General features: G+C 29.9%; 1 long non-coding RNA gene and 1 pseudogene across 2 annotated transcripts; one reads left to right on the forward strand and one right to left on the reverse strand.

Moving 5' to 3' along the window:
* The first annotated feature begins 23,724 nt into the window (after positions 1–23,724).
* Positions 23,725–27,865, forward strand: LOC111613758 (annotated as a pseudogene).
* Positions 27,866–29,781: 1,916 nt separating this feature from the next.
* Positions 29,782–58,658, reverse strand: LOC111613757. 2 transcript variants are annotated; one of them, XR_002754821.1, is made up of 6 exons: positions 58,634–58,658; positions 51,475–51,543; positions 41,125–41,193; positions 32,083–32,302; positions 31,969–32,013; positions 29,782–29,828 (listed from the first exon to the last, which is right to left on the reverse strand). It is a non-coding gene; the product is annotated as an uncharacterized LOC111613757 (long non-coding RNA). The 2 variants fall into 2 exon arrangements; XR_002754820.1 differs by lacking the exon at positions 29,782–29,828 and having other exon boundaries at positions 31,446–32,013.
* Between the last annotated feature and the right edge of the window lie 12,407 nt (positions 58,659–71,065).

A 71,065-nucleotide genomic window follows, 5' to 3' on the forward strand; every position in this document is an offset into this window, starting at 1 on the left:
AAATAAATAATAATAATTTAGAGATGGCAATTGCAAATATAAGAGTATTTTAAAGCATTTGTGATCAAACAAAAAGGCCTTTTATAAATCATGGCAACGCAATATGAAGCAGGGTATTCTAAATTAGCCCCATAGAAGCACAATGCGTATTAAATATTCTTTGACCTACCATTGTATCAGTGTTCACTACTGGTATAATGGTAGATCACAATAAGTAACAGCTGGAAATAGTGAATTGTCAAATATTTTTGACAATTCACTATTTTCAGTTGTTGTGTGGAGGAAGTCCAAGCTACTGGAATAACGTTTACACTTAATGTTTGAATTTTAAAAATAACTTTCCACGTTAGACATTGATTATTTTTCTGTCAGAATGCTGAGTAGATCCTATCGTGTGCGTAAAGTATGACTTGAAAAATATAATTAACTGATACAAAAGATATATTCAAAAAACCAAAGTGTCGACTTTTGCCTATTTGACGTTTAATAACAAAAAAGACTTTTGACATTTTTGGGTGATGTTTTTTGCGATATGAAACCACAAAGTTGCTTGATATTTTTTCGGAGTTTGGTGAATTTCGGTTGATTCGGAAAAGTTATCCGTGTTTAAAAAAAAGAAACGAGATTTACGTCCCTCATCCTCACTAGATAGCACTACGTTACCTAGCTCTTGAATTGCCTTGCTCTAACAATGGGAAGCTTCTGGAACAACGCGGACTCATTTTTATCAACGTGTAAAATTTTTAATTTCATTTCTGTACAAAAAAACAGTCGATTCCGTTTAATTAGGCCACCGATTAATTGGGGCAGCCACATTTTTGGGCCAAATCTCAAAGAACGGAAACAAAACTATTAAACTAGTACATAATTTAAACACGTAATTGGGACAGTATCAAAAAAAGGAATTTAACAATTTTTGATATATTTTAGGGATATTCCGAAAATATGTCAACTCTACGTACACTGATGTCGCGTAGCCTAACAATTGACAGAGACAAAGCAATTTTGTCTATCGATCGGGCGATTCGGTTTTTCCGGCGGGGTCAGCTTAGCGGGACCTATCACTCTTTAAGCACAATTAACGAAAATAGATTTTAAGCTCTTAATTTCTTAAGGAGACAAAAATATTTGGTGTTTACTGTTTTATAATTATTTTCTTAAAAATAAATATTAAAGTTATAAAAAAATAAACTTATACAGTATTAGTCTGAGGCGAACCCGAATGCCAGCTACTGACCTTGCTCCCGATTGGACCGGCTCAACTCTTTTCTCTCATCCCATCCAAAATTTTCCGTGTTTTATGTAATTATTTCGAATATATATTTCTTAGTCGTGTCAAGCAACTCCCCGGACGTTATGTTTCAAACTCAGATCCCTCAGTTCTCAAGCATATTACATCGATAAACATAATCTCGAGTTTTTAATGTAACATATCTAGTTACTTATACAGTAACAAAGACCATAAGAACATGTGATATACTTTGTACGAACTATTAGTTTTACGTATTGTTTTTATTTTGAAATAACAATCTAAATATATAACTACTGCTTGGTGAAAATTTTCCCTGATTATTTACTAGAATGTGCACCAGTATTTACTTTCTATTTTGACTCGCGTATAATCACGTGACTTTGCAACATTTCAATATTGGAAAAAAATAAATTTATACTTTTTTATTATTTAATATATTTTTCTATAGATACAAAAAGGCTACATAATAGAATGTGGCAATGTTAACTCAATAACGCAGTTTGTAACAGTTGAATAAACTCCTCTCAACAATAATAATGACGTGAATTGTAAGAGACGAACACATCGAGTGAATAGAAGTTTATGAATTTATTTTTACAATATGTTGTTGGAAAATGGTGTCAATGATCTTTTATATCCATATGTTTTACGATTGATGATAATACATTTTCATATAACACATACAATTGTAAGAATCTACAACAAAATTTAATACTTAAAATTTATGCAAAAAACACATTATAAAAAGAATTTCCAGGAAGAGATCCTCCGTGGCAACGTAGTAAAGCAATATATTAAATTTTAGCTAAAGAAACTTAAAGTTTTAATTGAACTATAACTTAAAACAAGGATGCCAACACGCATTGTTACTGTATATGAGCAAATTCTATATAAAGTACTATTGCAAACGGCCTTATAAACATTCATATTCAAGAGGCCGTTAATACATAGACGTAAGCACCCACAACTTCTAATTTATTGATCAATTACGATCTGCAATCTACTAGGATCGAGCTTGACTAACGGGCTGACCGCGTGGAGATTTTTGGGTTTTCTTCACGTATCTAATACCTAAATAGGAGCCAATAAAAAGTCCTCCGGGAAAACATAAATTCTTGGCAGATGACCTAAAGGTTTCTTTACTTTATCTCGTCAAAAACTATGTTTGTTTTATATAATTGAATATCTTGAACATTCCATTCCAAAAAACGAAAAAAAATTGAGGAATTTTTCTGTACGTCTGAAGATTAGTGTGTGTGTGGGAACGATTTTGTTCACTCTCTTATAAGCTCATTATTGCATAATAGTTTCCATCAGCTTAAGCAGGAAAGTAAAATTTTACTTTTAAAAGTATTTTCACCTATAAATGCTAGTTATACTGTAAATTCCAATCCTTTATAAAATATTGATTATTATAAGTACTGAATTAAATATATATATATAATACTGTAATTACAAGCACTGTACAGTAAAACATGCTAATGTGACCAGTGAGGGGGCCAACTCTAAGTGGTCTTTTTACACAGGTGGTCGCATCAGCAGATGTCACTGTATGTGTCAAATAAACTGCTGTTCGTTTGGAAAAAAATATGAAATGTATTTTAATACAAGAATCTAACTGCGTATAAAATTAAACAAGGCCTTATTTGTTTTGCAAATTTTAGAAATAATACATGTTATAATACCGTGTTTCCCCGAAAATAAGACAGTGTCTTATATTAATTTTTGCTCTAAAAAATGCACTAGGTCTTATTTTCAGGGGATGTCTTATATTTCCATGAAGACGAATTCACATTTATTGTTGAACAATACGCTAAACAGGTTCGAGAGAACACCTTGCGACACATTCAACTTAACCTTTTTATAGTGTCCACATCGAGCTCGATGACCAATTAGTGCTTACTGAACCGTAGCACTATGCAAATGTGATGTGGCGTGATTCCCAGCCGACCAATTAGCGATCACCAGCGATAACATTATGCAAATCTGTGATTCCCAAGCCATAGTCTTATGCAAATCATGCCGTGTGGCGTAATTGTCTGCTGACCAATCAGTGGCTGTACTTTCAACCATCTGTCGATGACCGTTACGACTAAAAAAAAACTTCGCTAGGTCTTACTTTCAGGGGGAGGTCTTATATTTCGCAATTCAGCAAAATCTGTGCTAGGTCTTATTTTCTGCGGATGTCTTATTTTCGGGGAAACACGGTATGTATTATTTCTACAGAAGTTTCTGCTTATAATTTTTTCTGTCCTTGTGAATTATATTAGTAAACCTTAAAAAATAACATTAAACACGGGTAAATCAACACAGCTTCCCTATCGTCGCGACGATAAGGAAGCTGTGTTGATTTACCCGTTACAATGGTTACTGGTTACAATGGCGTGCTGTAACCCGTTACTGGTTACAATGGCTAAATTCTTTCGCTGGTTACAATGTCTAAATTCTTTCGTTACTGGTTACAATGGCTAAATGGGAAAACCCGTTACTGGTTACAATGACGTGCTGTGACATACGACGCGTCGTATGTCACAGCACGCCATTGTAACCAGTGGGTAGTTTTCCGGGTATTCTTCGCTTCTATCACACCTAACTAGACGAAATTTTCTGTCGAAGGTTCCTTCGTATAGGCAACCTCATTGCACATCGTCCACTAAATTTTTTTTTTAAACTGTTCTAAACAATTTTGCAGAGGCTTATACTCTAATAAATGGTCTTCTAGGCGAAGAAAAATGGTTTTATTCCTGGTAATTGGGCATGATAGGAATAAAGAGATAATAAAACTAGGAATAAAGAGACCTACATAGCATTCACAAGTATATATCAAGACTACACAAAAAGTGTCTTATAGTATTAAATAGATTTATGTTGTTTAAAACTTAATAAAAGATTTGTTTCATTCCTGTTAAACCTGTAATAAAAACTGAAACGTGAAAAATTCTTCAATAGTCATGCACATAATGGCGGAAATCTAAATCTATTTATATATGAGACCGTAGATATTAGTTATTTACGAAGACTGATAATTGACATCTTAAAACATCAATTAACACTCTTATTCCAGCATACGGCGTCAAGTAAATTTTATAATAGAACTCGTAAATATAGACAATACCGCTAATATATCATTTGAAACAAACACATAAATAACACAAGTAATACCTTTAAATTCTGCTCCAGTTTTAAGTTGCATAAAAAAAATTGACGAATGTCTTGAAAGGCGTTCTGCATCTGATAAATAAAAAATATATTTATAACACAAACGAAAGAATTGTGACTGATTCAGTTAGAAGATTGTAACACGAATAACATTTACCGTGAAAGCAATACAGCACGATAAACATACCATATATATACAGATAAACGTAAAGACGATGGGCATTATAAAAAATACGTTACATTTACGTACGGTTCAAAAAATACGCTAATTCGTTCATTTCTATAAATAAATTTCTATAGAACAAGAAACTCGTCATCCAGATGACACCAAATAAATAAAGCATAATACGGACTTGTACTTTTTGTTTAACTGATTCATCAATATCCGCAACTCTTCTTGATGATTCATAAATTTATTCAAATTATTTGACAGAAATGTACTTTGCTTATTGCGAAAAGTTTATTTAGTAAGTGTTAGAATTCCTTGTGAACAACGAACGGTACAACGCATACTGTCAACAATCCACAAGCAATTTCTCCTATGCAAAATGTTTCAGCTAATGCAATTTGAATACTATACAGAATTGCTTTTTCATCAAAATATTCTCTTCTTTGCATAGCGGGATAAGAAAGAAATTGACTAATCATCTGAACATGAGCAAAATTCAGCATTGCAAAGGTAGCCACGAATAAGGACATTTTTCTCATTGCAGTATTGTGTTCGTTTATCATTTTTGTCTAAAATATTCGTTTTGCAATCCGGATTGAAATACTTTTAATTTGTTGTTTTGGACAAAAGTAAAACACATTCAACAAAGTACCATTCTAAGTCCAAAAACAGCATGCAATACAGTAATATCTCGACTTACGCTACCCCGACTTACGCGAAGCTGGAGTTACGCGATTTTCAAATCTCGTCGATTCGTCTTTTGTTTGAGCGGCATACAACTCTTGATTACTCACTCCCCCCACACTGTTGTTATGCTCACATTTCGGACGTGAAGCGTGGAATCGACACATAGCTATAATTTATTTTGTGTTATTTATTTCTGTGTTTGTTATATCTACGACATCTATATGTCATAGAGACTTGAGAGACTCTATGTGGTGATTTCTTGTAACTGTAAACGAATCAAAAGACAAGATGAGATTAACGTGAACATTTATTAGCTTACATACACCCGACTTGGATTTTACACAAATTGCGAAATTATACCTCGACTTACGCGAATTCGACTTACGCGGTTATCGCGTAAGTTCGGGGTATTACTGCGCTGTAGTTTTAGAATTGATATAATCAGACCATCCTTTGCAAAGTGTGTAATTAGTAAAAACCAATGTCGCATGTAAGAAGAACAAAAATGTATGTACCCATAGAATGATACTTATAAATTTAATATAGGTATTTTTTAATTGTGTGTTTTTCAAAATGGTAATATCTGCCTCACAGTTACATGAGTAGAATATCTCTACACCGAAGAAGAGAGACATCATCCGTCAAAGTCTGAGGAAAAAGCTCATACAAATATCATCTTGTAAATTCCAATTCATGTTTGCAAACGCGTAGCACAGTTAATGGAAAAATATATTTTTTTTTCTGTAAATATAATTTATGGTTAATATCGTTTTTCCTTTGAGAAATACCTTATCAGGTATATCATGGATTTTAAACCTTTGATGTTGCTTGAACAAATTGCATAAGCACCAAAGAATGACTTGTTTCGTGCCATTCATATGTTTACAAATACAGTAAAACCTGTCTATGGAGACCACCCACGGTTCCTTCAAAAAGTGGTCTTTTAGACAGGTGGTCGTCCAATACAGGTGGTGCTTTAATACCGTATTTCCGTACGTATTTTGCGCACTTTTTAGCCATTTCTACTAAGTAAAACTCGAGGCGAGCAAAAATAAGCGAATTTTTTCAACGATAGGGCTATATTGGTATTGTATTTTATTCTTATCGGATAACCCGATTTATAGGAGTATTCATGATATTATAAGACAGATTTAACACCAATACTTTAGAGATTAATACAATAGTCGCATTTTCTCGATTATAATGCACACTTTCTTTTTTTCGACTTAATTAATTCGACTCGGTTATTTTCGTTCGCTCCTCAGTTACGTGTATTACGTCATCAATATACAAGCGCGTCCTATCTCTCCATCACTTTGCTTTTGGTTTTCGTTAGTTTAATCTTATTTTAACTTTAAAAATACTGTATTTTTTAATATTTAATATTTTCTTAATTAATTAAGTACAATAAGAAAATTTATTAATTAATAATAAAACGATTTTATTATTTTTTCTCATTATACGATTTCATTACAATCGCGGAATCGAAAAAGGAAGTAAAACTGATTTTTGCATTAATGCGTTTATTGTTTTTTGAATATTTTGCCTGCGAAAATTACTTGGATATTATTTTTCTAAAAATATCGTGGAAATAAGGTAGGTTGATACAGAAACTATTTATCGCACGTGTACTGTATATGAGCTTCAAAATAAATAAATAAAAATAGATTTTATCAAACGATGAGATCAGCCGATTAATTGTATCGTGTACAATATTTTACACCCCCAAGGAAAATACTGTAGGTCTAGGGTAAAATAAATTTTGTTTTCCCACAGTTAAACTTCGCCGCTAATTGCTGTTGTGATAACTTTAATACGATCTTCTAACGACAGCACTTTGCATTTCGGACATTTTCCAACAAACTGAAATGAATTTCCTTTGTTGCTAGACTAATTTATTAACACCTGCACCTAATTTCAAGGGTGGGAGAAGTGCCCGGGATGGGTTCGAACGAGAGTTTAGACTAATTCATTATATTAGGAGGTGGAAACGTTGTTGAGATGGGTTCTTACAATAGTTTAGACCAGATACATTCGCGAAAGTGGTCGCTTATTACAGGTGTTGTATGTTGTTTCGGACCAAAAATGGATGCCCGCGGTCGCGTTACACGGGTGGTCGTTTAATACAGGTAACTTATACGAAGACTCTATGGATAAACTATTCCGTGCCAAAAATTTTTGCCCGTTTTGACAGGTGCCCGTCGAATGCAGGTGGTCGTCTAAGCAGTTTTCACTGTATACGACTGCAATATCAACTGCAATGTCACGAGTGTAATAAAAAAGAACGAGACGAAAAATAGTGAATAGAGAGGTTGCGGCCGACGTATATGTGTACGTCGGACGCGTAAACGTGTATGTCGGACGTTCAGCGCCGCTTTCCTATAAGTCTAAAAGTTTGATTATGGTGTTTGGATAGTCAGTGGAATCATGCTCGACGTCCCAAACACCATTGCCAAACTTCTAGGCCTTTAGGAAAACTTCCGACATACACGTTTTCGCGTCCGACGTACACGTATTCGTCGGCCGCAACCTCTCTAATAACTCTCGTGAATAAACTTGACAAGTATAGGTTAATTATTTTACTGCTTAAATATGCAAAACATATGATTTTATGCAATTATATAAGACGTAAGAAAAGTATCGCTATTATGCACATTTACAATTTTAATTAACTTCTGCCAGTAATTGTAAAAAGTGAACATGTTTTAACATAAATTTTGCATAATATCAATGCATTTATATATTCATTCATAAATATTTATTAGTAGTTATTATCTTGTTCATAAAAAGTAAATGTTTGAATATTTTACTTTCAAAAATACGTCCATTAATGTAGTTTGTAATGCCACTTCTTTATAAAATATTGATGATTATAACCACTTAATAGACATTATGCAATATAATACGTGCTACAGGAGTAATAATTAAAAAATAAATCGATAATCTACCTAAACATGTCAGAGAATATTTGCTTGAACGCCAGTATCTAAATGCGTCAAAAATTAAACGAGTTTCGTTCCATTAGTTCTACAATGAGTACAGATAATGCGGATTAAGGTATGACAATATTTCTAGTTTCATTTTACGTCCTTGAGAATTATTTATTTAAAAATTATTCAAAGATAAAACAAGACTCAAACATTTTTGTATTACCTTAATTTTAAATAATAAAAATAAATAACTGAGTTAAAGTAATTCTGGGCTAATATATAAAATATTAATAGATTACGCCCATTAAAAATATGTACTAATGGAGTTACGTTGATAAATCCATTATCAACGTAAACATCTAATAAATGCGATTTTGATGTAAAATGTAATTATTTCCTGAGAATACATAAAGAGAACACTAGTGATGTAAGAAGATACACGTGCATAAATAAGAAACTAACATACAGTAAAAGAATTTATTTCATGATTAACTGTGCCACAAAGTTGCAGACATGAATTCGAATTTCCAAAATACAATTTGCATGAGCTGTTTTATAGCACCTTGCTGCATGATATCTCTCGTTTTCGGGGTAAAGCCGTTCTACTTATGTGACGGTAAAATGGACATTACCATTTTACAAAAACCTCAACTGAAAAATACTTATACTAAATGTATAAGAATTATTTTGTGGGTACATTCTTGTTTGCTCTTGTTGCATGCTACACCGATTGTCAGTAATTATGTAATTTGTAAAGGATGGTTTGATGACCTTAGTACTAAAGATTCGACATTGAATGCTGTTTTTGGACTTATATTTTTAGCTTATTCAATGTGTCTTAGTTTTTTCCGAAACAACAAATTGAAAGTAATACAAACTGGATTAAAAAACGAATATTTTCGACAGAAAATGATAAACGAAAATAATTCCACAATGAGAAAACTCTCTCTATTTGTTACTCTCCTTGCAGTGGTAATTGTTGTTGGCTTCCAACTGCCTACTGTATTTCTCCTTTACCCGTCTATGGAAAGAAGACAATATTTTGAGGGCGAAGCACTTTAGTGTACTATTCATATCGATTTACTTGTAATATTGTCGATAGGAGGAATTGCATGTTTATTGTTGTTATCAGCGATTATATTTTTCGTTGCTCACAAGGAATTCGAACATCTGCTGAATGAACTCTTTCTAATAAAAAAAAGCTAACAAATTCGTTGATAGGAAATTGAAGGAATTTATGTGGCATCACGAAGAATTATGGACATATGTCAACCAGTTTAACACAAACTTCAATTCTGTGCTCTGCTTTAATTATTTCGGTGTCATCTGGTTCACAAGTTTCTGGTTTTACGGATATTTATTCATAAAAATGCATGAATTAGCGCAGTTCTTATTTTTAGGAATGTCCATCATCTTTACATTAACCTGTATATATTTTGGCAGTTTATTGTGCTGTTTTGCATTCACGGTAAATCTTTATTCGTGTTTTACCCATTCAATTTTTACTCTTTAGTTTAGATTATTTAGATTATAAATACTATTTTCGTCTTTTATATTACTATATATTAATAAGATAATTTTAAGTATTAATTTTGGTTTTTTTTCGTTGTTTTAGATGCAGAATGCATTTCAAGATATCTCTCAATTTGCTGTATGCGAATTAAAACTGGAACAGAAGCTAAAGGTATTATTTGTATTATTTTTAGTTTATGTAAAATGAATAAATGCCAGAGATATTTAACGACTTTATATTATATTAGTAATATTTTCGAAATTTATAATGATAAATTTTGTTGTGTTTCCTTTGAACTTATATAGATTATTGATGTTCTATAACTTTTGCTGAATAGACAAGTCTTAATAGCGTCGTTCAATGGCATTTGTGAACATAGTCTTACTTTATGTTTTTATTTATAGAACTGAATCAACTCTTATTTGTTATTAAATATTACCTTACATTTAGTCTCAATGTTTTTACTTTTGTTTGCGTATATTTTCCACAGATTCTTGATTTCATGAAAAGATTCGGGAAGGTTTCATTGTGTATTACGATGGGTGGATTTTTAGTTGTCGATAAGAAAATCCCTTTTAAGGTTACTATTTTCGTGTTCTTGTAGATAATTCTCAAATGTTACTAATTTTAATGACGCATGATTTCAGTGATAATTACAAAAATTTGTGTTTTTCAGATGGCAAAAACGTTGCAATCTGTTTTTTCGGGACTTTTAAAATTAAGAAACGTATCGAATGCGAAGATACACTGCGACAGCAATTTCACTATTAATTATACATCTTATAATTGAAAATGTAGAATTTCAAATGTACGAAATAATTATAAACGGAAAGTTTTAGTGTCTTATAATCAATGTGAAAAGAGTAATTTTAACTCAATCGATATTGCATTAAAGTAATTTTCTGTAATTTTATAGAGAAGCTTACAGTAAAGTTCATACATTAAATGATAGTGTTAGCATATATTCTGATACATTAAATATAATATGCACGTGTAGAATACTTAGAATTGATAAGCATTGTTTATATTATTGCTTTTGTACAAAACGTATTTATAAAATTCGTGTATTTCTGTTAAAACATGTTCTATAAATACAAATACCTGTTTATATTGTAGATATGTAAATATGTGAAATCTTATACGATCGTCTCTCACGTAATTTGTAAATTTATTATTGACTAAATTTTTAAACAAATTATAATTGATGAAATTTATTTTTTTCTAATCCGTTGATTTGTTCTTGTCTTACAATTAATGTTTATATAGTTAATATAAAAACTTTTTAGTCAGTTAATTACTATATATTGTATTATTTGATTTTTTTGGCAACTTGTATTAATACACAAATATTTGTAATATGAATTAAATAATTATATGTAAATAATTTTTCTTCTGCACGTTTTTTCATGTGCGAAAAATAATATGACCGATATTATAAAAATATCTAGCCTACTTCCATTTTTTCCTTTACATAAAAGCATATACGCTTCGACATACTACACTCGGACTAAACTAAAATAGAATTGATTATTCGCGAGTTAAAACGCGATCGTTCGAATATTTCTAACTGATGTCAGGACACTGACTTTACAGGCAGAGATCTTACTGTTATCTTAGTTTTCTCATGTTTAATATTATCCATTTTAAACCCGTGAGTTGTTATCGCCAGCGATCTCACGCATACATACATGTGACCGCAGGGTCGGCACCTCTTTGGCGGCCTCTCATGATGACACCACTGTGTCATGTAACAGACACAGAAAAAATTTATTGGCCGTTAATTTTGGTTACGCTAACGGTCGCGTTTGTGGACTTTTAGTTCCGGAATGGAGGCGTGAAGAGAGAATCAGAGCTATTACACTCTACATAATCTATACATAACACCCGTTTATTGTTCTCTTTAAGCTATATACAATCGATTCAGTTCACATATCTACTTTCTTCCCGATTACTCGTATTCATGAGAGAGAGCTCACATGTATTTCGCGCGAGGATAAATACCTTGCTTTAAGTTGTCGAATAGTCGTTAGTCTTCGAGTCTCTTTATGGCAGCAAGTTCTTTCAAACGTTGATAGTTGGTTCGATATGGCGCAAAGTTCTTTCGAACGGCGGCGATTAGAATAGTAGCGGCTAATCCGTGTACGTAATCCACAGTTCACACCAAACTCCGGAGACTGACTCTTACGCATCGACCCCTACCTTTTATAAAGGAGATATCGTTGGGTTTTTTCCACTGCCTTATTTGGACTGTTTTTTCACCACTGACCAATAGAGGTTTTCTTTTGTCTTTTCGTAGATTCCGGGTGACGCATTCGATGTATCATTCTCAACACGGAATTAAGTTCGTGGGAAAAAAGTTTATTGTTTTTTTTAAATGTTGAGTTGTTTATTTCTCTAAACTGTTCCTCTTACGAGAAAAAAAATTTAACAATTTATTCCAATAAATTCGACTCTCATATACATACACACACTCTCATAGCGTAAAAATAATATGCAGGCAATAGGAAACTCCAGTTTTACAATGTGAGGTTTTTTAAACCTGTAAAAAATGAAAGATTTTTTAATAGTCATGCATATAATGGCGGAAATCTAAATATGTACTATATCTAAATATGAGACCGTAAATACTAGTTATTTACAAAAACTGATAACAGCCATTTTAAAACATCAATTAACAATCTGATTCCAGTATACGGCGTCACGTGCATTGTTTTACAAGATATCGTGAATATAGACAATACCTCTAACACAGTGTTTTTCAACCTTCTTGAATACGCGACCCCTTTACAAGTTAAAAAATTCTGGCGACCCCCCTAGGGCCATATTAAAACTATATCAGTGATTTTAAAAACTATGTATTTAATTTTCTTTCTGTTGAGACAAATTATTGTTGATTAAAATGANAAACACATAAATAACACAAGTAATACCTTTAGCTTTTGCTCCAGTTTTAAGTTGCATAAAGAAAATTGACAAATGTCTTTGAAATTTGTTCTGCATCTAATAAATAAAAAATATATTTATAGCCTAAACCAGTGTTTCTCAACCTCTAACGAATCGCCGCTCCCTTCAACGTAGTATCGCCCCCTCAATAAAACCGTTACGTATTATCGCCCTCTTCACTTCAAAATTCCGATGCCGCGGGCCAAGGCTAACGCCAAATTCGTACTGCATTGAATAGACTAGTGACTAGTATAATGTTATTCGTTTCATTATTGTACGATATAACAAATAAAATGTCCAATTATTCTTAATATAATGTTTTACTATATCGCCCAGAAAATTATTTTTCGCCCCCCAAAATATAAATTGTTACTAATCGCCCCCTCAACATAAAAAAACGCCCACATGGGGGCGATATCGCTCCCATTAAGAAACAGTGGCCTAAACGAAAGTAAAACGAATTATGACCGATTCACTTAGAAGATTGTAACACGAATAACATTTACCGTGAAAGCAATACAGCACAATAAACATCCTATATATATATATATATATATATACTGTACAGATAAACGTAAAGACAATGGGCAATATAAAATATATATTTTGCGCTAATTCGTTCATTTCTATAAATAAATATCCATAGAACCTGAAACTCGTCATCCAGATGACACCAAAATAAATAAAGCAGAATACGGACTTGCACTTTCTGTTTAACTGATTGATCAATATCCGCAACTCTTCTTAATGATTCGTAAATTTATTCAAATTATTTGACAAAAACGTATTTTTCTTTATTTCGAAAAGTTCATTTAGTAAGTGTTCAAATTCCTTGTGAACAACGAACAGTACAACGCATACTGTCAACAATCCACAAGCAATTCCTCCTATGCAAAATGTTTCGGCTAATGCAATTTGAATACTACACAAAATTGCTTTTCCATCAAAATATTCTTTTCTTTCATAGCGGGATAAAAAAGAAATAGATTAATCACCTGAACATTAGCAAAACTCAGCATTGCAAAGGTAGCCACGAATAAGGACATTTTTCTCTTTGAAGTATTGTGTTCGTTTCTTATTTTTTGTCTGAAATATTTGTTTTGCAATCCAGATTCAAATACTCTTAATTTGTTTTGTGTTAAGGTTACTCGTTACCAGGTACTGGTCCAATATATATAATAGACTAACAAAAACCTTTAAGTGACCAGTAAAATATTTAATTGAGAAAAGAACAAACGTTTCCGACCGTATTTTTCGGCCTTCTTCTGGTTAAAAGTTCCAAGATTCGAAAAGCCGTTGTGCTTAAAGATTTTAAAATTTTGAAACGTTTTCGAACATATCCAACTTTGAGTATAAAATACATTATGCGCATGCGTATCAAGCATTGCATATAGAAAAATATATTTAAAAAAATATTAATTTACACCAACATTTTAAATAGAGTTGCGAGAGATCTTCCCCTTTATAAACAAAGTTTCAAGCTGTAGAAATATTAATCACATTCTTATAGTTGATGCAGTTATTGCGTAATCCCGCTTTATATATTTTCAGAGTTTCTAGCGTTCGTATGTGTTTCCTTGTGTTTGATAGTTTAATGATTTGCGCGTTATGCAAGTCTGCACTTATTAAACTATCACAGGTGTGTTCGGCCCCGTCCCTCACCACCCGGCAGCCCTATTGTGGTCCTGGCCGAACCCATAATGGGCTTGCAAAAAGAGGCCTTCTTAGTGCCACAGGGCAGAAAAAGTTATTCGGGAGGTTTCTGCGGACACGACGCATCCAAGCGGATTAAAAAATAACCAACTGGAGGCGCGCTATTCAAAAAGTTCGGTAAGTTTTTGAACAACCCATGTATAAACCTATTACTTTTTTATGTCTTATTTTACCTCAATTAAAATAACCTTTACTTCATACTTGTATTTTAGACGACAAAACGTTTAACGAATAAACATTGACGGCCAAATTGGCGAGTAGGTAAGCTGCCACATTATGACATCTGGAGATCCAGGAACCAATTTGGCCGATTCGAAAACCTTCAGGATTGTTTTGGGTTTTGTCCACACAGCGTGTCGATACAGTCCATCATAAACCGGCCACACCATAATGGGACTGTAGTAACCCATTAAAAACTTGCTTATAAGGTTCTTTTAGTGTGCAGAGAATATAAACTATAAAAGAAGATCAAGAAATTGCATCAAATTTGCATGCCTAAGTTCTTGGGATTTGCCCGTCAGCACATCTCGCATTCTCAATATACTTATGTGTTCGCACCTTTCGTGTATGTTTTGTTATAAATATAAATAGTTAAGTGAACTTTATTAGTATGACTGTGTAACAGTGTTCTATATTTTACGTCATATATATCTTTTTTATTAATATGAAAAGCACTCATTTTGTAGGATTGTGTGCTCTTTTTGCCTGTTGTTTTTAATTTTTACATTACGAGAATGTGGATATGTTTTTTTTATATGAAAGACTATTTCTCTTCCTCTACATAATCTTTCTCTGATTCGATGTGTTTTCCTATAATTTTCACTTTTTTACTTTCTACTTCTTTCTGTTATTCGTTCACTTTTACTTATGAAAAATCAACTGAAGCATGTGAGAACCAAGTGTAACAATAGAAGTTTCAATACAGTCGATCCCCCTATAACACGTTCCGTTCTTTATGAATCAATTTTGTACGAGTCCTTGCCAATCACAGCCCAACACGTGTGAAGTTTACGGACTATGGCTGTTTGAAAGGTGTTCTTCCATAAAATTAATCTATTCTAGACTAATTCGACTCAACATTTCCAAAATATGTATAATTTTTTTGGGAATAATCCGTATAATCTATGCTATAAACAAAAAATTGTAGGATTACTTACCGAGTGTGCACCGTTCGACGTCGCCATTGCTCAAGCTTGTTTTCTTCGCGGAGCAGCGCACCAAACGGCGGGCGATTTCTGATAAGTTATTTTTCTGCGAAAACTTCGTTGAACTTTGGAGACATCATTAATATAAATAATTTTTATGGCCGTTGAATAAGAAATGTTTCTTTCACAAGAAATGTATAAAATTACAGTACTGTATTAGACTTACGGTACCTAATTTACATACTGTACAGACGATAGTAAACTCAACTTACTCGCCTAAACTCTCCGTAGCGTGGCGCTGGACGGCGGAAAGTATATATATAATTATAATAAAGTTACAATAAATTAAGTTAATATATAATTATATATACAGTACCTAATTTATATATAATTTATATATAATACTGTACAGACGATAGTAATTTCAATTTACCCGCCTAAATACTCCGTAGCGTGGCGCTAGACGGCGGAAAGTAGTTCGGCTGCCCGATGACGTTTTATCGAATTATAGGAGTTTTTTACCAGGTTTGTACGGATACAGTCGAAATTTTTTCGCCGTCTTATAGGAATCGTAATTATAGGAATCGTAATTATAGGAATTCGTGTTATAGGGGTCTACTGTAATTCATTTCTTTTATAAACTTATCGTTTTGTATGAAATTTTCATCTGTTACATTTTTTTAGCGCTTAAATTTATTATAAGCATTTTATTACTGTTAGTACACTTATACTGTATAATTTCTACTAAACTTTTAAGATAATGTCACAAAATTGACTTATAAAACCGTTTCGTGATAAAAACACGAAATATGAATATGTTAATGTTGTTAAAATGGTAATATGCTTCCATTTTAAATCATTACCAATTATAATAGGTCATTTGGATGAGAACGGATATTTATCTTTAAAACTAAATGCATAACATTGATTATTCCATAAATTTATTAAAGTTTTTCATAATTAATATTGTAAACTGAGAACATGATGCTTACAAAATCCTAATTTTATGTATCCTTTCTCTACCTCTAATGGTGTAATATAATAGCATTTGCAGTAATACATGTAAACAGTAAGGTCTTGTATAAATCGTGTCAGGAACGTTTGCATGTTGGCAAACAGTATAGACATAAAACACTGGTACAGAAAAATATAAATGCTACCATTATGTTATATATAAGGCTTTAAAATGTATTAAAATATCTGATAATATCAATTTAAGAAATGCATAAACATACCGAAACCGTGGTTATAAAAACAAATTTTATTTATAAAACTGATTTAACTGGTGTTTTCTTATCACGCCAAACAACGTAATAATGAGCAAAATAATAGTTTTTTCAGACATACAGATTCTAATAAACAATATAATCTGCTAAATCATAATCTCTTACTCTTTGTGTTAGTTGATGAACGACATACAGATCAGACATCTACCAGACACTACTGTATTATTTTTGACCGATTACATGTTAGACTCATTATTCAAACTTTTAAAATTTAATATCAAGGAAAAATATTAAGGAAACATTTGATTTTTTCAATTACTTTTAGAGCAAATGCCCGTTAAATTAACAGCACACATAGCAAGCTTGGCTTTCACTTATTACATTATGTGGCGCAACACTGTAGTTTATACAGTAATTACACGTGTTCACCGTCTAACCCTTATTTACTCTATGGAGCTGCTCATAAATGACATCCACTCTAGAAGAGAGCGAGGGAGTTGCTATGAATCGGACGAAATCGCCCAAGAAAAGATAGGATTGAGCTTCGATGAACATCCATTAAATTTTATACAGTTTATGCATTTTATTATATTTATTTCAAAATTACTTTTATGTTTCATTTCTACTTGTGGTATCTATTACTCATGCAGTAATAGAGGATTTTAAAGGGATTGAGTTTTGTTGGAAGTCCGAAAAAGGGAGAGTGTTAGGAAAGTTGAATAAACCGATACAAGATGGGCAGGGTGAGTAAAAGTTTCAAGGAAAGTGCAGACGTAATTTGAACTACTTTTAAATACTCTTTGTATTTTAGAAAAGTCAAGTACGTTAATTCGCATGATTAAATTATACTTTATTATATATCTTACAAATTATTTCTGTATTTAAATAGCCTCTTTGAAATCATATTGCAAATTGTTTTTGTTCTGTTGTAACATTTATTATTTAGCATCAAAATTACAAGAAACAAATAAACAGTGTAACATCAAATACACTACAACAATTAAAATAAGTGCATGTGAACAGAATAATTAATTATATTATTAATATTTTATATCAGTACGGCCTGACACCCAACAAGGTATGAAAATTAACAATTATATATCACTGTAGAACTAAAACAAAAGAAACGTTGTGCTAGGTTTATACATAATAGCATACAAAGACTACAATATCGTTGATTTTAAAAATTATACTTTAGTTTTACGTGTAGTTTCAGCAGTTTATCAGTAGTTATAGAAAATGGAAATAAATACTTACAACACAATAATGTAATGTCTTCTGCTTAAAAAGAACTTTGTCTTGGTTGTTTTCGAACTCTTATAATAGATGTTTCACGAAGCACTTGTTACTAACATAGATTTTATTATTCTTTCGCTTAAAATATGTGATGTATTAGATTTTCAGTTCTGCAGCTGTTCAAACTATCGTCGCCAATTTGAGATGATTTCAAACAAAGGAAAGAATAGACGTGTAATCTATCAACACCATTGTTATTTACCGTTCTTTTTCTTTGTGATAAAGCAACCTTGAAAAGTGACTGCAGTAAATCATTTTACTTTGATATTCGATGACTAAAGATGAAAATATGAGAAACAGTTTCTTTCAGAACTTATGTATTAGTCGAGCAAACATAACTAGGATACTCGAAACCAGAAATTCTGATTGAAACTGTCAAATCCCTTTGTTAATTCTCATATGTAAATAGACAACTTCTTTTGTCAACTCAGTCAACAAGAGTTTTTATGGGATCAAATTTAGAGCGGGTTCATTGTGGCATTTATTAATTTAAAGGCTCGTATGTGCCCTTATTTAATAAAAAAAAAAGTGTTAAACATATAAATGTCAGTACTATCAATTACCAGGATCAATCCATTACATTAATTTATAGTAATGAGTAAATTACATTAATTTATAGTAAAGAGTAATATAGTAATGTATAGTAATTTAAATATCTTTTGTTTCTTCTTCAATGATGATATTTCAAACAGGACATGTTCATTTTCTTTATACGCGATCAACAACAATAACGCTACTACTAATAAAGCAAATCTAAATCCTCCTAATGGAGGTATCTGACCTAGAGCATATATAATAGAGCATAACAATGGTTCACCTTCAAATGTTTTTTTCCTTTGAACTCCGGAATAATAATAATATACATTCATATACTGAAAAGAAATAACAAACATCATTGTAAGGAAAGATGTAAACAGAGCAATATTTCTAATTAAAACGTTATTTTCTTTTATCAACTTTTGTTTGAAATACTCAAACAACTTCTAAATTGATTTTGTTGTCATTTTTCGTGAGAGTAGTTAAGCAGATTCAATATGTTAAATGTATTATTGCACGAACCATAATAAATTGTGTGGGTTTGTTACTTACATTATAAAACATCCCTTTACAAATTGCATATTTATTCAATCCCTGTATCATCTGCCAGAATAACAATAAAGTCCATTGCCATATAGCATATTTTATGAATCTGATATAATTATTTTTTAATTTAATCATTTTTAGCGTAAACACTTCTTTTCTGCAGCTACATAAGTTAAAAATATTGAAGCCAAAGATAATTGCCATCATTATGCAAGGTTCTAAGAAACAAGTCAAACAATTTTTTTCTTCTAAATTAGAATACATATTTTCTGTTGTTTGTTACAAATTATTAGAAAAAAAATTAAATGTAATCGTTATTAATTTATAAAATAATTCACCTGTGAGTGTCTGTAAGTGATAATTCCAACAATTACAGTTACGTTGATATCTGTAGTAGCTTAAGGTTTGAAATAGTGGTTATCTTCTTTGATTTCAGAATGTTGTGAATTTCAGTGATCTTTTATTCTGATTTACATATTTATAATATTGATTTAATAGCGAATAACATGTAGACTATACTAGACTTTTAAAAGAATTGATTTTGCTAATATGCATTAATAAAGTAAACATTTTAGAGAATCAATTATTGATTATTGATCGCAGTAATAAAATAAACATCTTTAATAGGACGAAATATTACTTCAAGTATTAAACGTTTAAATAGCGATAATTTACCTTGAATTCTACAATCAGGTACATTGAATTGATTACTAAATCAATTTTATGTATATGGCTTTTAAAATAAAAGCCATAAACTGTACTAAATATTAACATGCATGATATTCGTTCCTGAACGAATGTAATTATAATTGCATATTTTTAAGTTCTTCAAATCATGAGAAAAATATATCACTGTTCCAATGAACAGATTCTATATTTTAAGATAATTATTTTATTAATGAATATTAAAACTTAATGCTTTTATGTTCCCAATATATTGTGATAATCTGAAGGTATTCTTAAATGGATTTATATAATTTTTACCTCAAACAACTTAAATAAATAATTTAATTTAACTACAATTAAAAAGGGAGATTTTATAAAATTTAGAATAAAGTTAATATAACCAAAAAAGGTTATAAAAACTTTAACATCTTGAAAAACTGCTCTATTACGCTACATTTTATAAGAACCGATGATGTTTTGCTTCCTTCCTCCACCCTTATATCTTATAATTTTGCACACCACCTGTGCAAATGACACAACCTTTCTAGTAATTATCGTTGTGAAATAATCTGGAATAAAAAGGGGCAAGATAGCTAGAGTCGGGGCAGTCGATCCCAGCAAGATCTGCCATAGAGAGTGCTACTCCTCAAACGGCTGAACCTGTCCTTCCGACTCGCCTTCCCAGGAAGAGAATCAACAAGATAAAAGCTTTCAACATGAGCAACGAAGTAAAAGTTTGTTGTAAACTCTCTCTCTCGGTTTAGCTTAATAGCAAGTAGAAATAGGGATAACCCATACCTCTTCCCTGGGTATTTATTATATTGTTACTCCTTTGCATCTCTTTTGTATTATTGTTAGTAATGATTAAATTGTTTAGTTTATATTATACTACTTTCGTAGTTGAGTATTTATTCCGTATGCACAACCCACACAGAATCTTACCACTCGGGTTCTGGAAAAAATTAAGCCATCCAGTGACAAGGTGAGCAGGTCTAACAGATCTGACGATTAGAGGGCCTGGACCCTCGTCCGTATTCTCACAATATTATAAAAATTCAAAGAACAACAAGTATAAAACATTTGGAGGTTTTAATAGAATAAAAATTTCTTCAAAAATCTATTGGTAAAACACTTCTAATCGATTCCCCATAAAAGTATTTTGAACGCACAATTATCACAATTTTAATAATTCTTTTTATCACAATAAAGGATATTAAGTTTCTCGTGATGTAAAAAGTGTAAAGTGTATTATAACTTCTGTAATATTTTTACATACAAATATATAGAATATTTCATAACTCTTTGATATGTGTATTGTATTTCGCATATTCGTAGTGCCCACAGAAGATATAATGTTGTGTACGTAATTAGTCTAATACATTGTATGTTAATTAGTTTTGTGTTATTGTTTGTAGTTGTTTTGTTTATTATTTATTGGTGAGTGTTATTATTTTTCAAACATGTATTCTCTAATAAGGACTCTTATAAGACTTTGTATATACAGTCTCAAAAAAGTTCGATTTACAGCGAGATAGATTGAGATCAAAACAATGACTTCAACTATATAATTTATTTCAATTACTGTATTGTAGAAAGTAAACTATGGCCAATTCAGTCTAGAAAATTTTTCGCACTCTCTTTTGGCAAATGATATTGACGTAGAAGTCATAATCATCCAATCTTTACAAGGAATATGTTTTTGAAGAAATAATCCACGGACTTCTTCATTTCATGTGACCTTTTCATGTGGAGTCAGTCCTGACGAGGCACTAAACTGGTGCCGACCCTCTGGTCACATGACCTTTAAATTGTAGATATTTTAAATTTTCTAACATCTCGGTTTCGTTTCATCAAATATCTCGATTTTCTCTGAAATACGTTGTTTTGAGCAAACATCAAACACAGAGTTTATTGTGTCCTTGCAAATTTCATATGATCAGAATTATTAGTGTGATAATCCAGAGGTACTCTTACAAAGAGTTACATAAATTTTTACTTTAAACAAACTTAAATAAATAAATTACTTTAATTTCACCAAAAAATGCTTAAAAAGGATAAAAATTTAGAATAAAGTTAATATAACCAAAAAAGGTTATAAAACTTTAACACCCTGCAAAACTGCTATATTACTCAGCAGTTTAGCAAAAAAGGAAAATGTTTTGCTTCCTTCCTCCACTCCTCGTATCTGAGAATTTTGCACACCATCTGGTCAAGTGACACATCATTTCTGATAAGCATGATGGTGCGGAATATTGAGATAAAAAGGCCGAAATAGATACACTCAGGGCATTTCTCCAGGATCTGGCCATACAGTTCGTCGGAATGCCATAGTGAACATGCCATAGGGAGGCAGTTCTTTCCAAGAATATTGCCAAAGTGAGTGCTCCTCCTCCAACAACTGAACCTGTCCTTCTGACTCGTCTTCCCAGGAAGAGAATCAACGAGATACAAGGTTTCAACATGAACAACGAGGTAAAAGTTTATTGTAAACTCTCTCTCTCGGGTTAGCTTAAAATAACATAGAGATAGGAATTATCCATACATAGGTATGCCCCATATTGTTATTACAATTGCAATAAAATTGCAAATTACATATTGCAATTTTACCTATCGAAAATATTATTGCCCCGGAATTAAATTATTCTGAATTAATAACAACATTCGCAAGCGCAAAAGTGAAGAAGGTGTCAGTGTAGACTTTTTATTTTATTTTATTTTTCTTAATTTGTTTGAATTTTAAATTAATTTACGATGTAAATTTGTCTTTTGCGTGATGTGAACGTTGTCTGTGCCATAACAGTTTAAATACGTATTGTTACGAATATTGCCTTGTGAAAGAAATATTGTTTTTTTTTTCACTGTTATTGTTCCTCGTTTATACTAGTTCTATACTATAGATTTTACACAAGAGTGAGCTGGGTTGTGAGAATATAAAACATGATCCTGAAATGTGTGCTATTTCTCCATAACCTAAAATCAAGAGATTCCTACGAAGGAGGAGAGGGGGAAAAACGTTAACAACTTGCGATATGTCTGAATTAACAAGGGTCAAGTTAACTCTTTATTTACCGTCGTTATCGTTTATCATCCATAATATTAATACTAATAATGTGTTTATTATTATTATAAAATCCATACTAATAATATTATTATACTAATCTTGCGGAGTGCTGAGTTATTAGTAATGTAAAAAATGTACGTTATTAGTTTAGTCTCTACAGGAAAGCGCCACAATAAGATCTCGCACTATCTGAAAACCTGGCTAGAGCCGCCATTGCAGTGACCCCCAATTTTCGCCTATAGTTCTTTTCGCTCCCATAGAGTTACGTATTGCTCAGAGGGGATCGGTAGCGTCAATTTTGGGAACTACTCAATTGTAGGAATATTATAAAAAATAAACAAATAAATGCTGTCTTAAGTTAAAATATATTTATATAACTCAGACTCTTATGAGACTTTGTACATATAATCTCAAAAAAGTTCGAGTTATAGCGAGTTAGATTGAGATCAAAACAATGATTTCAACTATATAATTTAGTGCAATTACTGTATTGTGGAAAAAAAACTAAGACCAATTCGGTCTAGTAAAATTTGCTCACTCCCTTTTGGCAAATGATATTAACATAGAAATATAATCATCCAATCTTCTAAAGTAATTTGTTCTTGAAAAAATAATTTACGGTCTTCTTCATTTTATGTGACCTTTTCATCTGGTATCAGTCACGACGAGGCACTAAACAGGTGCAGACCTTCTGGTCACACGACGTTTAAATTGTAGATATTTTAAATTCTCTAACATTTCGGTTTCGTCCTCATCAAATATCACTATTTTCTTCGAAATACGTTGTTTTGCGCGAACATTAAACAGAGTTTATTGTAGAATTTCGCGGATGAATATTTAGTTTAATCACAAAATACACAGTCTGTCCAAANAAAAAAAAAATGTCTGAAGTTTATAAAAATAAGAAGAACTTACAAAGGCATTGTTTTGTACCTGGTTGCAAAACTGGAAATAATGTAAAGGAGAAACGTACATTATTTTCGGCTCCAAAAGACGAAGAGCTTCGAAAAAAATGGAGTAAGTTAATTCCTCGCGGTGACAAAATTTTTGATGAATATTGTTGTGTTTGCGAGCTTCATTTTGATGAGCAGTTTATTGAACGAAAGTTTAAACATATAATTAATGGTAAAGAAGTTACAATTCCTAGAGATCGTCCTAAACTTGTGTCAGATGCTATTCCAACTATCTTTCCAAATTTGCCAAAATATTTATCCTACGTACCAAAAAAACGACCACCTCCAAAAGAACGTAACATTAAACCAACAAAAAAACGTAAAGTAAGTCATGAAGAGTCTATCAGATCAGTAGATGATGTTGAGTCTCACATAGTAGAAAAGCCATTCTTTGAACACTTTCATGAAGTGAATTTACCATCTGTGTATTGGTCTAAAGTATTGTTTCAAAATTCTCCTAAGATTGTTATTTTTGCAACTTGGAATTTAAAAACTGAAAACGATATTTTAACTTCAAAGTTTGGATGTATGGACTTAAAAGCTTGCTTGATGGATCCAGGTAAATTTGTCATTGTCAAAGAAGATGCTGAGGGTTTAATTTCTTGTACTGTAATTGTTGGAAGCACTATTTTAAAACATTATGATGTTTTAGAATCAATTACTACTTTAGAGAACATATTACAGGAAACAGATAAAATGTATGAATGTCAGGGAATAGGCCAAATAACTGAATTTAATGGACTGGTAGATATGGTTCCAAAAAACATTTTGACTAAAAATTCTTTCATTTATTGTAACATTTTTAGGAGTCAAAAATGTTCAGGTGTTGCAAATCAATCCTTAAAAAAGTGTTTATCATGTAAATATGTAAGAAAAACTCTACTGGATAAAATATCAAAAACCAAGAAGAAAAAAAACAAATCAGTCAAATCAACAGAAAATAAATTCAAAGCCTCTACAAGAAGAATAAAAATTTTAATGAAAAAAAACCAAAATTTGAATGAAGAAATTAAAGAACAAAATAAACAAATATCATCATTTACTTGTTCACTTAGCAGTAAGCTTGAATATCTACCTTTAAAACAACAGTTAGCTATTAAGGAATGTCTGAGGTCTTCTGAACGAAAAAGTACTAAAGGAATGATGTATGATGAACAGTGGCTGCTAGAATGCATCATTATGAGAATGAAGAGTCCACGTTTATATGAACACATGCGCATAAATAAAATACTAGTTTTACCAAGCAAAACTTGTATAAAAAAATATTTAAAAACTTTTAAGGCTGGTTTTGGATTTAATGAAAAAGTATTTTTTGCTCTTAAAGAAAAAGCACAATATTTAAATTCTTATAGTAAACATGGTAATCTCCTATTTGATGAGATAAAATTATCTGAAGGTTTACAAATTAAACAAAATGGCTATATTCAGGGATTTGTTAATTGTGGATCTTTTACAACAAAAGAAATGAAAGAACAGATGTGTGATCATGGTCTTGTACTATTATTTCAGCCTTTTGTAGGAGATTGGGTTCAAATTGTAGGAGTATTTGGAACACGTAAAAATGTTAAAGGAAATATATTAGCAAAACTTTTAATAGAAGCTATTATTCAAATAGAAAAAGCAGGTTTATATGTTGATTCTGTNAATGAAGAAATTAAAGAACAAAATAAACAAATATCATCATTTACTTGTTCACTTAGCAGTAAGCTTGAATATCTACCTTTAAAACAACAGTTAGCTATTAAGGAATATCTGAGGTCTTCTGAACGAAAAAGTACTAAAGGAATGATGTATGATGAACAGTGGCTGCTAGAATGCATCATTATGAGAATGAAGAGTCCACGTTTATACAAACACATGCGCATAAATAAAATACTAGTTTTACCAAGCAAAACTTGTATTAAAAAATATTTAAAAACTTTTAAGGCTGGTTTTGGATTTAATGAAAAAGTATTTTTTGCTCTTAAAGAAAAAGCTCAATATTTAAATTCTTATAGTAAACATGGTAATCTCCTATTTGATGAGATCAAATTATCTGAAGGCTTACAAATTAAACAAAATGGCTATATTCAGCGATTTGTTAATTGTGGATCTTTTACAACAAAAGAAATGAAAGAACAGATGTGTGATCATGGTCTTGTACTATTATTTCAGCCTTTTGTAGGAGATTGGTTCAAATTGTAGGAGTATTTGGAACACGTAAAAATGTTAAAGGAAATATATTAGCAAAACTTTTAATAGAAGCTATTATTCAAATAGAAATAGCAGGTTTATATGTTGATTTTGTTACAGGAGATGGAGCAACTTGGAATAGATCTATGTGAAAAGAATTTGGTATTGGTGTTAATAATAATGTGATACAATACAGAGTAATTCACCCCTATGATGAATTCAGATTTTGCATTTTATTTCAGATTTTCCTCGTCTTATAAAATGCTTAAGAAACTGTTTTCTTAAAATTAGCATATTCAATACTCCAGATGGTAAAATTAATTTAGACTTTCTTAAAATGGCTTGGAAAGAAGATCAGAAGACTGTATCATTAAGAGCCATGCCAAAAATATTTAAAGTTCATTTCTTTCCTGATAATTTTGAAAAGATGCGTGTAAGTTATGCCTTTCAGTTATTTAACACTGAAATATTAAAAAGTCTCTCTCTGTACAAAGATACCCTTGCACAATATGGTGATTCACAACCAACAGTTAACTTTATTGCACGCATTGGAAAATTAATTAGAATAATGACATCACGTGCATATAAAGATGCATTATATAATAATTCAAAAGAAGTTGAATTTTTGAAAGATTTTTTGGATTTTCTTAAAAAATGGGAAGCTCTTTGTGAACTGAAAGGTTTTGGATGTATCAGCAAAAGTACATCAGATGGATTAAAAATCACAGTGAAAATTACTTTGTCTATTTTAGAATATCTATCAAGAGAATTAGGATATAAATATTTGATGACAGCAAGATTAAGTCAATATAAGTTGGAAAATCTCTTTAGTATCATTAGACAATCCAAGGGTTGTAATGACCATCCTAATCTTGATGAATTTTTAACTACTGTATTGTGGAATGTTTAAGTTTTTACAATTTAGCTAAAACACCAAGAAATGGCAATACTTTTCCCAATATTATTAGCTCTTTAATATGTCCAAAACAGCAATTTATGAAGAATGATCAGTCCAGATTTTTTAGAATTGATAATTTTCTTGAAAGCGGAAAATTATTAAAGACTAATGAATATTTAAAATGTGAGAAACTAGAACATTCAGATATTATTCATCAACACAGTAATTTGCAATTAATTTATTATATTTCTGGATATGTGGTAAAAAAGTTTTTACCAAAAACATCCTGCACTGATTGTAAAAAGTGTCTTGATGCAAAATCTATTAATGCAACTGATATACATCCAGAATGTGCAGAATTTACAGAGCTTACTCCAAAATTAGCAAGATGGTCTTTATTACTTGACGAATTTGACTATGAAGTTGTCCATAGAAAAGGCAGCCAGATGAAGCATGTGGATGCACTAAGCCGCAATGCAGTTTTACTAATTACGCGTTCTTCCGACGAAATAACAACAAGAATTGTTTCTGCACAGGATACAGATGAGGATATAAAAGCTCTTAAGGATTCAGTGGGAAAGAGAGAGACAAATGATTATGTACTGAAAAATAACGTTTTATATAAATATGAAAACGGACTAGACCTGTACGTTGTACCCAAATCGATGCAAGATAGAAACAAGATTCGAGAAGATGCCAAACAAAACATCTTGAAACTACAGGAGGAAAATCGTAAATCCTACAATAAGAAAAGAAAACCAGCTCCCAAATATCAGGTCAACAACCTTGTTGCCATTCAGAGAACCCAGTATGGGACAGGACTCAAACTAAAACCTAAGATTTTCGGACCTTACAAGGTTACCTCGACGATGCCTAGGGACAGATATGCGGTTGAAAAAATTGGTCATCATGAAGGGCCCAATGTGACTGTTACTGCAGCTGACCACATGAAGTCATGGCCCATTGATCTTGACTGACATAAAGAACTTTTCCGGTTGAAGAAGGCGCGAAAAAGACGAAAGACGAAAAGGAAGTCTTCATTTGTTTTTTACAATAGTCACAATATTTTTATGTAATTTGCATTATTTAAAACGTTCCTGTTATCCAAATCTTTCTTATCGCAATTAAAGTTTTTTAAGAGGCAAAGAAAAGTCTCACATATATATAGAGGGGAGACCGGGGCAACTTCGGCATGCGGGGCAAGTTTGTCAAGCGCTTTTTTTAAACACAAATTAAAAGGAGACTTTGGTTATAGGTTAGGCAGTTGAGTTTTATTGGTGGCTTGTTGAGTGTAGCGTTTTTATTGTTCTCCAACAAGCGTAGTTGAATTAATAAGCAAATTTTCATTTTCGTTCAATTCCATATAATATTTTGCTTCCATTTATATAGAATTAGCATGTTTTGTTATAATTCCATGATAACGAAAGTTACTTTTCCTGTTAGAAGTATAAAACTTTAACTTATTCACGTGGCCAGATCATGGCTTGGTACCCTGTTCTCAGAGTTGTACTTAATGTTTCGAAATCATGACTAGTGGGGCAAGATCGGCAACATAAAGAGAATCGGTTTTAGAAAATGCGGATTCGAAGTAAACTAAAAGAAAGAGGCAGAAAAGTCCTATAGAATCAGAAAATGACGGTAAAAATACTTATTGTATATATTGCAATGAAAAATATGGCATTATTCAAGAGGTTATGCTGTAAATTTAAACTCTGGGCTCATATGGACTGTACGGATGTAGAAAATGAGTATGTTCAATTTATTTGTGATACGTATAGAGAATAAGAGAATAAACAATATGCTTTTATATTGCTTTTACATTGGTTTAGGATGTTTCATTTATTATCTGTTTGATTTTTTTTTGTAACTAATTTGTGTTTGCATTTTTATTTATTTATATATGTCTTTGAACTTGCATTTCGTTGTAATAATATTAAATGGGTGTTGGATTTGTATTTCTTTGTTTTAATAGAGAATTCCAACTTATACATTGTTAATAACATAATTTTATATACGTGCCTNTAAGTATATATATAGATGAACACCTAATGATAAAGTAGTAATAATGTAAACTTTAATAATTTTCTACAAAAGATAAAAAAATCTATGAAATTAAGCAGAACAAAAACAGATTATGTGACTCTGAATGGTAGAGAGGAGTGCAATACTGAAATCCAAAATGTGACACTTTCTGTGGTTTCAAGTTTTACGTATCTAGAGGCCTAAGTTCAAATAGAGGAAGGTTTGAACTCATAAGTGCAACATAGAATTCAATGTGGATGGCTAAACTAAAGGAAGTTGAACAATGTGTTATGTGACAAAAATGTTAGCAGCAAACTGAAAGATAAATTTTAAGCAGGAAGATGCAAGAATGCAGGTTAAAGTGGTTTGGCCACATAGAGCAAACTCATGAACATATGAACATTATGTTGGAAATAAGGTCAAAAAGCTCATGGTAAAAAAAAAAGAAGACCAATCCTGCATTGAAAAAATAAGGTGGAGAAAGACTTTAATCAAAGGGAACTTAAGAGAGAAGATGCCCTCAATAAAAAGAAATGGAGAAACATATTAGAGAAGGAAACACCAACCCCATATAATCAGAAAAAGACAAAGATACAAAAAAATAAATAAATAAATAAAATATTTTAATAAAAATACTTAATGTTTTCATGTAGTGATTTATGTCAGAGTTCAATATTCATAATTATATTCACAGTTCTGTACTTTGAATTTTTACTTATATGTAAATTGTACCATTTTACTGATATCCATTATAGGATTAAAAATAATGCATGGAATAGATACTCTAATAGACATGAACAATTATTTCCAATAAATTCTCATTATGAATTATTTAAACTTTTATTATTATAATATAAATATATATAAATACCTATGGCTGTTTTCCATTCACATTTCTATTTTTTAATGTTATGTAAACAATTACTGAAATGCATTTTACCTGAAATAAAAAACTGATTTAAAATTTTATATAAATTATAACATCTAAATATATATAATACTTCTCTTGTTAACATTACATTCAACAAACATAGCTGATAAATAATAAAAACATAACCAAAATCTGCTTAGCTGAAACACAAACTATAAAATGATTCCAGCACATATTTATTACAAATATTTTTGATCATATTTAACAATCATTCTAAAGTAGAAATTAATTAAAAAATAAAAATACATTTTAAAAGTAAGCAAACCAAATAATCATTAAATTTAGAATATAAAAGAGAACATTAAAACAGTAAAACTAATTGTATTCCCTTATTCAAGTTCAGAAATAAATGAATGCTTTTTTCTGCATTCATCTTAATGTAATTATCAGAAAATTTCAAATTATCCGACATGATTGCATTAAAACAATTCCAGTTTTTTTCTTTTTCTTTTATTTCATATGTTGTATCCTGTATCCTATATGTCAGTAAGTTTTTATTTTAGTTTTCTTACATTTATAATAATGATAATAAGTATGATAATAAAATAATAATATTTGTTTACTTTTCTTGTAATTATTACATCTGTTTAAAACATCCTTTGAAACATTTATATAAAAAACCTTACTAGGTAACTTTACGAATCATTATTAGTGTTGTAACGAATAGTATATTCGGCCTCAAACCAAATACCGAATATTCGGCCAGGAGCGTGGCCGAATAGCCGAATATTCGGCTTGATTAACGCATATATGAAAATTGGCGCGCAAACCACATTATGGCAAAAATCCTGCTCTTTATTGGCCCGCTGTGACTACGCTTCGCCAATCGCGTTAATTCTTGACAGTTGTAGTGGACAGACAAAAGTGTCATGGAAGTATGTGATAAGTGATGATATCAAATGTGGATAATAATGGAGTGACCTACACGTGTAAATAATGGAAAAAAAACAGAAAAGGACCGCAAAGTGAAAATATGAAAATAAATATAAAATTCAGTTGATAACATAATTGAACAAGTCGAGGCAGCTTACTGGCGAGAAATTCGCGGTTGTCAATGCCAAACAGTTGTTGTCATAGACTTCGGAAAGCTAAATGCTTGTAATGAAAGTCACTTAGCGTGCACGGGCGAAAGCCTGCGGCCGTTCAGTCTACCAAGCTGTATCGAATCTGTGAAATCATAACTATGACTTATACCTACGTCCTTTCTGTCTCTTTTCTCCGTTGTCACCAGGCTATGAGTCACGTAATTGTAGAATTGTAAATCTACGACGGAAAAGTGACGAATCGAAAGTATCATGAGCGCGTATTATGATGTATGCATACGTCGACTAGAGCGATAGAAGAAAGAGAAAGGGAAGAGCAAAGACGAGCGCTTAAAAAGAAGGATAGGCAAGGTCAGACCCTCTGATGTGCAACGATTCTCGAACAAATAGATGTGTACGTCTGCTGATCTTTGTAATTAAAAATTGTGAATACATGTGACTAATATTATTTTCTTTTTTATTTTGTGCATGTTAAAGTTATAAATAAATATAAACAAACAACACTAACCCTATAACATTAAATCTAAATACCAAAACGATTAATTTACTGTTTATTTTTTTTTTGTTATTTTTTACTCCTGCTTATACGTGTTTGGTATTCGGCCGAATAGTGATTAAATATTCGGTATTTGGCCCAATAGCAAAAAATGAGCCGAATAGGCAGAATACCAAATAGTAACCGAATATTCGTTACATCACTAATAATTATATTTGTAAATTTCAAATATTAATCAATGAAATTTGTTTCTGTTAGTAGATGAAATTCACAAGTTACTAAGCTTACAAATAACCAACAGTGCCTGCCAGATAAGGGTCATCAAATAGAAAACTGAGTTGAATTAAAATTGGAATTTAACACCTATCAAACAACACTTGTAACCTGAATGTTGAAAAATATATACACACTCCTAACACTGACTACTAAAATGAATTACAAAATTACTTTGTACTCATATATCACATTTAAAACAGTAAACACTATAAAACTCAATTAGATAATTCATAGGAGTTTCATAATCCTGCATCTATAGGTGTATAGGAATGCTTCCGGTAATTCAATCATCCAAACTATAATTTAATTATGTTTGTTTTTATTGATTACATACATGAATTTTAAGCCAACTTGCATTTTACGTCCCCCACATCAGTAACTAAAATTATTAAAAGGTAAGTGTAAGTACAAAATTAAATAAACATACTGATAATGAAACTGAACATACCCGTAATTCTTCCTTTCTATTGAAACAACCTTCTCCTTAATTCTAAAAGAACACAAATAATGATATAAAACATATTTCATACTAATACATACTGAAATATGTTCAATAAAACTTTTTTCACAATCTGAATCTGTGTTATTGACTTCAGACCCAATGCCAACAACTGACTGTTTGTTCACTCTGCAATTTCAAAAAATGCACAACAAAGTTTAAAGAATTCCTGAAAGTATATATAAAAGTTTAATAAGTCAAATGATGCAATTTTACTAATCTGCATACTAATGCTTTCATCCTCAAAATTTCATTAATTATATCAAAATCTTGAATTTAATTCAAATTAGAAGATTAATAATAAACAAGATCTTCATATAGGAATTTCAAGAAAACGGAAACATTAAACTTATTAAACATTAAACTTAATTAAAACTTGGTCTTTCATATCATTTTATATATTATTAATTGCTACTCTTATAAAATTCTAATTATCTTAAACAATAGAAATCGAAAACTTGCAACTATTAGACATTTTTCATGAGAAATATACAACAGTTTAAACATTCTATATAGTGTGAGACATGAATTCTTAAGATTTTTGTATTCTTATAAACAAGTATCATAATACAGTAATACCTTGACTTACGCTACCCCGACTTACGCAAACTTAGACTTACGCAATTTTCAAATCTTGTCAATTCGTCTTTTGTTTGAGCGCCAAGCAACTCTCAATTAGTCACTCCCCCCCACACTATTGTTCGGCTTACATGTTCAAACGTGTCATGCGTGATCGACACATAGCTACAATTTATTTTGTGTTATTTATTTCTGTGTTTGTTATATCTACAAAGACTTGAGAAACTCTATGTGGTGATTTCTTGTAACCATAAACGAATCAAAATACGAGATAAGATTAACGAAAACATTTATTAGCTTACATACATCCGACTTGGATTTTACACAAATTAAGAAATTATACCCTCACTTACGCGAATTCGACTTACGCAGTTATTGCTCGGTCCCACCTATTGCATAAATTTGGGGTATCACTGTATAAGATTTTGCATGTCAATGTTTTGTATTTTAGTCTAAAAAATCTTTCAATCAGATAAATTGTTAAAATTAATGTCATATAAAATGATAACCTGCAATGTCAAATTCATAATTTTTTTTTTTAATACCAGACCATACAGAATTCATAGAAATGTTTTTCTATGTACTAGCATCAGTTGTAAATTATAATTTTAATATAATTCTGAATGTGAAATTACATATTACAAAATTAAAATTACACTTTAAATTAAAATGTCATTTGCATAGCCTATATGCATTTATATTTTCTTATTTCATTTTTTTTGTAATTGTATTATATTTCTAAATTGTTGATAGTTGCTTTAATTATTTATATTACACTTTCGTCAACTTTGGATGCTCTTGTGAACTATGACTTTTTACACTGAGGGAAGAGAAATACACTTTCAAATTATAATACATTTAAAGTAATGTAATCCTGTTACATTCAATATGTTTTAATTTGAAATTGTGTTTTTCTCTTCTTTCAGAGTAACAAATCATTGTCAATGACAGTATAATACACATACAACAACATCCATTGTCAATGACAGTATAATACACATACTTCTGTAATGTTTTTTGTAAGTGGGTAATAACGACACTTTAGACTATAATCAATAGCAGCTTTAAAATTAAAAATTAAGTTTTTTAATACTGTACAGTACATACACTAATAGTACTAAATTAAGCTTTTTCGTGATGTTGCTTACAGTAACATTTTAAACAATAATAAATTTCTGCAAAGACACAGCACAGTGATTTTATAGCATGTCATTTTACTGTTAACTGAGTGTCATCTGATCCATACTGACACCATTCCTTTCAATCAAATTCAAATGTATCATTTAGTCATTGAATTCATTCCAATGTTTATTTAAAAATGATGACAAAAACAATCAATTATTTCATCTGACAACAGATAAGTTTGCATAAGGATTCCAAGAATTTTGTCTATTGGCTAATTTTCATCTTGTAGTTTTATAGTTTCAAGTCAAAATACATCATTATGTGATTGACTCGATACAAATTTTATCACATTCTCCAGATTTATACAATCAACAGCAATAAAAAAATATGCATTTATTGATTTCAGTAACATAAAAACATTACAGTTTAAATAATTTCCTTTTTTTAATTATTAACCAAATCAAAGAAATTTCTGCCCATTGATTTTTGATTTTCTTTCTCATTTGTATCTTGTGTGAAAATGTCAATTATTAAAGCCATTAATGGTAATTGGTTTCTCTAATACCAATTTCAAAATATTCATAATTTAATTCATATAACTCGAATTTATTGCATATTCATATTAAGAAAGCATTATAATTTTATACAAATAGACTTTTATTGTTATTTAATTAAATATTTTCCATTCTGACAAAGACATTGACATAAAGTCAACTCAAAAATTCCACATTCTTCGTTTCCCAATCCTCATGGATAAAATCCAGCAACCAGTTGCTTATCTTTCCAGGTATCAGTTAGTGGCGCCATCTGTTATAATATTTTATTATTTAAAACTTTTTATAATTTTAATCATTATAAAATGGCAAAAATGCTTAATTTTGAAAACAGAGATAAGTTTTATAAAAAAAAATTATAAATGTTAATGAGCAAAATCGTCATCAAGTAACTGCGTACTCGAGATTTTACACGACCCCTTTTTCTCCACACCCCTCACCTTTAACCACCAAAATTCAATATCATCGATCCCCCTAACACTAAAACCTCCCTGCAAAAATTAACAGATTTTCGACAAAAAGCACAGAAATCATTAAGCTTCTAAATGAGTAAAGAAAATCGTGCTCCACACATGAAAAAAAGTAGGAAATGTTTTTGCATTTCTCGACGTTTCAAAGTCTCCTAGCTTCGAAAATGTGAAATCGTTAAGGGACCGATTGCTGTACCTTTCCTCTATTACGTGTAACATCTGGTAAAGTAATATTCTACAGAATAGAAGGAAAGAAATTACCAATTATTCAGTAATCAACGAATATTTAACGAATAAACGCACGTTTAACAGTTTTTGTATTGCTTGTTCTAATTTTAGGTTTGATTAGGAGGGAAGAGAGCACCTTCGTTTTTTACTTCCAGCCCGGAGTAAAAACTGAGTGTCTCTTGAATAGCTCGAAACTCGAATCTACTTATATACCAAGTGAAACCACAGGTCAGAGGGTGTCATCGCGTTCTTGCCATTATCTAAGCTTACAGCTAAGACTTTTTTCAAAACTTTGCTAAAAGTTCGACTGTCCAGTCTACTCGCTAATGAAATTCTGAGAATCGACTTTTTCGATTATACATATTTGTGTAATAATTCATATACACGCCTATAAAATATTTTTCTCGTAATAATAATTTTCGCCCTCTATCGGCGTGTTTCGTTACTACCGCTGAAATGTTATTTTTAGGTAATTGAAATTGAAATCGAATAAATGAAATTGCCTTCATTTTTTAAAAATTAATTTATATTTGTTAAATTATCTATAATAAATCGATTTTTTTATTATTGCTTTACTTTTTTATGTAATAAATATAAAACATAACTTTATTATTTCATTATCTATTTAAATAACATTCAAACTTCACAATTAAGCATGAAAACTCATTCATTTTTAACAAAAAATATAATAAATAACGTTTAAAATTCATAAATGAACAAATAATATTGGAAAACAATTTATTGAGATTTCTGCAGTTGAATATCCTCAACCAATTTGTTAAAAAAAAAAAAAAACTAAATACAAACACCTTATCTTTCATATTTCACTTTTCAATACGATATAAGATTATACATCAATTTTCTTTTTATTACATTCTAAAAAATTTTTTGCATAATTTGGCAGCCCATTGCAAACTTCTTACGCACCCCAAGGGAGCCGCGACCTGTTAATAAACACCGCTCTAGCAGAGAACTCTGTAAGCAGTGACGTCACAGATTCATTTCGCGAATTGAACTTTCAAGGCAGTCCGAAACAAAGTTGTGAACTTTCGCGAATTTGTCTTTATAGTACGACGGAAGTGTTTCGTAAGAAACAATATAAACAAAGTCAAAAATATATTTTCGAAACAACGTAATGCCACATAGAAAGAAATTTTCGTACAGCCGATTCAATCGATAAAAGCGATTTATTGCAGCATGTATCATGAAATATATAAGATTAATAGTAAGATGTTATAGAAATTGTTTTTTTTTTCCTTCCACAGTAAAAATTCTTTTATTATTATGCTACCTTTTCGAGTTAAAACATCAAGTTTACTCATATACTGCACTAATTCAACGATATTTCAGTGATGATTATTTAATTAATGACTGAAATACAACAAAAAACGTAGAAATATTTCACACTAAATAACTGCCAATTCAAAACAATACATTAAAGAAACAGTTTATTACACATTTCCCACAAGTTAAATGTGTTCTATAACAATTCTCAAATCGAGCGATAAAAATATTTAACATTCTGTAAATTGCAATAAACCAACAGCACAACAACACTTATAATAAGTTAAAACCATTATTCCACTTAAAAATAACCTTTTATTCCAGAAAAATCCCTTTTTTTCCAATACTTATGAAAAATTATAAATGCTAGTAAATTGTAAAATGACAAAATTGTAATTCTCGTAATAACAGAACAACTAAAAAGCATCCACAGTAATTAAATTCAATATGTACTTGATACTCTGATGTGACAGAAATTTGTACAAGTAATTTCTCAACGATAAATATGAAAAACTTACGAAATGATCAACTCGGTGTTTCCCCCGCTGAATAACCAGCAAGAAATCGCGATATGCAGAAATAAACAATAAAATAAGTAAAAAAAAAACTCTCGTCACATTAAAAGTAAATAAGATTAAATAAATATAGAAATCAATAATGATAATACAGTTAACAAAAAGATTCTAAAGCAATGGAAAACCTTTAACTACGCATTACGAAAAAACATGTCGAATGACATCACTCTTTATGTCACTCCACATCTGATATTAGCAGTAAAAGAATCGTAAAAAATTCGTTCACGCAGCTGGCTCAACGTGCTTACAAATTAACCCTGTTTATACCTTCTATACAAAATAAGAAAATTTGCATAAGGTTCAGCAGCTTTATTGTCTATGTCTACGGACCTATATGACTTTCTTTAAATTGCATGCGGCAGGCGACTGAACTCTACATGACCACACAGACAAGTACAATTGATCGCCTGTCAAAATCTTCATCTTTCACCCATACTTTAATAACACCAGCGTCATTTCTCTAAAGGGGTGTTCTCACTTTTCGGTACTAATCAACTTTCCTACTCGAAACAAATTACTGCAAATTTCCAAACATTCAGTTTAACAAGCATTTTGCAAGCGAAATTCTATAAAACTTTTCATAACTTGCACGCAATTACTTTTTATAAAAGAATAATTAACATATAAGTTTATAATAATGAACTCCCTCTAGAGGCGTGTAACGTTACTAATATTTTGTCAATCTGTGATGCAATTAACAGGCTATGGGTTTTATAATAAATCACGTTTCCTTAAAAACCTGTCTTTTCTTTTATATTAATTTTAGAAATATTTGTTAAGCATTTCAGAAAAGTAAATTAATTTGCTTGTTTTCTTCACTTCTTTTAAACCAACCGAAGGAAACATACTACTACATAAGCAATATGGAAGCGATACAGCGTACTATGCCCTCCTTCCAAATTATCAAGTCAAACGTGACAGAAATTACAATAAAGATTGTTCAAATATTCGGAATTATTGTGGAATTATATAGAGAATAACACAAATAACTACAAATATATGCGCTTCATATATGCGAATAATAGTTTTCACATTATTTCTGAAACGTATTTTGACTGTCTTTGTACTAATTAAATATTTTGATTCGCAAAGAACAATTAAAAATCGAATTGCCGTTAATCGTTTTTCTTGCAATTTTCTCATGAAAAAATTCTAACTTTTCAGAAATTCTAATAGTTAAATATCGCACTGCTTTTTATTCAAATTATAATTCTGAATACAAGAAATTGACTTGTAAAAGTCACAAATTATACATGTAAAGCTTTGATTATTTGAACAGGTATTTTCAGTATTAAAAAAACACAAAATAATATACCTCCTTAAATTAAGACGACAGGACTAAAAAAATTTGCATTATAGACTCCTGATAACCCAGAATTTTCACAAACTCGGTTTTCCTTCCGTCCACATTAGGCAGAGTTTTCAGGACTCTACTGTACTAGTATTACTTCAATCATACAAATAAATTAAGTAGTAGCATTCTTGATTAAAATTTAAATCTAGAGAAATAATAATACTAATTGCATACTGACACAAAAACATTAATGATATTTACTAACATATTTTATTCGATTTAAATATTGTTTAAACTACACCAAAAACTCCTTTTACTATGTATTTTTACTTGATTTTAATTGAAAAATTTCAAAAACACATTTTTGGACTTTATTCACATGTTTAAACAATTAAATCACTGATATTTTGTGAATTACATTTAAAATGTTTTCATATTGTTTTTCAATATTATTTGAAAAGTCACTAAAAAACAGATGTTAGCTGACAACAGTTGATGACATTCGCTAACATTTTACACTCTCTAGCAGAATATTCGACAGAAGATTACAATCATTAACATACTTCATTTAGATCACTACATTACATCACTTCATCACTCTAAATTGAAAAATAATCTAAATTATTATTTTAATAATTCATTTACTCAAAGTTCGAAATTATTAATTATATAAAAACAAATTACTTCTAACTTGTGTACATTTACATCTCATATTCAGAAATCTATCTACGTGCAGTTATGAGACTGACACATCAATATCCTAATAGTAGACAAATAAACATGCTCATCTGTTTACAGCTAGAATATTTCACAGGCCTTAGTACAGAACAATGTCAGTGAATTAATATTCAATAATGTTATCAGATTGAAATAAAATGTATCTGTTTTGGGTAGTGTTCAAATGAAAATCACTTATGTGTAAATTATATTATTTTACTTACATTCTTTGTTAGACTAAAAACATCATCTACATACCACCATTGTTATAGAAACTTATTACCAATAAATTCCCATTCACAATTATTTTTATTATAACATTAAAAATACATATATACCTATGGATACTTTCCATAAATATTTCTGCTGTTTAATGCTGTTAATGACAACCGTTATATAAAAATGGCATTATTCCAGTATAATATCCTTTTAAAAAAAAAAACGTTCCAAAACGCCTGTATCGTTAATTCAAGTTTAAAGTTCAGAGTTCGATTTTTTATGTTTTTTCTTGATAAACGTCATTGAATATGACCGAAAACGTTAGAATTTAATAAATATGGCTGCATATTTAAAGGTTTTCTTGAGTGTGTTTAGTTAATGCTGTTAAATAAATGTTGAAAATGTGTCATGTTATTTTAGAACCATGAAGCATGTTCCCTATCTCATATGACACCACTGCTTTATATCAAATATAAAAACATAATATTAAAATTATTCTCATACAGATTTTTGTTTTTATTAAGATGACAAAACCAATAAATTATTCAATCAGTCATAAGATAAGTTTGCAGAGAAAGTGCAAAAATATTATGTAATTTTGATCTGGTGGCTCTACCGTTTCAATGAAAAGACTTCTGAAATGTTAACATAAAAAGTTTAATGAACAAATTTAAATAAATTTCTCAAAAAACAGAAATACTTTTATAATGAATAGAATTACTCATCATTATAAAATTAACATGACAATACAAAATATTTCCTTCAATTCTTTTTCAAACTGTTAAAAACTGATTTCATGAACACTATTTTCAATATATTCAAAATATAATTCATGTAATTTAAATAGGCATTTTAATGAAAAAATTAACATTCTAATTTTATACAAATATATAGGCTACACCAAACAGTGAAGCAGTAATAATGAAAACTTTCATAATTTTTCAGAAAAAACAAATCTATGATGATTAGCAGAAGAAAAACAGCTTATGTGAGTCTGAATGGTAGAGACAAGTGCAATATTAAAATCCAAAATGCAACGCTTCCTGTGGTTAAAAGGTTTAAGTATCTAGAGGCCTTTGTCAAAATGGAGGAAGGTTTGAACTCAAAAGTGCAACATAGAATACAATGTAAATGGCTGAACTGGAGGATATTGAGCAGTGTGTTATGTGACAAGAATGTTAGCAGTAAACTGAAAAATAAATTACACGAATCAGTTGTTATACCTGCAACGTTGTATGAGGCTAAAACATGGGCAATCACAAGAACCCAAGAAAAAAAGATGGAGGTGGCAAAGAGGCAGAAATAAAAATTTTGAAATGGATGTGTGGAGTATCAAGGAAATATAGAATATGGAACAAGTTTATTATAGGTTCTATTGAAGTGGGACTCTTGAGCAGGAAGATGCAAGAATGCAAGTTGAAGTGGTTTGGCCATGTAGTGCAAAATGATGAACATTATGTTGGTAAGAAGGTAAAAAAACTAATAGTGAAAGAAAGGAGGAAAAGAGGAAGACCAATGCTGCAGTGAAAAGATAAAGTGGAGGAAGTCTAGAAACAGATTAGACTTAAGAGAGAAGAGGCCCTTCATAGGAAAAAATGAATGAAACATATTACAGAAAAAAATGCTGACCCTATATAAACATAGGAAAAGACAAAAATTAAAAAAATAAAATAAAATAAAATAAAAAATAATATTTTAATTGAAATACTTAATGTTTTCATGTAGTGTTTTATTTCAGAGTTCAATATACATAATTACATTCACAGTTCTGTAGTTTGAATTTTTACTTATATCAAAATTGTACCATCTTACTGATATCAATTGTTACATTAAAAATAATGTGTAGAATAGATAGTCTAATAATTATAAACACTTATTTCCACTTATAAATTCTCATTATGAATTATTTAAATTTTTATTATTATAATATAAATATATATAAATACCTGTGGCTGTTTTCCATTCACATTTCTATTTTTAAATGTTATGTAAACAATTACTGAGATGCATTTCACCTGAAATAAAAAATTGATTTAAAATTTTATATAAATTATAACTTCTAAATATATTTAATACTTCTATTTTTTACATTACATTCAACAAATATAGCTGATAAACAATAAAAATATAACCAAAACCTACTTAGGTGAAACACAAACTATAAAATGATTCCAGCACATATTTATTACAAATATTTTTGATCATATTTAATGATCATTCTGAGATAAAAATTAATTAAAAAATAAAAATATATTTTAAAAGTAAGCAAACCAAAAAATCATTAAATTCAGAACATAGCAGAGAACATTAAAATAGTAAAACTAATTGTATTTCTCCTTATTCGGGTTCAAAAATAAGTCAATGCTTTTTCCTGCATTAATCTTAATGTACAGTACTTATCAGAAAATTTCAGTTTATCTGACATGACTGCAATAAAACGATTCAAATTTTTGTCTTTTTCTTTAATTTCATATGTTGTACCCTGTATCCTATATATAAATAAGTTTATTTTATTTTTCTTACATTTATAATAATGATAATAAGTATAATAATAAAATAATAATGTTTGTTTACTTTTCTTGTAATTATTACATCTGTTTAAACATCCTTTGAAAAATTTATAGAAAAAACTTACTACATAACTTTATGAAAATTATATTTGTAAATTTCACATACTAATCAATGAAATTTGTTTCTGTTACTAGATAAAACTGACAAGTTACTAAGCTTATCGATAACCAACAGTACCTGCCAGATAAGGCATGAAATAGAAAAGTGAATTAGAATTAAAATTGGAATTTAACATCATTTTTTAAAAAAAACACTTGTAGCCTGGACTTTGAAAAATATATTGACACTCCTAACACTAACTACTACGAGTAAACTAAATTACAAAATTTATTTATATTCATATATCACATTTAACGCAGTAAATACAATAGAACTCAATTAAAAAATTCATAAGAATTTCATAATCCTGAATCTACAGGTGTATAGGAATGCTTCTGGTAATTCAATAATCCAAAACTATAATTTAATTATGTTTGTTTTGATTTGGTTGATTACATAAATGCATTTTGGGCAAATTTACATTTTATGTCCCCCACATTAGTAACTAAAATTATTAAGAGTTAGGTGTAAGTACAAAATTAAATAAAAATACTGATAATGAAACTGAACATACCAGTAATTCTTCCTTTCTATTGAATCAACCTTCTCCTTAAAACCAAAAGCACACAAATAATGATATAGAACATAAGATGTGTTTCAAATTTATATGGACACCTAAAAATTAAAGTGAAACCCAAATTTGCTGCATTACGTGACAAATGTTTTATTAAAAATAACATGGATTTACATGTTTCCACACTGCAAAATAAGAATTTTAATCAAACATTAACATTTTGTCACTGAATATAATATTTTTGAAAATTTTGTACAAAAAACTGTTACATATTTATCCGGACAAGCACTCATTTCATGACTTAAATATAATATTCTTTAGTTTCAAGCATTGAAATATGCAAATCAGCTTACATATGTAATTGTAATGCAAATTCTTTATGTTGTTCAACGTTCTAAAATGGGTAAAACAAAAAATTTATCTTATTATGAAAAAGAGCAGATTGATGCCTATAAATCACAAGGCAAGTCAATAAGAGAAATTGCAGCATATATAAATCATCCAAAATCAACTGTTGGTGATTATTTATCAAAAAGACGTGGCTAGAATGTATCAAAATTCAAGACAGGTCCAAAACCCGAGCTTATACCTTGAGATTGAAGACAAATCATCAAGGTTTGCTCCACTAAACAAACATCAGAAAAATAAAACAAGAATTACACTTACCTTGTAGTAGCACAACAGTGTAAAGAGTTTTAAATAAATCTCCAACATTAAAATTCAGAAAAAAAGCTATAATGCCACCACTTTCATTAAAGCACTAAAGTGACAGACTTGATTGGGCACAAAAACACATGAAATAGTCCAAAGAATGAATTGAAGTTTTGTTCAGTGATGAAAAACAATTCATCTTAGATAGTCCAGATGGTTGAAAGTATTATTGGCACGATTTAAGAACCGAAAAACAAATATTTTCAGAATGCCAAATGGGTGGGGAATCAATAATAGTGTGGAGTGTGTTTGGATTCAATGAAACCACAGATTTAGCATTTATTGTAAAATATTGCATATTGATCATTTAGCATTTATAACTCAAAGAATGAATTCAGAGAAGTATCAAGGCATGCTTGAAGATAATTTATTAAAAGCTGGACCAAATTAAATCTTTCAATAAGACAATGCCCCTGTGCATGCCTTTAAATCAACAAAAATTTGGTTTAAACGTAAAAATATTAATCTGATGACATGGCCTGCTAGAAGCCATGACCTGAATCCGATGGAAAATCTTTGGGGGATAATGGTTCGTATAGTTTATGCCAATAAAAAGCAGTTTTCCACAATTCATGATTCGAAGGCAGCAATTTCAGATACTTGGGATAAACTTAAAATTGAATTCCTTCAGAAACTAATTGAAACAATGCCTAATCGCGTATTTAATGTAAGTAAGTTATATGGTGCTTACATTGGCCATTAAACTGTAGGAAAACTTTGCAAATTGAAACCTGTCCGGATAAATATGTAACAATTTTTTTGTACAAAATTTTCAAAAATATTATTTTCAGTCACAAAATGTTAATGTTTGATTAAAATTCTTATTTTGCAGTGTGAAAACATGTAAATCCATGTTATTTTTAATAAAACATTTGTCACTTAATGCAGAAAATTTGAGTTTCACTTTAATTTTTTCGTGTCCATATAAATTTAAAACACACCTTACTTCATACTGACACATATACATATATAATCAACGAATATTTAACGAATAAACGCACGTTTAACAGTTTTTGTATTGCTCGTTCTAATTTTAGGTTTGATTAGGAGGGAAGAGAGCACCTTCGTTTTTTACTTCCAGCCCGGAGTAAAAACTGAGTGTCTCTTGAATAGCTCAAAACTCGAATTCAACTTATATACCAAGTGAAACCACAGATCAGAGGGTGTCATCGCGTTCTTGCCATTATCTAAGCTTACAGCTAAGACTTTTTTCAAAACTTTGCTAAAAATTCGACTGGCCAGTCGACTCGCTAATGAAATTCTGAGAATCGACTTTTTCGATTATACATATTTGTGTAATAAGTCATATTAATTAAACGCCAATAAATGATTTCGCACGTAATCATTTTCGCCCTCTATCGGCGTGTTTCGTTACTACCAAATTTTTGCCAAATGCAAATTGCAATCGACCGAGTGAAACTTGTGTTATCAATTTATAAGAAAAAAATAATAATAATAATAATAATAAAACATTCAAAGCAAAATCAATCACTATATAAAAATCCAATCCCATTTCAGCAAATATCCATTATCACAATAGAACNATTGAAGTTTTGTTCAGTGATGAAAAACAATTCATCTTAGATAGTCCAGATGGTTGAAAGTATTATTGGCACGATTTAAGAACCGAAAAACAAATATTTTCAGAATGCCAAATGGGTGGGGAATCAATAATAGTGTGGAGTGTGTTTGGATTCAATGAAACCACAGATTTAGCATTTATTGTAAAATATTGCATATTGATCATTTAGCATTTATAACTCAAAGAATGAATTCAGAGAAGTATCAAGGCATGCTTGAAGATAATTTATTAAAAGCTGGACCAAATTAAATCTTTCAATAAGACAATGCCCCTGTGCATGCCTTTAAATCAACAAAAATTTGGTTTAAACGTAAAAATATTAATCTGATGACATGGCCTGCTAGAAGCCATGACCTGAATCCGATGGAAAATCTTTGGGGGATAATGGTTCGTATAGTTTATGCCAATAAAAAGCAGTTTTCCACAATTCATGATTCGAAGGCAGTAATTTCAGATACTTGGGATAAACTTAAAATTGAATTCCTTCAGAAACTAATTGAAACAATGCCTAATCGCGTATTTAATGTAAGTAAGTTATATGGTGCTTACATTGGCCATTAAACTGTAGGAAAACTTTGCAAATTGAAACCTGTCCGGATAAATATGTAACAATTTTTTTGTACAAAATTTTCAAAAATATTATTTTCAGTCACAAAATGTTAATGTTTGATTAAAATTCTTATTTTGCAGTGTGAAAACATGTAAATCCATGTTATTTTTAATAAAACATTTGTCACTTAATGCAGAAAATTTGAGTTTCACTTTAATTTTTTCGTGTCCATATAAATTTAAAACACACCTTACTTCATACTGACACATATACATATATAATCAACGAATATTTAACGAATAAACGCACGTTTAACAGTTTTTGTATTGCTCGTTCTAATTTTAGGTTTGATTAGGAGGGAAGAGAGCACCTTCGTTTTTTACTTCCAGCCCGGAGTAAAAACTGAGTGTCTCTTGAATAGCTCGAAACTCGAATCTACTTATATACCAAGTGAAACCACAGGTCAGAGGGTGTCATCGCGTTCTTGCCATTATCTAAGCTTACAGCTAAGACTTTTTTCAAAACTTTGCTAAAAGTTCGACTGTCCAGTCTACTCGCTAATGAAATTCTGAGAATCGACTTTTTCGATTATACATATTTGTGTAATAATTCATATACACGCCTATAAAATATTTTTCTCGTAATAATAATTTTCGCCCTCTATCGGCGTGTTTCGTTACTACCGCTGAAATGTTATTTTTAGGTAATTGAAATTGAAATCGAATAAATGAAATTGCCTTCATTTTTTAAAAATTAATTTATATTTGTTAAATTATCTATAATAAATCGATTTTTTTATTATTGCTTTACTTTTTTATGTAATAAATATAAAACATAACTTTATTATTTCATTATCTATTTAAATAACATTCAAACTTCACAATTAAGCATGAAAACTCATTCATTTTTAACAAAAAATATAATAAATAACGTTTAAAATTCATAAATGAACAAATAATATTGGAAAACAATTTATTGAGATTTCTGCAGTTGAATATCCTCAACCAATTTGTTAAAAAAAAAAAAAAACTAAATACAAACACCTTATCTTTCATATTTCACTTTTCAATACGATATAAGATTATACATCAATTTTCTTTTTATTACATTCTAAAAAATTTTTTGCATAATTTGGCAGCCCATTGCAAACTTCTTACGCACCCCAAGGGAGCCGCGACCTGTTAATAAACACCGCTCTAGCAGAGAACTCTGTAAGCAGTGACGTCACAGATTCATTTCGCGAATTGAACTTTCAAGGCAGTCCGAAACAAAGTTGTGAACTTTCGCGAATTTGTCTTTATAGTACGACGGAAGTGTTTCGTAAGAAACAATATAAACAAAGTCAAAAATATATTTTCGAAACAACGTAATGCCACATAGAAAGAAATTTTCGTACAGCCGATTCAATCGATAAAAGCGATTTATTGCAGCATGTATCATGAAATATATAAGATTAATAGTAAGATGTTATAGAAATTGTTTTTTTTTTCCTTCCACAGTAAAAATTCTTTTATTATTATGCTACCTTTTCGAGTTAAAACATCAAGTTTACTCATATACTGCACTAATTCAACGATATTTCAGTGATGATTATTTAATTAATGACTGAAATACAACAAAAAACGTAGAAATATTTCACACTAAATAACTGCCAATTCAAAACAATACATTAAAGAAACAGTTTATTACACATTTCCCACAAGTTAAATGTGTTCTATAACAATTCTCAAATCGAGCGATAAAAATATTTAACATTCTGTAAATTGCAATAAACCAACAGCACAACAACACTTATAATAAGTTAAAACCATTATTCCACTTAAAAATAACCTTTTATTCCAGAAAAATCCCTTTTTTTCCAATACTTATGAAAAATTATAAATGCTAGTAAATTGTAAAATGACAAAATTGTAATTCTCGTAATAACAGAACAACTAAAAAGCATCCACAGTAATTAAATTCAATATGTACTTGATACTCTGATGTGACAGAAATTTGTACAAGTAATTTCTCAACGATAAATATGAAAAACTTACGAAATGATCAACTCGGTGTTTCCCCCGCTGAATAACCAGCAAGAAATCGCGATATGCAGAAATAAACAATAAAATAAGTAAAAAAAAAACTCTCGTCACATTAAAAGTAAATAAGATTAAATAAATATAGAAATCAATAATGATAATACAGTTAACAAAAAGATTCTAAAGCAATGGAAAACCTTTAACTACGCATTACGAAAAAACATGTCGAATGACATCACTCTTTATGTCACTCCACATCTGATATTAGCAGTAAAAGAATCGTAAAAAATTCGTTCACGCAGCTGGCTCAACGTGCTTACAAATTAACCCTGTTTATACCTTCTATACAAAATAAGAAAATTTGCATAAGGTTCAGCAGCTTTATTGTCTATGTCTACGGACCTATATGACTTTCTTTAAATTGCATGCGGCAGGCGACTGAACTCTACATGACCACACAGACAAGTACAATTGATCGCCTGTCAAAATCTTCATCTTTCACCCATACTTTAATAACACCAGCGTCATTTCTCTAAAGGGGTGTTCTCACTTTTCGGTACTAATCAACTTTCCTACTCGAAACAAATTACTGCAAATTTCCAAACATTCAGTTTAACAAGCATTTTGCAAGCGAAATTCTATAAAACTTTTCATAACTTGCACGCAATTACTTTTTATAAAAGAATAATTAACATATAAGTTTATAATAATGAACTCCCTCTAGAGGCGTGTAACGTTACTAATATTTTGTCAATCTGTGATGCAATTAACAGGCTATGGGTTTTATAATAAATCACGTTTCCTTAAAAACCTGTCTTTTCTTTTATATTAATTTTAGAAATATTTGTTAAGCATTTCAGAAAAGTAAATTAATTTGCTTGTTTTCTTCACTTCTTTTAAACCAACCGAAGGAAACATACTACTACATAAGCAATATGGAAGCGATACAGCGTACTATGCCCTCCTTCCAAATTATCAAGTCAAACGTGACAGAAATTACAATAAAGATTGTTCAAATATTCGGAATTATTGTGGAATTATATAGAGAATAACACAAATAACTACAAATATATGCGCTTCATATATGCGAATAATAGTTTTCACATTATTTCTGAAACGTATTTTGACTGTCTTTGTACTAATTAAATATTTTGATTCGCAAAGAACAATTAAAAATCGAATTGCCGTTAATCGTTTTTCTTGCAATTTTCTCATGAAAAAATTCTAACTTTTCAGAAATTCTAATAGTTAAATATCGCACTGCTTTTTATTCAAATTATAATTCTGAATACAAGAAATTGACTTGTAAAAGTCACAAATTATACATGTAAAGCTTTGATTATTTGAACAGGTATTTTCAGTATTAAAAAAACACAAAATAATATACCTCCTTAAATTAAGACGACAGGACTAAAAAAATTTGCATTATAGACTCCTGATAACCCAGAATTTTCACAAACTCGGTTTTCCTTCCGTCCACATTAGGCAGAGTTTTCAGGACTCTACTGTACTAGTATTACTTCAATCATACAAATAAATTAAGTAGTAGCATTCTTGATTAAAATTTAAATCTAGAGAAATAATAATACTAATTGCATACTGACACAAAAACATTAATGATATTTACTAACATATTTTATTCGATTTAAATATTGTTTAAACTACACCAAAAACTCCTTTTACTATGTATTTTTACTTGATTTTAATTGAAAAATTTCAAAAACACATTTTTGGACTTTATTCACATGTTTAAACAATTAAATCACTGATATTTTGTGAATTACATTTAAAATGTTTTCATATTGTTTTTCAATATTATTTGAAAAGTCACTAAAAAACAGATGTTAGCTGACAACAGTTGATGACATTCGCTAACATTTTACACTCTCTAGCAGAATATTCGACAGAAGATTACAATCATTAACATACTTCATTTAGATCACTACATTACATCACTTCATCACTCTAAATTGAAAAATAATCTAAATTATTATTTTAATAATTCATTTACTCAAAGTTCGAAATTATTAATTATATAAAAACAAATTACTTCTAACTTGTGTACATTTACATCTCATATTCAGAAATCTATCTACGTGCAGTTATGAGACTGACACATCAATATCCTAATAGTAGACAAATAAACATGCTCATCTGTTTACAGCTAGAATATTTCACAGGCCTTAGTACAGAACAATGTCAGTGAATTAATATTCAATAATGTTATCAGATTGAAATAAAATGTATCTGTTTTGGGTAGTGTTCAAATAAAAATCACTTATGTGTAAATTATATTATTTTACTTACATTCTTTGTTAGACTAAAAACATCATCTACATACCACCATTGTTATAGAAACTTATTACCAATAAATTCCCATTCACAATTATTTTTATTATAACATTAAAAATACATATATACCTATGGATACTTTCCATAAATATTTCTGCTGTTTAATGCTGTTAATGACAACCGTTATATAAAAATGGCATTATTCCAGTATAATATCCTTTTAAAAAAAAAAACGTTCCAAAACGCCTGTATCGTTAATTCAAGTTTAAAGTTCAGAGTTCGATTTTTTATGTTTTTTCTTGATAAACGTCATTGAATATGACCGAAAACGTTAGAATTTAATAAATATGGCTGCATATTTAAAGGTTTTCTTGAGTGTGTTTAGTTAATGCTGTTAAATAAATGTTGAAAATGTGTCATGTTATTTTAGAACCATGAAGCATGTTCCCTATCTCATATGACACCACTGCTTTATATCAAATATAAAAACATAATATTAAAATTATTCTCATACAGATTTTTGTTTTTATTAAGATGACAAAACCAATAAATTATTCAATCAGTCATAAGATAAGTTTGCAGAGAAAGTGCAAAAATATTATGTAATTTTGATCTGGTGGCTCTACCGTTTCAATGAAAAGACTTCTGAAATGTTAACATAAAAAGTTTAATGAACAAATTTAAATAAATTTCTCAAAAAACAGAAATACTTTTATAATGAATAGAATTACTCATCATTATAGAATTAACATGACAATACAAAATATTTCCTTCAATTCTTTTTCAAACTGTTAAAAACTGATTTCATGAACACTATTTTCAATATATTCAAAATCTAATTCATGTAATTTAAATAGGCATTTTAATGAAAAAATTAACATTCTAATTTTATACAAATATATAGGCTACACCAAACAGTGAAGTAGTAATAATGAAAACTTTCATAATTTTTCAGAAAAAACAAATCTATGATGATTAGCAGAAGAAAAACAGCTTATGTGAGTCTGAATGGTAGAGACAAGTGCAATATTAAAATCCAAAATGCAACGCTTCCTGTGGTTAAAAGGTTTAAGTATCTAGAGGCCTTTGTCAAAATGGAGGAAGGTTTGAACTCAAAAGTGCAACATAGAATACAATGTAAATGGCTGAACTGGAGGATATTGAGCAGTGTGTTATGTGACAAGAATGTTAGCAGTAAACTGAAAAATAAATTACACGAATCAGTTGTTATACCTGCAACGTTGTATGAGGCTAAAACATGGGCAATCACAAGAACCCAAGAAAAAAAGATGGAGGTGGCAAAGAGGCAGAAATAAAAATTTTGAAATGGATGTGTGGAGTATCAAGGAAATATAGAATATGGAACAAGTTTATTATAGGTTCTATTGAAGTGGGACTCTTGAGCAGGAAGATGCAAGAATGCAAGTTGAAGTGGTTTGGCCATGTAGTGCAAAATGATGAACATTATGTTGGTAAGAAGGTAAAAAAACTAATAGTGAAAGAAAGGAGGAAAAGAGGAAGACCAATGCTGCAGTGAAAAGATAAAGTGGAGGAAGTCTAGAAACAGATTAGACTTAAGAGAGAAGAGGCCCTTCATAGGAAAAAATGAATGAAACATATTACAGAAAAAAATGCTGACCCTATATAAACATAGGAAAAGACAAAAATTAAAAAAATAAAATAAAATAAAATAAAAAATAATATTTTAATTGAAATACTTAATGTTTTCATGTAGTGTTTTATTTCAGAGTTCAATATACATAATTACATTCACAGTTCTGTAGTTTGAATTTTTACTTATATCAAAATTGTACCATCTTACTGATATCAATTGTTACATTAAAAATAATGTGTAGAATAGATAGTCTAATAATTATAAACACTTATTTCCACTTATAAATTCTCATTATGAATTATTTAAATTTTTATTATTATAATATAAATATATATAAATACCTGTGGCTGTTTTCCATTCACATTTCTATTTTTAAATGTTATGTAAACAATTACTGAGATGCATTTCACCTGAAATAAAAAATTGATTTAAAATTTTATATAAATTATAACTTCTAAATATATTTAATACTTCTATTTTTTACATTACATTCAACAAATATAGCTGATAAACAATAAAAATATAACCAAAACCTACTTAGGTGAAACACAAACTATAAAATGATTCCAGCACATATTTATTACAAATATTTTTGATCATATTTAATGATCATTCTGAGATAAAAATTAATTAAAAAATAAAAATATATTTTAAAAGTAAGCAAACCAAAAAATCATTAAATTCAGAACATAGCAGAGAACATTAAAATAGTAAAACTAATTGTATTTCTCCTTATTCGGGTTCAAAAATAAGTCAATGCTTTTTCCTGCATTAATCTTAATGTACAGTACTTATCAGAAAATTTCAGTTTATCTGACATGACTGCAATAAAACGATTCAAATTTTTGTCTTTTTCTTTAATTTCATATGTTGTACCCTGTATCCTATATATAAATAAGTTTATTTTATTTTTCTTACATTTATAATAATGATAATAAGTATAATAATAAAATAATAATGTTTGTTTACTTTTCTTGTAATTATTACATCTGTTTAAACATCCTTTGAAAAATTTATAGAAAAAACTTACTACATAACTTTATGAAAATTATATTTGTAAATTTCACATACTAATCAATGAAATTTGTTTCTGTTACTAGATAAAACTGACAAGTTACTAAGCTTATCGATAACCAACAGTACCTGCCAGATAAGGCATGAAATAGAAAAGTGAATTAGAATTAAAATTGGAATTTAACATCATTTTTTAAAAAAAACACTTGTAGCCTGGACTTTGAAAAATATATTGACACTCCTAACACTAACTACTACGAGTAAACTAAATTACAAAATTTATTTATATTCATATATCACATTTAACGCAGTAAATACAATAGAACTCAATTAAAAAATTCATAAGAATTTCATAATCCTGAATCTACAGGTGTATAGGAATGCTTCTGGTAATTCAATAATCCAAAACTATAATTTAATTATGTTTGTTTTGATTTGGTTGATTACATAAATGCATTTTGGGCAAATTTACATTTTATGTCCCCCACATTAGTAACTAAAATTATTAAGAGTTAGGTGTAAGTACAAAATTAAATAAAAATACTGATAATGAAACTGAACATACCAGTAATTCTTCCTTTCTATTGAATCAACCTTCTCCTTAAAACCAAAAGCACACAAATAATGATATAGAACATAAGATGTGTTTCAAATTTATATGGACACCTAAAAATTAAAGTGAAACCCAAATTTGCTGCATTACGTGACAAATGTTTTATTAAAAATAACATGGATTTACATGTTTCCACACTGCAAAATAAGAATTTTAATCAAACATTAACATTTTGTCACTGAATATAATATTTTTGAAAATTTTGTACAAAAAACTGTTACATATTTATCCGGACAAGCACTCATTTCATGACTTAAATATAATATTCTTTAGTTTCAAGCATTGAAATATGCAAATCAGCTTACATATGTAATTGTAATGCAAATTCTTTATGTTGTTCAACGTTCTAAAATGGGTAAAACAAAAAATTTATCTTATTATGAAAAAGAGCAGATTGATGCCTATAAATCACAAGGCAAGTCAATAAGAGAAATTGCAGCATATATAAATCATCCAAAATCAACTGTTGGTGATTATTTATCAAAAAGACGTGGCTAGAATGTATCAAAATTCAAGACAGGTCCAAAACCCGAGCTTATACCTTGAGATTGAAGACAAATCATCAAGGTTTGCTCCACTAAACAAACATCAGAAAAATAAAACAAGAATTACACTTACCTTGTAGTAGCACAACAGTGTAAAGAGTTTTAAATAAATCTCCAACATTAAAATTCAGAAAAAAAGCTATAATGCCACCACTTTCATTAAAGCACTAAAGTGACAGACTTGATTGGGCACAAAAACACATGAAATAGTCCAAAGAATGAATTGAAGTTTTGTTCAGTGATGAAAAACAATTCATCTTAGATAGTCCAGATGGTTGAAAGTATTATTGGCACGATTTAAGAACCGAAAAACAAATATTTTCAGAATGCCAAATGGGTGGGGAATCAATAATAGTGTGGAGTGTGTTTGGATTCAATGAAACCACAGATTTAGCATTTATTGTAAAATATTGCATATTGATCATTTAGCATTTATAACTCAAAGAATGAATTCAGAGAAGTATCAAGGCATGCTTGAAGATAATTTATTAAAAGCTGGACCAAATTAAATCTTTCAATAAGACAATGCCCCTGTGCATGCCTTTAAATCAACAAAAATTTGGTTTAAACGTAAAAATATTAATCTGATGACATGGCCTGCTAGAAGCCATGACCTGAATCCGATGGAAAATCTTTGGGGGATAATGGTTCGTATAGTTTATGCCAATAAAAAGCAGTTTTCCACAATTCATGATTCGAAGGCAGCAATTTCAGATACTTGGGATAAACTTAAAATTGAATTCCTTCAGAAACTAATTGAAACAATGCCTAATCGCGTATTTAATGTAAGTAAGTTATATGGTGCTTACATTGGCCATTAAACTGTAGGAAAACTTTGCAAATTGAAACCTGTCCGGATAAATATGTAACAATTTTTTTGTACAAAATTTTCAAAAATATTATTTTCAGTCACAAAATGTTAATGTTTGATTAAAATTCTTATTTTGCAGTGTGAAAACATGTAAATCCATGTTATTTTTAATAAAACATTTGTCACTTAATGCAGAAAATTTGAGTTTCACTTTAATTTTTTCGTGTCCATATAAATTTAAAACACACCTTACTTCATACTGACACATATACATATATAATCAACGAATATTTAACGAATAAACGCACGTTTAACAGTTTTTGTATTGCTCGTTCTAATTTTAGGTTTGATTAGGAGGGAAGAGAGCACCTTCGTTTTTTACTTCCAGCCCGGAGTAAAAACTGAGTGTCTCTTGAATAGCTCAAAACTCGAATTCAACTTATATACCAAGTGAAACCACAGATCAGAGGGTGTCATCGCGTTCTTGCCATTATCTAAGCTTACAGCTAAGACTTTTTTCAAAACTTTGCTAAAAATTCGACTGGCCAGTCGACTCGCTAATGAAATTCTGAGAATCGACTTTTTCGATTATACATATTTGTGTAATAAGTCATATTAATTAAACGCCAATAAATGATTTCGCACGTAATCATTTTCGCCCTCTATCGGCGTGTTTCGTTACTACCAAATTTTTGCCAAATGCAAATTGCAATCGACCGAGTGAAACTTGTGTTATCAATTTATAAGAAAAAAATAATAATAATAATAATAATAAAACATTCAAAGCAAAATCAATCACTATATAAAAATCCAATCCCATTTCAGCAAATATCCATTATCACAATAGAACGAATTAAAGTCGGCCATTAAACAACTACTGTATTTTAGCTCTGTACCTTTTCCGTTTCGTTCTACATACAGTAATAATAAATGAAGCCGTGAACAAAATACAACCAATTTTTAAACAAAATCCATTGTAAAGTTAAAATTTTAATAAGATATTTATTAATTAAACTCAATCGTTAACCCCACCTTTATTTTCAGAAACAAATTATAATGTATTGTAATGTATTATCTAATTCACTATGTAATGTCTACTCAACAATTTTCATAAATTTTCATAAACATAAAATTTGTATTGGCTAATTTTTATAAAATTAAGTTTTGGATTTTCATACGACTCTACAGAAATGGCCGAATGTCCAAGCGATTACGGTTGTAAAAACGCTTTGTTTCGCTACTAAATGGCGAATCCGAAATGAAAATAACGAATGCGAAGTTAAAATAGTTACTGTGTTTTTTCTAGCAGATAGATCTGTAAGTTTTATTCAAAAATGTACCTGACGTCACTAATTCGTTTGGTGAATTGAACTTTCATAATAGTCTGAAACAAAGTTGTGAACTTTCGCGAATTTCTCTATAAAATACGTTAAAACCGCTTCGTAAAAAACTACATAAACAAAAACATAAGCATATTTCCGAAAAACGTAATGCCACATACAAAACAATTTTCGTACAGCCGATTCAATAAATAAAAGTGATTTATTGCAGCAAATATCATAAAATATATCGGATTAATAGTAAGATGTTATGAAAATTGTTTTACACAGTGAAAATTGTTTAATACGCTAAGTTTTCGAGCTAAAACATCAGGTTATTTATTCATTTACAACACTTATTAAACGAATTTTAAACTAATAATTATTTGATGAATGAACGAAATACAACGAAAAGTGCACAAATATCTCATAGTAAATAACATCCAATTCACTACAAAAAATAAAAAAAAACACATTATTACATTTGGCACAAGTAAAATGTGTTCTATAACAATTACGAAATCCAGCAATGGAAATATTCAAACATCCTGTAAATCGCAATAAACCAAAAGCACAACAAGACTGATTTTACGTTAAAACCATTATTCCATTTAAAAATAAGCTTTGATTCCAGAAAAATCCCTTTTTTTTTCAAATACTTAATTTCAGATGGATTGAATAGCGTCCAAACTAATTACATTCAATATATACTTTGATATTCTAATTTGACAGAAATTTCTACAAAAAATTTCTCAACGATAAATGTAAAAAATATACAAAATAATCAACACGATGTTTGTGATTCATAATTAGAAAAAAATCAAGTTATACAGAAAAGAACAATATAAACACTTTACAAACAATGAAATAATTGAGAAAAGTCTCGTCACATTAAAAGTAAATAACATTAAATAAATATAGAAAATAATAATAATAATAATAATACAGTTAATAAAAAGATTTTAAAACAATGGAAAGGCTTTAAGTACGCTTTACGAAAAACACATGTCGAATAACATCACTGTTTATGTCACTACATTTCCGATATTAGCAGTAAAAAATGCTTAAAAAATTCGTTCACGCAGCTGGCTCCACGTGCTTACAAATTTACACTTTTTACGTTCTATAGAAAATAAGAGAATTTCTAGAAAGTTCAACTGCTATATTGTATGATGATCTATGTCTTTCTTTGGATTGCTTTCGGCAGGTGATTAAATTAACACATGATCACACTGACATGTGCAATTTATCACCCGTTAAAATCATCATCGATCCATGCTTTTATCCTGCCCATGTCTTTGCACTAACGGGTGTTCTCACCTAACCGTACCGACCAACTTTCCTACTCGAAAAAACTTTCTGCAAATTACCAAATATTCAATTTAATAAGCATTTTGCAAGCGAAATACTAAGAAGCATTTAATAACATGCACGTAATTAGTTTTAATAAAAGAATAATTAACATATACATTTATAATAATGATCTCCCTCTGGAGGCGTGTAACGTAACTAATATTTTGTTAATCTGTGATGCAATTAACAGGTTGTAATTTTTATAATAAATCACGTTTCCTAAGTAACCTGTATTCTCTTTTATATTAATTTTAGAAATATTTCTTAAGTATTTCAAAAAAGTAAATTAATTTGCTTGTTTTCTTCACTTGTTTTAAACCAACCGAAGAAAACACTACTACAAAAGCAATATGGAAGCCATACAGCGTACTACGCCCTCCTTCAAAATTATCATATCAAACATGAGAGAAATTACAATAAAGATTGTTCAAGTATTCGGAATTATTGTGGAATGATATAGAGAATAATATAAATAACTACAAATATACGGTCTTCATATGTACGAATAGTAGTTTTCACATTATTTCTGAAACGTATTTTCCTACAACTGTAAATTGATAGCAGAATAATAGGTAATATCATACATGATGGGTTATGTCAAAAAACGACATTAAAATATTTTAATGTACGATAGAATAAGGTAATTTGTTTAAACTAATTAAATATTTTAATGCACAAGCAACAATTAAAAATCTAATTGGCTCTGTAAAATCTGATTTCCTGCAATTTTCGCATAAAAAAATTCTGACTTCTCAGTAATTCTTCAACGTGGTTCTAATTATTACCAATTCTAATAGTTAAATATCGCACTGCTTTTTATTCAAATTAAAATAATGAATACAAGAAACTGACTTGTCAAAGTCAGCAATTATANACTTCTCAGTAATTCTTCAACGTGGTTCTAATTATTACCAATTCTAATAGTTAAATATCGCGCTGCTTTTTATTCAAATTAAAATAATGAATACAAGAAACTGACTTGTAAAAGTCAGCAATTTTACATGTGGAGCTTTAATTATTTCAACAGGTATTATTTTCAATAGTTAAAAGACACAAAAAAATATGCCTCCTTGAATTTAGGATTACACGTCAAAAAATTTTGCATTATAGGCTTGACTAATTTAAAAATCACATTTAAAACCACTGTACAGTACACACCCCCTGATATAGAGACTGAATTTAAATCAAAAGTAAAGTTAAAGATGAAAATTTCTAGATATATGTAACCCTCCTACTTGCCAAAACCTTTCATTCTACATTATTACTAATATATGAATCACATTACAAGTAATAGTANTAATGTGTAGAATAGATAGTCTAATAATTATAAACACTTATTTCCACTTATAAATTCTCATTATGAATTATTTTAATTGAAATACTTAATGTTTTCATGTAGTGTTTTATGTCAGAGTTCAATATACATAATTACATTCACAGTTCTGTAGTTTGAAATTTTACTTATATCTAAATTGTACCATCTTACTGATATCCATTGTTAGATTAAAAATACTGCATGGAGTAGATACTCTAATAGACATGAACACTTATTACCAATAAATTCCCATTATGAATAATTCAGATTTTTAATATTTTAATTGAAATACTTAATGTTTTCATGTAGTGTTTTATTTCAGAGTTCAATATACATAATTACATTCACAGTTCTGTAGTTTGAATTTTTACTTATATCAAAATTGTACCATCTTACTGATATCAATTGTTACATTAAAAATAATGTGTAGAATAGATAGTCTAATAATTATAAACACTTATTTCCACTTATAAATTCTCATTATGAATTATTTAAATTTTTATTATTATAATATAAATATATATAAATACCTGTGGCTGTTTTCCATTCACNATCTACAGGTGTATAGGAATGCTTCTGGTAATTCAATAATCCAAAACTATAATTTAATTATGTTTGTTTTGATTTGGTTGATTACATAAATGCATTTTGGGCAAATTTACATTTTATGTCCCCCACATTAGTAACTAAAATTATTAAGAGTTAGGTGTAAGTACAAAATTAAATAAAAATACTGATAATGAAACTGAACATACCAGTAATTCTTCCTTTCTATTGAATCAACCTTCTCCTTAAAACCAAAAGCACACAAATAATGATATAGAACATAAGATGTGTTTCAAATTTATATGGACACCTAAAAATTAAAGTGAAACCCAAATTTGCTGCATTACGTGACAAATGTTTTATTAAAAATAACATGGATTTACATGTTTCCACACTGCAAAATAAGAATTTTAATCAAACATTAACATTTTGTCACTGAATATAATATTTTTGAAAATTTTGTACAAAAAACTGTTACATATTTATCCGGACAAGCACTCATTTCATGACTTAAATATAATATTCTTTAGTTTCAAGCATTGAAATATGCAAATCAGCTTACATATGTAATTGTAATGCAAATTCTTTATGTTGTTCAACGTTCTAAAATGGGTAAAACAAAAAATTTATCTTATTATGAAAAAGAGCAGATTGATGCCTATAAATCACAAGGCAAGTCAATAAGAGAAATTGCAGCATATATAAATCATCCAAAATCAACTGTTGGTGATTATTTATCAAAAAGACGTGGCTAGAATGTATCAAAATTCAAGACAGGTCCAAAACCCGAGCTTATACCTTGAGATTGAAGACAAATCATCAAGGTTTGCTCCACTAAACAAACATCAGAAAAATAAAACAAGAATTACACTTACCTTGTAGTAGCACAACAGTGTAAAGAGTTTTAAATAAATCTCCAACATTAAAATTCAGAAAAAAAGCTATAATGCCACCACTTTCATTAAAGCACTAAAGTGACAGACTTGATTGGGCACAAAAACACATGAAATAGTCCAAAGAATGAATTGAAGTTTTGTTCAGTGATGAAAAACAATTCATCTTAGATAGTCCAGATGGTTGAAAGTATTATTGGCACGATTTAAGAACAGGGGGTTACCTGTACTTGCTTATAAGCAAACCAAAATGTCATTCCTCGGATAACTTGTAATTTATGACTTATTTTTTTTATGCACGAAACCTGTGGACTGTCACTTATTAAAAACTGTAAACTAAGCCTTTATAGGCACAGACAATTTGGAATATTTTCAGACTCAAAATTTGACATTCAACAATTTTTCTTCTTTATATAATGAGCCAAGAATTTTTGTAGTGAAAGTTGTTTTTGTTATTTAAGTGTCATGTTAACTAGAAATGTCATACGCTACACAGACTAATTCCACACTCTGAAGTAAGCAATACACAAAATGTCAGCCAAGTCTGACTCACAATGTAGTCAAACTTCCCACTTTGTTTGCTTATCAGCATTTATTTGAAAGAAATAAAGTTTATGAAATTAAAAAACTACAGAAAAATCTTTAAAGAAAATGTCATTTTATTAATGCATTCAATAGAAAAGAGACTGATGAAATGTTTATAATTTTTCAAAACATAATAAATGAAATGGTATATTTTCAAATTAGCTGTAGTTACAAAACTTAGTTACTAGCTGTAGTTATTTTTTTTTTTATGTATAAGACTGCTGCCATGACATTGCATTGTTAATTTTTGTTTAAACTAAGTTCCACTACGACAGTCAACTTTCCAAAGCACGAACATTTTGTGCAGAGGAAATATAGCTGCACCGACCAAAATTCCCTAGTATACAGAACAATAGTTAAGTAGGTCAGCGGGACCTATAAGTCTTGCCAATTTCTTATCATAACTACAGCGGAGGAAAAAAGATTTAATCAATAAAATTAGAATGAATAAAAATTTTGGCTAGTTTAACTGTCCACGTTTCTTGGAATCTAAAATTGACAATCTAAATTATATTCACGTTCAAAGTTTTTCACGGTAAGAATATAATGTTTGGCATTTATAATACTTCCGCTGGCAACCAGAAGACTGGTTTTGAAATTACGTTTTATTTGAGAAATTCTTTGGTAGTTACAAAAATGTTACAAGTTGGGATGAATTAAAAATTAGATAAAACAGAATAAAGTCAAAAATAATTAACACTTACTGTCTGTGGATAAGAGAGGGGTCTTAATCTATCGTAATCTTCCTGTCCGGCCGTATCCCACAGTCCTAGATTTATGGGTTTACCGTCGACCATTACATTGGCAGAATAGTTGTCGAATCTGAAAATTTAATTGAATATCAAAAAAATGTATACTTATATTGATATATAATAAAACAAGCAATATATCATTTAATTAACAAAAAAAATTCTACAGGGTGTAACTAGAATTAATATTGAATAGTAACTATGATAAAAACTTTATTTGAAACATGTTATAATAAATTATATTTTTTTAAAGTGGCCAAAAGCAATCAATCATTCCAAAAACCATTTTTGATATCAAAAAATTAAAATAAATTTGGTACAATTACTATTTTATTTTGTAGTGCAGGTACAACCATTAATAAAGATTGCTTCTTATGTTTAATCTTTCTTTGTTCAAAACTGCCCAAAGAGTAAAATGCATTTCTGCCAATGAAAGAAATTATTAAAATTAATCTTTAAAAATAAAATTTGTAAAATTTTTTCATACAAGTAAGTCCTTTTTGTTAGTATATGAGGTGCAATAAAAAGAAACTAGATTTGCTCTATAAAGATTTCAATATATTATGGCAGCATATTTAAATTGTTCTCTCAAAATTAGTTTCTCCCTGCACTTATGTTCACCACTTCTGCCAAACCTTAAACACTCCTTGGAAATAATTTCAAAAAATCCAAAGCATCTGTAGCGACTTGGACCACATTGCCTCGACCCTATTGAATACCTTGTAGTCTCAAGCTTCAGTTTCGTTTTAGGGAACAAAACAGTCACAAGGGACTAAGTCTGGCAAGAAGGAGGGAGAAGACTGCCTTGTTTTTCATCAAAAATGCTTGCATTTTGAAGGCTGCATGTGCAAAAGCATTGTTATGATGACAATAGCAAAATCAGCTGTGTTTACAGTTCTAATCTCTTATGATGAACATTCTAATGCAGTTGCCTCAAAATGACATAATAAAAGCCCAAATTCCCAAATTTGCTGTCTGACTGGGCAGAACAAACTTCTGGTGTACAATCTCCTTATGATTGAAAACATTATCAATACGCTCTTTACTTGCCTTCTTGGATCTCTGAACCAAATTTGGTGAAAAGCAGCTAAACCTGGCATCATATGCACTCCTCAATATGCAAACTAGCATGTTTTCGCATAGGACTGCAATCACCTAGGGGTTAATTTAAAGTGTAAGAATACCCACCCCTTTATTTTCTGAGTACGGTAGAATGGTCTGCTAAAACCAGATGTTTGAATTGCTCTACAATCAGAGGTCAAACACGTCTTTGCTTACTAGGAGAAAAAAGTCTATTCTACTCAAAATGGTATCACTATTGGAAATAAGGCTATTTCTCAGAGGTTGTAAAGATAATTTACAGTTTGGTTTAATGAATTCTGGTTAAATTTTTGTTCACTTTATTGTGTGAAAATTAACATTGTGACAATGACATTTTGTCAGGTCAGCAGCAAAATTTGATTTAATCAGAGAATTCTCTATCGGTGGTTTAAAGGCAAGCTGACTGTAGTTTAAATGCTTGGTTAATAGGTTTACTGTGCATAAACAAACAATATCGCTAAAACCGATATACTATAAAGCTAGACACCAACCAATGCCGAATTCTATCAGGCTAGACACGGCTATATACCATGTCTAGCCAGATAGAATTTGGCATTGGTTTGTGTCTAGATTTGCTTTTGTTTTAACAAAAAACCACAGTAATTAGTTTTTGGACACATTTTTATTTGGAAAAATTAATGGCAAGAATCTCCAAGATTTTGGACTAGTATTTCAAATGTTTTAATAAACCAAGTCTAAAGAACAACAAATCTTACATTCCTGATATCATATTATCAGAACAAAAAAATTAGTTTTAAAATGTTTAGATCATCATTGTATAGATAAATATCACAAAGCTAATAATTTCATTAATATCAATCAGGAAATTTGACTGTTTTCCTCTATCGACAAGGAACTTTTGGTCTATTTTATTAAAACAAAATTATGAGTTAAGAGTAAAAGTTTTTCAACAACTTATTTTTTTTAGTTTTTTGACAAGACTATGTCTTGTTTATAAAATCGTACTGCCTGCTATGTACCAGCTTAGAGGTATGAAGGAGTACATGTCAGGAGTTGCAATTCGGCAGAGTATTAGGTGCCCAAATCATGTGCACGTAAAACAAACCAGACTTTTAGGTACTGAGGGGACCGAGAACCAAGTCAAAATAAAATACAAAATGGCAACTCTCTCTACAAACAGGCAAACCAAAGTCAGGTGGTGAGAGTACCACCCACAGTCTCTAGGAAGTGGACTCTGACCCTAGGACTGAACACGTAGTATTTTCTTTGTTAAATAAAATTTGTAATCTAATTTTGTAAATTTGGAAGTGCTTCAAATATGACATTAAAACAGGGTTTTATGTCGTTACAAGGCGGTTTTTTTTTAACATTATCTAGTATAGTAAAATTGTGGGACCAATAAAAATTTGACGTTATATTAGGGTTGTCGTTACATCCGATGACGTTATAATTGGGTTGAACTGCATAATGTCTGTGCAAAATAAAAAAAATAATTTCGGACGATACAATAGCCATGATTATTTTTTTCAAAAATGGGAAATTTTCGTTATGCATCGACAAAAATTCAACCTGGGCTGACACGCAATGGAGAGACATTTTAAAATTGGATAGGTTAATTTCATCAAAAATGCATCATGGATGTGGACGTGGACGTGGTTGTGGTCGTGGCTGGCAAAGTTTGAATGATTGTGCCCAAAAGCAGCAATACCAAAGAAGGTTGGAGAATGAGAATGAGAAGTGCCTCGAGCGTCAAAGTAATTCCACTTAGTAGTGAGTCTCCGAGACAGTCTTGTCCCAAATATAGTTTTGCCATTTTACTTGTTGATTCTACTATGGCCATTTGAAATAGAAAAACTTAACTTTCAAAGTTATCATCATCTGATATTCACAAAATTCAATTTCTGTGGAAACTTTTTCAAAATTGTAATGTATTTTTTTTCATTTTTTACTTACAAAGTTGGATCATGATACTGTTGAGAAACTTTTTTCGTATTAGAAAAATTTTTTATCATATATTGTACTTGCGAAACTCATGACAACGTAAACAAAAATAGTTTTAAAAAAATGTAATATTAGTATTCTAGCATTTTGAGTAAACAGTGCTCATCTTTAAGAACACTTAATAAGAATATCATTGTTGTGACAAAAATGTCCCACAAAATCTGGTAGTATAGGTGTTATAAAATGGAATTTTATTTCAATTTAACAAAATAAAAGCTTCCAAATGACAGACAGTAAATGTAAGTATATAAAATTACTATGACGTCAGCAAAACAATGAAAAAGTAGTAGGAAAAACATATGCTTACTATGATAAACATATGGGGATAGAAGAGTCTCTGTGTCATATTTTGTTAGTGTAGCCACAACAAATAGGGTTAATGCCCTTCACAGTAATATTGGTTTCAAATTAAATATATTTTTGGAGTCTAAATTTCATCCATTAATGTATTTTGTTTCTTTCACTTTAATTATTACACTAATCTCTTCAAAATTTTTAATAATATCAAAGCTTAAATTAAAAAAAATGTTGGAAGAAAAATGACAGATGCAAATTAATTGTTTAAAGTTATTCATAGAGTGACTAAATTATAAAATTTCATTTGTAAAGTTTAATAAATGTAAAAACTTTATTATCTTAACAAAGCTTTTCAAAAATAATTTCATTGATTTTTCATTATTCAAAAGCTGCAAATATATAATTTTTACTGCATTAAGCTTAGATCACACCAAACACGATTTGCTAGTGAAAGCGAAAAACAGCAAATAACCCATCAAACAAGTCATGTTTGATGGGTTATTCGCTCTGTTTTTCGCTTTTGCTAGCAAATCACACTCAGTGTGAACTAAGCTTTAAGCAAATAATAACTTTTAAATTACTTGAAAAAATAAGAAAATAATACTTACACTGTTGGAATATATTCACCCGGAAAAGCATTTGTAGTGTAACTTATTAGCAAGCAGGTTTTACCCACCGCACTGTAAAATGGTAGAAATAAAATCAATTTTAGTTTTCCCAAATTAAACATATTCATCACATATATATAATTAATTTTTTAATTCAAAAATCAATTAAAAAATGAAAATATATTAATTATATAAATATTATCAGGAGTGTTCAAGTTTTTCTCAGAAGGGCATTGTGAACATCCATTAACCTGATTTTTGATTAAGGCCAAACAATCTGCTAGATTATATCGGGTTATAATACGGCTACTATTTAGTAGTCATATTATATCTTAGCCCAACAAAATACATCAGATCATTTGGCCTTGTTAGCCATAAAAGATCATTCTGGTGGCCAGGTACGAAAGATATAGTCAAAGATTTTTTTTTTATTTCTGAATAACAACAAAACATAAATTTATGCAAAATTTGCAACTGCTTTTTCAAAAAAAAAAGTCATTGATAAAATGTTTAATGTTTCATATATTTCATTTTTGAAAAGATTTGCTCGCAAAGGTGTGTAGAAGCAATAATACACAATATCACCGAAGCAAACTTCTTAAAACATTAAAGAAGAGAATTTAAAAATAAGTGTCTCTATTTTAAAAAAAATCATTTCTAGCAAGGTCTATTAATTCTAGTTGACTTTTCAAAACTTTATGCTTCAACCTAGTTCAAATGTCAATGATAAAATGTGCCAGCATAAACAAATTAAGCACAGAGATTAACTAACATTAGTCAACCCGTGGCCATGCAGACCGGATAAATATACTTCGGAAGCCGAACATCGGAGACCCACTTTTATAACAGTTAATACGAATGAAGTTGATGTTAATTTATTTATTTGAAATAAAATCAATTTAATAAAACAAAAATAGTTTTATAATTTTGGTCATAAATTCTAAAGGATTAAATGTGTATTAGCTGCAGGATGTATAGCTGTAAATATTCCTAAAAAAGAATTAGAATTCTAATGTTTTAGGGGAAAAAAAATTTAATCAGTTTTAAATTTTTAATACATATTTTAAATTTAAAACAATTATGCACAACATTTACATATTTCTATTTAAATTTGCAGTTATAGTATCCAAATAGCAGTGCCAAAATTCTTAACTACTGTACTTGAATTTGCTTTTTACAAAAAAAAAAGAAAAAAACCACCTTTACTTTCATATATATATGCTTTTTATTCGATAAATACACATTTTAATACGGCCAATACACAAAGAAATTTTTAAAAATTAAATTTTGAGGTAACCGTAAGGAATTCTTACCGACAGATTTTACTTTACACGACCGTTCATTTTGTGCAACAACAAATTATCACCAATAAAATTAAATTCGGCATAAAAATAAACAATAATTATCTACGTAACATAAATTAAATCGACCTTAAGACAAAATAAAAACATTCGGAGACATAAATATAAATTTCAGTTAAGAAAATCCTTTCAAAATATCCCACAGTTCAACCACTGATTAGTGATGTAATTTATGTAAGTCGCTAAAAACAATCCCGGAGATAATTCACCGTCACAGAATGCAACAATACTTATTAACGTCACGACAAGAATGTCAATCTCGTTAGAAAGGGATAAACAAACATCGTTGCGATGTAATACGGTTAACAACCACGTTAAAAGGATCCACAACGAGTTAATTACTGGCTAAGTAATCTTTGTCGACAACCATTTTTGGCGATCGGCAAGTCTAAACGATCGGCTTAATCCATCGACCAGAGCAGTTATCGAACGGGTTAATTGTTTATCCGCTAATTTTCCCTCGTATCTCGTCAATCCCTCTCGTAAAATTCTCCCCGTATTATACGAATGACTAAAAATAAACTGCTCAGTGACAATTTCGAGCGTTACTACACCCTTTCATTAGAAGTAACTCGGTTATGCACTTCCGCTGTCCGTTTGCCAAATGACTTCCGTTACGAAACGATTTTCGTAATCCCGAAACAAAGTCGAAACACCCCCTAACCCGACAACGATTCTTCAAAAACCGAGCACGGTTCCAGATTCGATTTCGCACTTGAACTTAAAACAACAACAACAAATTAAAAAACACACAGACAATCGGGGGAAGATATTTATGGAACGTTCCGAATAACATTCGCCGTATTTTTTTTCCTTCTAGACATAAAAACGTGGCAAGTTACGCCGGTAACGTTCGCGAACATTCAAGGTCGCGAACGGTTTTAAAAATTACGAAGCGTTAAAATGCCTTTAGAAAACGCGAAGGTTAAAGAATAATTTAATCGAGCGAAGAATTCCGTTTACGAAACGAGGAAAAAAAAGGGTCAAAGTACAAAAATGGAGATGCTTAAATGCTAATTTCGGGGTTACGAAAGAGCTTCTATCGAACGTAATCGGTTTAACCTGGAAACTCGATTCCGTTTATTTTAATAAATTACGGGCAGCTCTAATCCCCAATATGGCGATTTATAAATATTAATAAAGATAATAATTCTCGATAATACGCACACCTTCTATCCCCGCTTATAATGGACTTAGATCGCGGGGGGCAGCATGACGATAAAAATCGTTTCGACAGAAAAGTCGGTGGTGCCCTTAACCAATGTTCTAAAAATCGAAAGCCAAAGAAAACGCCAACGATGCCGCCATTTTTTACGGTCCCATAAAAAAGACCCGTAAAGTTAGTAGGAGATTCGTTTTATTATCGTAAATTCTGTTAAACTGGACAATCTCGGATGGAATCTCTCTCGACCCAGTTATCGCTTTTGGCCATCATCGATCTGAGTGACACCTTAAATGCTCACTTAAATCAATATTGGACGGATTCCAAAATCCATCTTCCCTCTCTCTGCCAGCAACTTAAAAATTCTCCTCCACNAGTGAGAACTGCTTGCCTATCATTTTAGTTGAAAATACAAGAAGTTTTATTCCAAGCAAGCATCGCAAGCCCGCTTGGTTAATTTCTGCTGCTTGCTTGGAATAAAATTTCTTGTATTTTATATTAAAATGATAGGCAAGCAATTCTGTTAAAAGCACTGGCACTGAACGTTTCGCTTCATGCAGTCTATTTTGCAATTTTTTTAAAATGATGTCAATCCCGAAAATCCCGGGATTAGGAAAACTTAATCCCGAAAATTTTGGGACTGAAAAGTGGTCGGGATCCCGGGATCCCGATTTTCGAGATCCCGGGATCAAATCCTCTATCTGGGAGATGCCTCGTGGAATGACTTTAAGGAAAACTGTCCTCTATTTAGGCATTACAAATGTGAAAAATCCCAAAACACCCCACATGGCCAGCCCACTCAAGGAACCAACCACAACCAACTACCAGTGTTCAATGAATTTTTCCACTTGGCCACTGGTGGACTCATCTCTCCTGGCAACCAATGGACTAAGGAGCAATAGCAACATTCAAGTCCTACTACACATTTGAAAAGCTTTTGAAGCAATTAGTTTATTTCATAAATTTAACATGCTTTACAACAAAAAATAATTGTATTCAACTTTTACCAGAAAGTCATAATTATAAAAATAGATTTTCCCCTCATTCAATCATAAATCCCTTTCTCAATGTACACTTTTATAAAAGATGCACAATCTCACAATTTCAAGTAAATAGCGATATCTACATACAGCGCATCCACACAATATGAAAATGGGAAGGGCACAAACTATAAAAAAGGGCATCGTACATTATGCAAGGAGCTTCAAACTATGATTCAACAGATTAGTGCTCCCACAAAGACCGGCTGCACTGAGGGATAACTTGGCCTTGAAAACAAGGAATGGAGTTTTGGTAAACATACAATGATGTGTCATGAGTTAATGGACAAATAGCATTCATTATTTTCTTTTTTATTTGCAGAATAGCTAGAAACAAATTTTCTGTTGTTTAGGGTCCCCCCCTGGGATTAGGAATAGGCAACGAGTCAAAAAGGGGACACGAGCACCCCCTGTCTACATAATGTTTTTCATATGTAAACTGCTTAATACACTGCATATTAATTACAGAGAAATAAATTTACAAAAGCATAAACAAATAGTTATCGAAGTTCTTTGAACACGAACACACAACACAAGAGCCAAATAAGCTCGTGTTATATGATCTTCAAAAAATTTGGAATGTTTTCTCCCTACTTGAAGTTACCTATCAAATGTCTAACATTTGTTTCAGAAGACATATATGTGACTTACAGTATGTTTTAAAGAACATATAATATTGAATGTTTATACATTATTCATTGTACAGTATGTCATACATCTGTCTCTGAGAATAACATTTCTGATATAAAATAACAAATTTAAAGTTTTACTCAATGGCTGCTCAAAATACTTTACATCACGACATCTTGTGTCACATTTTTTTACACTTAAACTGGACTGTATTTTACTGTCATATAATACTACATTAACTATTATTAAAATACTACATTAGCTATTATTTTTCTTTATTATCTTTATTTTTTTGATATTGATTTATATATAAGTTTATTTTTTTCTTTAAATATATTAAAAGATAATTTTAATAGTGGAAGAAAGAACCAATTTTCAATCTCAGTTACAAAATAAATTTAATAATAAAAGCACTTATAATACTATTCTAAATAAAACCACATATAAATTAACTGGAGTAATTAAACGTAATGGTAATTCTAAATTAAATCATCAAATAAATCTGAATATAAGTACAGTATTATATTGACTCTAATATATAATCTCGTATTTGTCTTCATGCAATTCTTTGAAGAAAAATAATATTTACGTTTAAACAACTTGAAAAGTTAAAAGATAACACATTAAATAACACTTTTTTTTTTTTTAAATAATATTTTACGTGGAAATAAGCATACAAGCAACATCAAATTAAACAGATATTAATTATGGAACATACAATCTAATAAAACTCTACAGCAACACGAATGCCAAATGAAATTTCTTAATTCAATCAAGACGATTGCTTCTAGAGAGGAAATAAATAATGAGTCTTGATTAAAAAGAATAAGAACTTGCTTCATCTGAAAAAATAGTTTTAAACCATTAATAAATTAATAATTTACAACTGCAACATAAAAGTTTTAGGGTTGGTTGAAGTTGGAGTTTATGACACAAGGGCCATAAAAGTTTTAAACTAATTTAAACTTAAGACTATAAATTAAAACTGCAAAGCTACTATTATTTAAATTATTTTTAAATTTTAAAACAGTCAAAAATATAAATATATAGAACTTTTTGAAGTCAGAAGTAAAAATCAATCACTTCATTTGCAACAACTTAATATTAAATATAAAATAATGATATTTAAATAATCAAGCTAACATGCCAGATAACTAATTTTCAAGATGTATCACAAAGTCACTAGAGAGCTTTGCATTAAAATGCTAAATAATACTCTAAAAATCATCATTAACTTCTTTGTTACATATAAAATTCAGATAAGAAACACTTATGATTTCAGATATTTTGAAAGCTAGAAAGACAAGAAAAAGTGGATTTTAAATTATCTTTAAAAATTCCCACTTCAAAATCAGATCAAAATTGATTTTGTTTGTTTTAAAAAATGAGTAACTGATCTTCAAACAATTCCCTTTTTTAATAACCCCCTCATTCAGCCAAAATTATGACCTGTCTATCCACTTCAGTCAAAAGGCCTGAGTTGCACGAGAATAGACTGTCCTCAAGAGCTCCTAATCTGTGCAAGAGTATGTACATGTGGTTTCTTACACACTCTTGCACAGATTGGAAGCTCTTGAGAACAACTTATTCTCATGCAGCCCAGACTTTTTGGCTGAAGTGAATAAATGGGTCATATATTTTTTTTTTTTAACAAACTAAGAATTGTTATGAAACAAAGAAACATGAAAAACCACAATTTGTTATTCATAAGCTTAGATTTCTTTATGGAGAAATTGCAAAATGTTTAGGAGAAAATTAATTCTTTACACTGACAAATTAGAAAGTATATATATACAACAAACAATTAACACCTCAATACTACTTCCAGCAGTCAAAAGATTTTAATAATCTTTTGACTGCTGGAAGTAGTATTGAAGTGTTAATTGTTTGTAGTATATCCTTCCAGTTTACGTGTGTGTTAATTTTTTTGTCTGATATATATATACACACACACAAACAAACAAACAATAAAAACTAATTAATTAAAATTAATCAGTTTGAATTCAAATATTCTTAAAAATATCTTAT

This window comes from Centruroides sculpturatus, unplaced genomic scaffold, assembly GCF_000671375.1.
Source record: "Centruroides sculpturatus isolate CEXI.00-Female unplaced genomic scaffold, Cexi_2.0 scaffold1902, whole genome shotgun sequence".
In the NCBI taxonomy this organism is placed as follows: domain Eukaryota; kingdom Metazoa; phylum Arthropoda; class Arachnida; order Scorpiones; family Buthidae; genus Centruroides; species Centruroides sculpturatus.